This window comes from Cajanus cajan, chromosome 5, assembly GCF_000230855.2.
Source record: "Cajanus cajan strain Asha chromosome 5, NIPB_CcT2T_4, whole genome shotgun sequence".
Lineage (NCBI taxonomy): Eukaryota > Viridiplantae > Streptophyta > Magnoliopsida > Fabales > Fabaceae > Cajanus > Cajanus cajan.
The window spans coordinates 26964828-27036916 of record NC_138521.1 but is presented as its reverse complement, the minus strand read 5'-3'; the positions used below and the strand labels follow the sequence as shown (position 1 = coordinate 27036916).

Here is a 72089-nt window from a genome sequence, read left to right as displayed (position 1 = left end):
TTTTAAATTAAATATATTATAAAATAGATGGATCTACTTGGGATTCCAGAGCATTTTACAGTGATTATAGCTGTTGTCTTTCTTGGAAGAAATTGGAATGTGGAGGCTATTTGATGAATCTATTATAATTGTTATTGTAAATTTATTTCTATTATCAATGTAAAGTTTCAGTAAGAAGTGAAAGAAAGAAATATTGTGTATAATAATACATTATTATAAATACTTATGTTATGTATTAAATTCACAAAATATTCTGTTTCTTTATCTTTATTCATAAAAAAAATATTGTTAACAATATATTTGCAAAAATATTATATAAGAAATATATAATTATTATTATATAAATTAGGCGTTAGAATCGGACGTTACAAAGACTATAAGAAGCAAGTCACAATAAAGCAATAGTAGATACAAAAATTAAGAAAGACGGTAATGAATCAACGATAAAGTATAAAAACTCATTCTTCATAAGTGCTATGTCATTTTTGAAATATTAATAAATTTTATGTCTTGAAACCTGTTTGTTTATTATGATGAGATAATATATAAAAATAAATAAAACAAAATATAATAACAAGATATAGTTTTATCATATTTATTATTTGATACGTAACAAATAATAATATGATAAATTACAAAGTATATTTAAATAATAAAATATTATTCAATTAAGGTTACATATAATTTTGTAAAAAGTAATTTAAATTTGATTTTATAATTTTTTTATAACATACAAAACAATAAAAATATAATTTCAACTAAATTATAAATATGATTTTTCATGCACGTAGTTGATTTCTTAAAACTATAAAATAATTATAATTTTTAAAAAGTATAATTAATATTTTAAATACTTATTTTATAAATTTTTTGAATAATAATTATTTAATTATAAAACTTTAATTAATAAAATTCTTTAAATTTATAAGTTAAAAACAATATAAATACATATATTGTTTCCTACATAATTCCTCTTAATATACTATCGTAAAAAAATATTTAGTAACTTTGTGTATTTTTAAAAAATATAATATATGATTAAAATAAAATATGTGTAGGTGAAACAAATAAAGGATGTGATTTAATATAACTACCTTAATCCTTAAAAATAATTAAAATATTTTTTTAATAAAAAAGTTTAACTATTAAGAAAAGTCACCTACCACCAATCTCTTTGAAAATTTCTAGTGATATTACCACAAATTTACTTGTAAGGATATATAACATGAGAAATATTTTAAAAAAAATTATTAATACCAATAAAAAAGTGATTAAATAAAAACCTTTAATCATTAGTACTAGCTAATAATAGATATAATTTTTATTTTTTTAATTAGTAGTAACAAATATATATTCTACCATATATAAATAAAAAAATATAATATAATATAATATATTAATATAGTAATAATATTATTAGTCTAAATTTATTATTAATGTAACACCCCGATTTTCACATATTATACAAAGGTTCAAAGCCTAATAAGGGTGATTTAGTAGCCTAGACTGGGTCGTTCCCAAACTGGAATGGGTCATTCCAAACTACTAAAAAGACTTATAAACTCTAGTTGGGAACGGGTCATTCCCAACTAGAACGGGACGTTCCAAACCACCAAAAAAGGCTTGTAACCCTAGTTGGGAACAGGTCGTTCTAGTTTAAGAACGGACCGTTCCAAACATGGTCGTTATGGGTTAAAATGCAACCTCAAAACGGGTCATTCTGGTTTAAGAACGAGTCGTTCTGGATGTGAATTTTACACATGACGAATGAATCCAGAACAAGCCGTTCAGGATTCGAAACGGGTCATTCTGGCCACTCTTGATGCTTATAAATAGCACGCTCTAGCACTCTCAAAAGCACATTTTTCACTTCTGACTTCTTTTCTTCTACACTCTCTGAAGACCAAGGGGAACCTAGAGGAGGAGACCACCCAGATCCTACTTTAGTTTCAGCTACTACTTATTAAGGTACGGGGAAAAAAGGAGATTATTTGTATGCAAAGTTACATGAGGGAATTGGGTAGAGGAGGAATTCTGTAGGATTATGGGTAATTTTATAATTATTTCTATTTGAGGAATTGATGATCCCATTAGATTTTGCATGTATTGAGGGTTAGGAATATGCAATTAATTTGTAAAAATGATAATATGGGAGAGAGAACGAAATTGTAGAAAAGTGCCTTAACATGATGACTTAATTGTAGAAAAGTCCCATTAGTTTTAGTATTGAATTGATAACATGATGTGGCGAATGTTTTATTATGACTTAATTGTTCAATTAATTATGATGTGGGTATGTTGACATGAAATGAGATGTTGTGTTGAATGTGAATGTGATGTGATTGTGGTTCCTCACACTTATGTTAGGGATGACACGACCTTGGGTAAGTGTTGTTATAGGGATGGCGTGACCTTGGCATAGTGTGGGATGTGTGAGGCAATTAACACATATCACTTATGTCAGGGATGACACGACCTTGGGCAAGAGATGCTACAGGGATGACGTGACCTTGACATAGTGTTAATTGTAAGATTTGTGATGATTATGAATAAAATGTGATTATGTTTCCTCACACTCATGTCAGGGATGGCACGACCTTGGGTAAGTGATACTATAGGGATGGCATGACCTTGGCATAGTGTGGGATGTGTGAGGCAATTAACACGTATCACTTATGTCAGGGATGGCACGACCTTGGGCAAGAGATGCTACAGAGATGGCGAGACCTTGGCATAGTGTTAATTGTAAGATTTGTGATGATTATGAATAAAATGTGATTGTGGTTTCTCACACTTATGTCAAGGGTGGCACGACCTTAGGCAAAAGATGTTACAAGGGTGGCGTGACCTTGGCATAGTGTGGGATGTGTGAGGCAATTGGTAATGTAATTAGTAGACTGGAACGGGGTGTTCCCAAATTGGAACGGGCCGTTCTAAACTACTAAATAGGCCTATAAATCCTAGTTAAGAATAGGGCGTTCCAAACATGGTCGTTGTGAGTTAAACTCAACTCCAGAAAGGGTCGTTCTGGTTTAAGAATGGGCCGTTCTAGATGTGAGTTTTACACATGATGAAGGAGTGCAGAACGGGCCATTCCAGATCTGAAACGGGTCGTTATGGCCACTCCAGACTTCTATAAATAGGCCACATGCATGCAGTTGAGGAGAAAAAAAAGAGGAACTTATAGAGGTTTTAGAGAGAAGTTTTAGAGAGAAGGACTCTAGGTCTGTGAGCTCCTTTCTCTCCCAAATTTCTCTGTATGATTCTTCCTATCCTCTAGATCACTAATGTCTTCTATCTTCTCTTGAATTTTAGACTACAAAGCTTGTTTTTGGGAGGATTGAAGTCTAGGAGTCGAGCTTGGGAGGATATTTCTTCTTCTTCTTCTCTTCTTCTCAAATTCTTGGTTGTTCGGAGCCAATCTTCAGGTGAGGAAAGATAGAATGGATGTTGTTTGTTGCATGTGAGTTTAGAAACTTGATTGATGTATGAATGTTGAGAGTCCATGGTCGGATTGGAGAAATTTCTCATTTTCGGGGTTTTGGGAAAATGAGGGTTTTTGAGGATTTTGATGCTTGAATGGTTGCACGTTGAAATTGAGTTCATTTTTAAGTTGTATGGAGTTTATATGTTGCATTTCTTGTATTACATGTGGTGGAAATCTTCTGATTTTCAAGTTATATAGTTGTATATAAAGTTGTCAAGTTGGTATGTGATGTCTATTGTTGAAAGATGCCTTAAAGTTGTAAGTTGCTTTAAAGTTGTTGAAGTTAAGATTTTTTTGACTATAGTTGCTTAAATTGTTTACTCAAGTTGTTATTAGGTTGCTTATCATTGTAAAGATGAATATTGTTGTAAAGTTGTTAAGTTGGGGATATATGGCTGAGATATATATCCTATGTTGAGATACATAGTACTAAGGAGATAAGTTGAAAGTTGTTTTTAAAGTTGAATCCCTTAGTACTATGTGGGCGATATGGAAGTAGTTGATCCATGTCATGGTTGAATGACCAATGTGAGTAAGGTATCTAGTTAGAGATGAAATATTTGACTAGGTACTGGAGGGTGCGTGGTACTTGGAGGGTAGTTGATGGCAAAGGTAGGAGAAGTGAAATGATGTTCTTCTCCTATTCTTCACCTCGGCTAGGATCTTCTTCAAAGGAGACTTGGAACTGAAACTTCAAGCACTTGAGAAGGAAGGATTCTCGAAATTAAAGTTCCTAAGCCATGGAGGGAAGTATCCAAGCTCAAGCATCAATGGAGAGCTCACTTCAAAGAGAAGGAATAAGGTGAAATTCCTAGGATTTTGGAGGTGAACTCTTAGAGACTTTGAGAGAGAAACTCGGCACTATGGCTCACAAATTTCATATATGATTCAAAGTGAGTACAATAGGTGAAAGAGGGAGCATATATGCATCCGAAAACTAGGAGTACACTTGGCGCCACATGAGTGGCTACCATGTTGGCGCCAAGATTGGAATTCAAATTTGAATTTGAATTCAAATCTTGTCACACATGTGTATGACCGGTCCCATGAGTGCTTAATGTAATTAGATTGAATTTAGTATGCATTTAGGGTTGCATTTCGGTGTCACACTTGTGCAGCCAAGGTGGTGCCAAATGTGTGACCTAAATGCAACTTAAATACATCCTAAATTTAACCTAATTTACCCTAGTTCAATTAAACTACTAATCCTCCTTAAACCCTAATCTAATGACCTAAATACAATGGTCAAGAAAATACAATGAATAGGAAAAATTACAAGAAAAAGAATGAGCCTAATATTGGGTATCAAAAGCCCAAAGCTCAAGAAGCCCAAAAATAAGCCCAAATACAAAAACCCTAATCTATGGTCAAAATACAAGACCAAAAATCAAAGTAACTTCCTATACTAAGTAATGCAATAAAACATGGTGTTTATTCAAGTAAGGTCCATGTGAGAAGCACCCTAGGCCCACCAAGCCCATTGGGCCCACTAAGCTCTGAAGCAGTCAAGTCTTCAAGTAATCTCCTGGCCATAGCTCTAGTGGTTGGGCCTTTAGCCCATGCTTTTCCATCAGTAGTGGGTGGGATAACTCCATATGTGGATTGGTGATGCAATCCAAGGCAGTGGTAGGCCCATTCCCAAACCCTTCTACCTTGACAGTAGTACTGGACCTCCGAGTCTAAGTGACACTTGAGCAATCGCCTATTGTTGTCTATACCTGGTTCTCTTCGGAGTTCCTAACGATGCCCTATACCTGACCTAGTTAAGATAGGTCAAACATTGGATTCGGTAGGGTTTATGCCACCTAGACTGCTCAACCTCAGTTGTTGGAGATCTCCTAGTTGTATATGTGTGACGATGCATTAGTTGAAAGTTGTATGTGTTATTGTACTCATGTTGCATATAAGTTGTATGAATGAGTTGATAGTTGAGCTTTTATGCTGAATTGTGTGGTTGTGTTGTGATGATTATTGGACGAATGAGTAGTATAGCATTATCCTATACTTGTATAGTTGTTTATTGAACTTTATCTTACCCTTCTGTTTCCATGTGGATGGACTGCGATGATCATACCATGTATGGGAGCAGATCAGGGTTAGGTTGAAGCTAGCTGCGGTGACCGCTGTAGGGAGTGGAATTTTGTTCATGGTGTCAGAGTTACCCTTTTGGGTACCTGTTTTGTTGGTGTTTGACTGACACTAGGATAGTATTATTTTGGATGACTGTATATGCATAGTATGATATTTTGTATGTAAATATTTATTTTCTTATTCCTTCTTACATATATGTATATTCTGTCATCCAATCTAATATTTTATTTTAGTTCACTAGTAGATTAGTGTGATTCCACTAAGTGTAGGGACCATGACGAGTCTTTACACAATTAACACGTGTGTCAGGGGAGGCGCGACCTTGGCATAGTGTTAATTGTAAGATTTGGGATAGATTGATATGATTGTGAATTGTAATGTGAATATGATGCATGTTTGATAGAATTAGGATATATATATAGAAATGGTTGTGCATATTTCATTACGTAATGAGTTATAATGAAATTATGTTGTGGTTTTTCCCTGTGTGTTTTACATATAGATGTTTTCTTTTCTCACCGTATAATTTGTGTATGTTTTAGGTGAGGAAGATCCAGCTATGAGTGGCATCTAGAATGCCAACAGTCGAATTGTGGGTATGCTCTGATATTATGACATCAGCGTAGAAGATTTCTAGGACATGGATTTTTATATGGATTTGGAGTTGTACTTATTATTTTGAAATTAATTTGTAAACTCTTAGGTTTTATTTTCCAAGTTTTATTTTCAATTATTTTGGATATTGAAGAACAATTATGAAGATTTTATGTGAATCCTTTTTACCAACGTTAAAAAATTTATTCGTTAGTTTTATTTACATTATTACAAGATATGTGTTGGGGTAGTAAGGGTGTCACATTTAGTGGTATCAGAGCCTGGTTGATCCAATCGGTCGTGAGTTATGAGTCTAATATGCTTGTTTGGTAGATGAATGATGGAATGAATTGATTGTGGAACTTATTGATATGCTAGTGTGATGATTGATTATGTTTGTTGTTCACTTAATTATGTGTATTATTTTCTCAGAATTTGGCTGATAGACATGATATTGCTTAGATGATACTATTTATGATTGCTTGTTTGTATTATTATGATTACTTGTCTGTATTATTATGATTACTTGTTTGTTTTGATACTTCCTTCTTATGTAAAAATTAGTGGTTGGGTGGTATCGATTGTGTTGTAATCATATGTGCAAGTAGTAGTGGAGGAAGCATCGTCCTAATGAACTAGAAACTATTGAAACCTTGGATGTGAGTGAGACATTGATTCGTCGAGTGTATTGAGAGTTTATGGTTGCTGGAGTTTCTGAAATCTATAGTTGTAGCGATTAAATCCAAGGAGGTTGTATGTTGAGAATTGGAGTTTTGGTATTCTTGATGAGAGATTGAAATGTTGGTAATTTCCTTGAGTGTTGGTGCTTGCATATTAACCTTTTATGGTTTAGGTAGCATGTGAGTTTTATTTTTCTAAGTCTTTTGTGCTGAATATGTGAGTTGTTTTGGTTTAGGATTGTAGTGGGAAGCTTGGATATGAGTTTAAGGTGGAAATGAGTGAGTTTGGAAGGGTTGAGGTATTTTTGTGGGATGTTAGTACACTATTGTTGTTTGGTGTAGGAGATGTTTTCACTACAGTTTTGTTGTGCTAGTATGAGTACCATATTGACAGAATTAGATTTTTTTAGTCTTCAGGAAAGCTGAAGTCTTGGATGTTATCTTTCCAATGGAACTGAAATCAGGTAAAACGGAGGTCTAGAACTCTAATTATAGCTATTTTGGTGATCAGAGGTCTAGCTGTAAGTGCTGAATATATCTGTTGTGGGTTTTGAATTTTTAGCTAAGAAGGTGATCTTTTTAGAATCTCATGTCTTCATAAGAGTTGTAGCTTATTCTCTTAGCTTTCTTTTGAGATAGGTTTGAGATCATTTGGATGAGTATAACTCTCTATGTATCATTTTCTTTGACAGTTGTTGAAGGGATATGCATGGTGTCATGATATTTTTTAGTTGTTAGGCAATGCAAGGATAAAAATAGATTTGGTTATGATGTTTTGAGGCGTTGTCATATGGATTGAAAAGTTTTTTAAGGTTGTACGATGCTATGTGGTAAAGTTGGTTCATGTACATGCTATATGGAGTAAATGGTGATTGATTCGTACATGCTTGGGGATGATATATATGAATAGGTATTCTAATATGATTTAATATGTGTGTATGTTGATACGAGGATAAATGACCTTATGGATTAATTAGTGGATGTTTGTGTGTTTAGTAGGGTTGACCTCAAGGTGTGATAGCATCAGATTGGAGTTGAGAGTTAGGATATATCCAAGACAGCTTTAGGCTAAGTTATCTAAGTATGATTTTTGGTTATATGAAGTGAGTTTTCTTGGTCTTTTAAATTTTAGTGGAGGTATAATATAGATCTATCTGTGGTAGAAGTTGTGCTTAAGTGGGAGATACTTAAGTCAATTAGTGAGGTTAAGAGTTTTCTTAAATTAACTTATTATTATAGGAGGTTTATTGAGGAAATTTCTAAGATAGCATTACCTTTGATTGGATTGACCACGAAGATATTTGCCTTTATGTGGGATAGTAAGTGTGAGAGCAGTTTCCAAACTCTTAAGGAAAGATTGACTAGTGTTAATATTACTGGATATTAGTAAGTCTTATGTGGTATATAGTGATGCCTCTAAGATGGGTTTGGATGGAGTGTTGATGCAAGAAGGAAAGGTAGTAGCTTATGTTTCTAAGCAATTGAAAATCCATGAAAGGACTTACCTTACCCATGACCTTGAGTTAGCAGTTGTAATATTTACACTAAGATTTGGTGACACTACCTATATGATTCTAAGCTTGAGGTATTTAGTGATCATAAGAGCCTTAAATATCTTTTGACCAAAGGAGTTGATTATGAGACAAAAGAGATAGTTGGAATTTCTTAAGGAATAAGATTTTGATCTTATTTGTTATTTGGGCAAAGCCAATATGGTGATCGATGTTTTAAGTAGGAAACCTTTATATTTATCTTTCCTTATGATTAGAGAGTTGGATCTTTTGGCTCAGATTAGGGATTTAAGTTTGACTGGTGAGATTACTCCTAGTAGTGTGAAACTAGGTATGACTCGAGTAACAAGTGGATCGTTGAAAGAAATTGGAGAAACATAATTAGTTGATTCATTTTGGTGTCAAGATGTGAGACTATAGGACAAGGTAATGGATAAAAGTTTGCCTTAAGTATAGATGGAGTGGTAAGACTTTGAGACCGAGTATGTGTACCTAGTAAACTTATGCTTAGGTGTTTGATCTTTGGAGGGGGTCAGAGAAGTAAAGCTAATATTGTGACAGATGTCTTGAGTAGGATGATCATTCATCTATCATTTTGATGATGTAAGGGTTGGATTTGATTGAGGAGGTTAGGGACTTAAGCGTGATGTCTAAGCTCACCCTTAAGAGCATTGGATTGAGTATGTTGGAAAGAACTAATAGATTAATGGATGAGATTAGAGAAGCCTAAGAGTTAGATCCTTCTTAGTGAACCAAGTGGAGAGGATTGGTAGGGGTATAGATAGCCCTTTACAAGTGGAAGTTGATGGTGTTTTGGGGTTCAAGGATAGAATCTGTGTGCCTAGTAATCCCGAATTAAGGAAGATGATCTTAGAGGAAGGACATAAGAGTACTCTTAGCATTCATTTAGGAACTACTAAGATGTATCAGAGTGGCGCAGCAGAAGCGTAGTGTCCTAAGATAAAGAGAGAAGTAGAGTAATTTGTGTATTCATGTTTAGTATGCTAGAAGTCTTTAGGAATTTTGTAGCCTTTAGACGTCCCATTTTGGAAGTGAGATGGTGTGTAGATAGACCTTGGTTGTAGGTTTGCCTATAGATGCTTAAGAAATTTGATTCTTTTTGGGTTATAGTGGATAGACCCACCAAGTTTGTTTGTCTTACCCTTATTCATAATAGATATTCTTTAGAGAGATTGATAGAGTTGTACACCAGTGAGGTAGTGAGGTTATATGAATTTTTCTACTAGTATAATTTTCGAAAGGGGACTGGAGAGACTATGACTTACGAATTAGCAAGCAAGATGCGAGGAACCTACCTATTTCTATTTTCAGGTGAATTTCGGGGACGAAATTTCTAAAATGAGGGGAGAATTGTAACACCCTGATTTTCACAGATTATACGAAGGCTCAAAGCCCAATAAGGGTGATTTAGTAGCCCAGAACGGGTCGTTCCAAACTACTAAAAAGGCTTATAAACTCTAGTTGGAAACAGGTCGTTCCCAATTGGAATGGGGCATTCCAAATTACCAAAAAAGGCTTGTAACCCTAGTTGGGAACGGGCCGTTCTGGTTTAAGAACGAGTCGTTCCAAACATGGCCATTATGGGTTAAAATGCAACCTCAGAACGGGTTGTTCTGGTTTAAGAACGGGTCATTCTAGATGTGAATTTTACACATGACGAATGAGTCTAGAACGGGTCGTTCTGGATTTGAAACGGACCATTCTGGCCACTCTTGATGCCTATAAATAGCACGCTCTGGCACTCCTAAAAGCACATTTTTCACTTCTGACTTCTTTTCTTCTACAGTCTTTGAAGACCAAGGGGAAGCTAGAGAAGGAGACCAACCAGATCCTACTTTAGTTTCAGCTACTGCTTATCAAGGTACGGGAGAAAAGGGGACTATGTGTATGCAAAGTTACATGAGAGAATTGGGTAGAGGAGGAATTCCGTAGGATTATGGGTAATTTTATAATTATTTATGTTTGAGGAATTGATGATCTCATTAGATTTTGCATGTATTGAGGGTTAGGAATATGCAATTAATTTGTAAAAATGATGATCTAGGAGAGAGAACAAAATTGTAGAAAAGTTCTTGTGAGTTAGGTTTTGGAAAAATTGGGAGTTTTACTATTTGAGTTAAGATTCTATTAAATTGGTGATTCAATTGAGTGTTATATTAATTTATAAATGTTATTGTTATATTATATGGTAAAAATTGATGATCTAGATGTGGATTTATGGTGAATTGCTTGAGGGGTATGTGAACCACTATCTTGTGTGGACTTATATATTTTGTGTATGTGATGTGGAATGGAGTTATGGAATGTGGTGTGATGCCTTCGCACAAATGTATACATTATATCTACCGTTTTAGTATTGAATTGATAACATGATGTGGCGAATGTTATATTGTGACTTAATTGTTCAATTAATTATGACGTGGGTATGTTGACATGAAATGAGATGTTGTGTTGAATGTGATGTGATGTGATTGTGGTTCCTCACACTTATGTCAGGGATGGAACGACCTTGGGTAAGTGATGCTTCAGGGATGGCGTGACCTTGGCATAGTGCGGGATGTGTGAGGCAATTTAACACGTATCACTTATGTCAGGGATGGCACGACATTAGACAAGAGATGCTACAGGGATGACATGACCTTGACATAGTGTTAATTATAAGATTTGTGATGATTATGAATAAAATGTGATTGTGATTCCTCACACTTATGTCAGGGATGGCACGTCCTTGGGTAAGTGATGCTACATGGATGGTGTGACCTTGACATAGCGTGGGATGTGTGAGGCAATTAACATGTATCACTTATGTCAAGGATGGCACGACCTTGGGTAAGAGATGCTACAAGGATGGTGTGACCTTGGCATAGTATTAATTGTAAGATTTGTGATGATTGTGAATAAAATGTGATTATGGTTTCTCACACTTATGTCAGGGGTGGCACGACCTTGGGCAAGAGATGCTATAGGGGTGGCGTGACCTTGGCATAGTGCAGGATGTGTGAGGCAATTAACACGTATGTCAAGGGAGGCGCGACCTTGGCATAGTGTTAATTGCAAGATTTGGGATGGATTGGTATAATTGTGAATTGTAATGTGAATATGATGCATGTTTGATAGAATTAGGATATATATATAGAAATGGTTGTGAATATTTAATTAAGTAATGAGTTATAACGAAATTATGTGGTGGTTTTTCCTTGTGTGCTTTACATATAGATGTTTTCTTTTCTCACCGTATAATTTGTAGATGTTTTAGGTGAGGAAGATCCGGCTATGAGTGACATCTAGAATGCCAACTGTTGAATTATGACAGAGAATTTCTAGGACATCGGGGTATGCTCTGATATTGTGACATCGGGGTAGAGGATTTCTAGGACATGGATTTTTATGGATTTGGAGTTGTACTTATTATTTTGAAAATAATTTGTAAACTCTTAGGTTTTATTTTTCAAGTTTTATTTTCAATTATTTTGGATATCGAATAACAGTTATGAAGATTTTATGTGAACCCTTTTTACCAACGTTGAAAAATTTATTTCTTAGTTTTATTTACATTATTACAAGATATGTGTTGGGGTAGTAAGAGTGTCACAATTAACACTAGTAATAAAATGGGTATTTTGTGTCTGCTTTAAAAAAATTAAATATTTTTTTAAAATAAGTTAATAATTACAATTTGTAAAAAAATAGTTATTATTTTTTCATGCATTCCTTTCCTAATTATATCTTTAGATATATTAGTGGAAAAAAATTATAATACAAATATATGCAAAGCTATAATTACCTTTGGAAAATAGACACTAAATGAAGATATTTTCTTCATATATTGTTAGATCTATATAATGTTTTATTTATTAATTAGTAGTAAATATATGTAAAATTTTAGTACCTATTTAAGGTATATATATATATATATATATATATATATATATTAAAGTAAGCGGAAAAACACATAGAAGGGAGGATTGAATATGTATATGTGTGAACAAAGGAATTTTAAAAACATTTTCGTAAGGGACTCCTTCTTTGTCTAGTAAAAATGTTATTTTGAATGCTTAGCAGTAACTGTGCAAGATTGGTTTAACCAATAAATTTTTGCGTCTGAGAGTTCATCGTCTGCACAGAGAAAATGATTCTCAAACAAAAACCGTTCCTTAAGATAGTATATTAAACAAGTGTGGTTTTCGTCTGAAAATGGTTGTAATGGACGATAAGCATTAGACGAAGTTTTCAGTATATTAAATCAACTAAATAAAAGTGCGTCTAAAAAATTGAAAAATAATGCAAGTATTTTTTATACTGGTTCACTCAAACTAAGCTACGTCTAGTCTCCTTCAAATGAAGGGTTTCACTAGATATTCAATGAAGTACAGGTATTATTTGTTCAGCCTCTTTAGGCTCGCAATGAGTATTATAGACCACCTAGGTCACGACCACTCCTGGTCAGCCAACTTCACTCATTGGCTCTAGTATTCTTTAATCAGCCTTTTCAGGCTAGTAGTGAGTATTATAGACTACCCAGGTCACGACCAATCCTGGTCCCGAGTATTCTCAACCACTCCTGATTTGTCAACTTCACTCGTCGATGCTAGTATTCTTTGTTCATCCACTTCTGGCTCTCAGTGAGTATTCTAGACCACCCAGGTCACGCTAATTAAAGAATACTAGCCACTTCTGGCTCGTAGTGAGTATTCTTTGATAAGCCTCTCCAGGTTTTACAAGTATTCTTTTTCTAGTCTCTTCAGGCTTTACAAATGATAAATAGATGTTTTGGTTTGAGTGTTTGGATTACTCTCACAAAGAGGATACAAAAGTTTACAACACTCACTAAGGTATGCAACCTTAGTTTTACAACGATTGAGTGTTTGGTTTACTCTCGCAGAGAGGATACAAAGATGAATACACTCACTAAGGTTCATGTTCCTAAGTTTCACTTAGAACTCCTTAGTCTACAGAGATAAATACACTATGGTACATTTGACTCTATGCGCTCTGTCTTTGGTTTCGTTGCTTCATGGGCTTGATATCACTTTTTTTCAATGCCAAAGCCTATCTTTTCAAGGTTTCAAGTGATAATCTATATAAGGTCTTGTAGAATTTTCCCGTTGCAAGTGTCCGTTGAAGCAGATGTAGTCGTTCATGACTAGTTTGATCTTTCATTTAATGCTTAAGATCTTGCATTAAATGTTGCTTCCTTTTCATAGACATTGCGTGAAGTTTTCTTTGCTTTGTTAGCAGCTGTGTCTGAGTTTAGCTGAAACCTATGAACCTTTTTATCCTTTTTCCGGTCGCATAGCTGTAGAGCATTGTCTTTATCTGAAAAAGTAATGTACTTTTTTTTGACACATGCATGATTTTGCTTTTGGCGTGCTTTCCTTCTTTTTCTTCTCTTCCTTTAATCATGCGATCATGTTGAGAGCTTTTATATGATCATAGATGATGCCTGAGTAGTCCTTTGAGACTTGATTCTTTAAGTGCTTGCGTGGTAGTCTTCGTCTACGTTTGGTATTCCCTATGCATCTCAAGTCTTGTTCTTTGTCTGAGCATTAGTCCTTAGTGCTTTTAACTTTCTATGGTCTGGTCAACATTGTAGATGGACAGACATTGTTTTCGTCTGGAATACTTTTCGGTCTGTGTTGTCCTTCATCTAATGCGTAGTTGACTTTCTTCTGATCTTTGACCAATGCTTCTTCTGATTTCTCATGTTGCGCTCTAGGTTGTCCTTGACACACCTTCGTCTAATGTTAGACTTATAGTCGTCTGGCGCACATCTCATATTCTTTCTATCATTCAACTTTGTTTACTTCTTCGTGTGATCCTTATGCTGAGACTTACCTTTACTCATCTTCATCTGATTGACCATTTGGCTTCATCTGATGTTTGTATGGACTTCATCTGATGTTTAACCCATTTTTGTCTTGTTCTAGATTTAGCCTTGTTTTGGCCTTTCGTCTGATGCTTCAAGGTTTCGACTTATAGTAGGCCTCGTCTAGTGTTTGTTGAATGTTCTTCTGTCTCTTGATCAGACCTAGTCTTGTGCTTGACCAACCATCATCTGATTTTCTTGTTTAGTTCGTCCAGGCTTCGTAGATCTTGTATTTAATGCATTTGATCTTGAATTAAATGTTTGCTTGCCGAATGTTACGTGAAGTCTTTTGTACCTTTTGTTCACTTCTATGTCTAACTTCAATCATAACCTAGGTATATTTGTACTTTTCTTGACATTGTAGTTGCAAAGGCATTGTCTTTTATTGAATGGTAGTTGTATTTTCTCTGACACATACAACTTTGACTTGTGGATACGCACTAGTTCATTTTTCTTTTCTCTTCTTCTATTTTTGATGACTTTATGTGGTTTTTTGAGAGTATGGATGATAAGCAATACTTCTCGTTGTGACTTAGTGGACTTTAGACGGTTTTCAATATTCTTTGTCTGCGTCTAGAATTTAAGTCTTAGTCTAAGAGGTAGACTTTGACTTTTCTTTCCATCTAGTCAATTTGTGAAAATGGAATACTTTAGTTCCGTTTGGAACATTCTTTCGTCTTGTGTATATCCATCGTTTGTGGTCTTGTATTATCTGCGACTTCATTATTTTCCTTTTTGTGCTGGGCTTGGCTTCGTTTGATCTCTTCATCTAATGCCTTGTAGCTTTTACCCTTTATCTTGGTTTGGGTGTAGGAAGTTGCACATGCTCCATTCTTCATTTTCCCTATACTTATGTTTTTCTGAAACACTAACACACTTGTTAGAAATAACAACATGTATTATATTTGTCTCATTCAAATTGCTGGGAATTTCATCATCTGACTCAACATATATATCACATATACATTAAAAAAAAATTTGTTGGTTTAGTGGTTAAGTATTATACTTAGAGTTAAGTGTCAATTTTTTATAGCAATGTCAATGTTGTTGACATAAGATACTTTTTTCAGTGACAACAAATTGGTTTATATGACAAAACACCTTTTTATAGAGTGTCAATGTTGTTGGCATAAGAGAGTATTTTCTTCAACGATATTTAATGCGTTGATATTTAAAAACATCTTTTCGCAATGATTGTAGGCATTGTTGGCATGAAAAAGTGCATTGCCCAGCGACATCAAATGCATTACAATTAAAAACATCTTTTCGCAAAAAAAAAAAAGAACATTTCCCAACGACATCAAATGCGTTACATTTAAAAACATCTTTTTGCAATGATTATAGGTGTTGATGGCATAAAAGAACAAATTTCCCAGCAACACATAGTTTTTACAACGATATTGTTCTAGTTGACAAAAGTAAAGTCTTATTGTAACAATATTTAAATATTGTTAGCAAATGTTTATTTTTACCAATAACTAATTTATCGCTGTAAAAAAGTCGTTGTGAATAATATTATTTCTAGTAGTATGTTCTTCTTCTTTCATCATCACTCCACCCACTCTAATGTTTTTCTCCCCTCTCACTCTCATCTTTATCTTTTTCTTTGGTCATAGAAATATATGGATCATTCTCAACATCCTATATGGCTATATCAATAACTTCAATGAAAATTTCCATTCTTATTTTCTAATAGACATAGTTTTCACCATTAAAAATTAGAGGTCTATGAATAGAGACTCCTTCATCATATGGAAGATTATTACTAGCCATTTTGAAAATATTGATTAACTTTCAAGAACCTTGTTTTTTATACCAATTGTTAGAAAAAATGGTTTTATCCAATAAGGAGTAAATTAGATATTTTAAAAATTTGTTTTCACGATTTTTAATTTTTAAAACTTTTCTAAAACTTTCCTAAGGAAGTCTATTGATTCAATTGTTATAGGATAGAATGTTGAGATTGATTTCTAACTTTAAAAATAAATTATATATTGAATTCTATATTGTAACACCCCGTTTTTCAAAAAAAAAAATTATTATTATTATTATTACTACTATTATTATTATATGGTATTTGGTCAGAATTATTTTAATAATTATAGAAGAATATTATTTTGTACGTTTTTTTTTATATATTTTAAAGGATAATTTGGGAGTTGGTAAATTATATATTTTATTATAAAATCTAAAAGGTTATTTTTTACGATATTTTAATATTGAAATTATATTATTATATTTTTGGTTAGAAATATATTATTATTATTATTATTATAGATGAAAAATATTTTATATAATATTTGTATTTATTTTATTTAATTATTTTGAGGAAAAAAGAGAAGCAGGTCGGAAGAGAAGGAAGATGGGTTTGGTTGACCTAGCCTAATGAATTATTTTAAGAAAGGGGTTAGACAGAGTTAACCCTATCTACCTCATTTGCAATCTGAAAGGTTAGGAAAGAAAGAGAAAAGAAATAGAGAGCTTTAAGTAAGAGTGCTCAAGAACAATCTCAAATTGCATCAAGAGTATTCTGATTAACGCAATCAGGTACGAGAGAAAAGAGATTATTTGTATGCAGAGTTACATGAGAAAATTGGGTAGAGGAGGAATCTCGTAAGATGATGGGTAATTTTATAATTATTTCTGTTTGAGAAATTGATGATTCCATTAAATTTTGCATGTATTGAGGATTAGAAATATGCAAACAATTTATAAAAATGATGATATGGGACAAAGAACAGAATTGTAGAAAAGTGTCTATGAGTTAGGTTTTGAAAAAATTGGGGGTTTTAGTATTTAAGTTAAGATTCTATGAAATTGATGATTCAATCGGATTTCATATCGATTTATAAATTTGGTTGTGATATTATTTGGTAAAATTGATTATTTAGATGATGATTGGATTTATTGGGATGTGCTTTGTAAGTTAGGATTCTTGTAGATTGATGAACACCCTTAATTATAAGAATTGATGAGTAATTGGGAGATTTTAGTTGTGGATGTACCTTAGTATTTTTGTAATATCTTTCTGTGTGATTAACCAAATTAATTCTCATTTGTTGGGTTAGAAAGTAGACACTTGAGGCTATAATTTAGACTCTAGAATCGTGTAAAAAGATTAAGAATTGATTGAGTTATGCGAGTTATAAGTTCAATCTCCATTCTAGTGCGCGAAAGTAAGTTTCACGTTGTCATCCATACGAGGTGACCTTAAAGACATTTTTATGCTTCATGTTTTTCACAAAAGTTGTATCTTTAGGTGTTATATTTATAATGGCTTTGGAATCACTCAAAAAGAATGTCTAGAACTCTAGATATGGCTATTTTAGTGAACAAGGGTCAAGCTGTCAGCGTGGATTATATTTATTGCAGTTTTTGACATTTTTAGCTAAGTAGATGATTTTTTAGAATTTAATGTCTTCATAAGAGCTGTAGATGATTCTCTTATATTTCTTTTGAGATAGGTTTGAGCTTATTTGGATGAGTATAACTCTCTGTGTGTTGTTTTCTTTGACAGTTGTCAAAGGGAGACATATGTTGTTTTGATGTTCTAAGGTGTTATCATGTGAATTGAAAAGTTGTTTAAAGAAGCATGATACTAGGTTGTAGAGTTAGTTCATATATGTATAATGATGAGATGTGGATTCATGGTGATGGAATCATGCTTTGGAGTGCAAGAGGTGACTTACTCAAAGATCCAAGAGGAGTTGGCTAGACATGAAGGTTTGGGCCAGTCAGGGCCCATCGGGCCCATTGGGCCTAGGAAGGCCCAAGTTGAACTTTTCATGGGCCATATTTTGTTATAGCTATTTTCATATGTTTTGTATACATCATGTTAGTATAGGTATCATATATTTTGGTCTTGTATTTTGGACCACATAGAGTAGCATTTTAGGTTTTAGACTTGTTGGGCCTAGTTTTGGGCTTCATGAGCCTTTGGGCTTTTGGTACCCAATATTGGGCTCATTTTCATTCTTGTAATTTTTCCTTTCCATTGTATTTGTTTGACCATTGTATTTAGGTCATTAGATTAGGAAAATACAAGAAATACTAAAGTAGGTTAACTAGGTTAAATTAGGTTTAATTTGGAAGCCATTTAAGTTACATTTGAGTCACATGTTTTGCACCAATTGGTGGCTGAACATGTGACACTCAAATTAACCCTAAATGACTCTCAAATCAGACCTAGATGCACATTAGATACCTAAACTCACGGCCACACCCATGTGCACCAAAATTTGAATTCAAATTTCCAATTTGAATTCAAATTTTAGGCGCCAACTTGTGTAGTTTAGTCTAGGTGCCAAAACCGTCCCTACTTAAAGTGTTTCTCCTACACATTGTAATCACTTTTGAATATATGAAAGTCTGAGTTGCTTCAGCCATTTTCAAGAGTCACCGAATCATTCAAGAGAGAACCTTAGAGAGTGCCTTCAAAATTCACTTAGGAAAACCTAGTTTCCTTCCCTTTGAAGTGTGCAATCCTTTGATGTTCTTGAGCTTGGATGCTTCCTTCAAGGCTTAGGCCTTCATTCCGCAAGCTTCTCACCTTCCTAAGGTGTTCATTCATTCGGTAGTATCTCCTTTGAAGTGGATCCGTGCCTAGAAGGAGCTTGGAGGAGTTCAATCATCACTTCTCCCACTCACTTCCATCATTTTTGGTATCAAGAGCAAGGTTCTTCAAGGAGATAAGTTGTTTCACTTTTGAGTCCGTTTCTTTTTGTGTTCTTGTGTTGTTCATTGTGTTCTTCTTGTCTTGTTTGAGTTTATTTTCGGATCTATATGTTTTGAATCACATTTTGTTCCATAGATCCATTGGTTGATTGTTTTTTAATTTTCTTCCACAATCAACATGTTTAGGACCTATTAGCTTGTGCTTGTTTTGATTTAATTTGAGTCTCTCCATTCTTGTATGTGTTCGTGATTGGACTTCATGCATTTGCATTAGATTTTGGTTTTTAATCCATGTTTTGTCTTAGAGTTTGTGTGTAGTCTTTCTATGTCACAAAATTCCTTGAATAGCATGTTGACCTAATTTTTTTCTTTGAGTACATTGTTCATATTTTGCTTTCGGTTTGTGTTCATTTGTGCCTACCTATATGTGCTTTTTCTTTTACCTTATTGTGTTCATAATTTGCTATTAGTCCTAGCAAGTTTCTTTAGAGTTAGGTTTCCATTGTGTTCTTAAGTTTTCAAATCACTTTCCATTGAAAATCTTATAAAAATTTTTGACTCAAAATTTCAAGTGCTTAATTCTACTTCTAGTGCACTCTTTCTTGTGGATTCAATTTTAAAAAAATTAGAGGCTGAAAACAGAGATAAAACAGAGCCTAAAACAAAAGAAAAGTCTTAAAGTTCAAAAGAAAAGTGTGCAAAAAGAATTCAATACAAAAACCTAAGACTAGTGCACTAGTTTCTCATTTTCACTTGGATTTTGACCTAATTTTTGTAATCTCGGTTTCTATAGCTTGGAATCATAGAAAAATTTGAAAAAAAAGGCAAACACCTTCTCTGGAGTCTTAACTTTAAACTGGAAAAAGAAAGAATAAAAAAAAAATAGAGAAAGCAATTTAAAAGGAAAAAGCCGAGAGGTGTACATTGGTGAAAAACCTACTTGATTCCTTGTTATTGTTTTGACTACTACTTTTGCTATACTTATCCAATTGCTTTCAAATTTTTTTTGTTTTGTTCATCTACTCTAGTACCTATCTAGGAACATTCCTAACTGAGTGCTAGCTTTATTTGGAGTCTTATTTTCCAGTTTTACTTGTTGAACCTCTTTGAGTCTTGTCATATATACATATTACTCTTAACTTTTGGTATAAGCTTTTCAAATTGTGCTTTATTGCTTGTCTAGTTTTCTTTCAATAATTTTCCTGTGCTGGAAGTGGCCTCAAATCCTTGCTCAAGGATCAAGCTTTGCTCAACAAAGAGTAGGAAAAGTTTGGACACTAAGACCTAAAATTTTGACCTAAATTAGTGACCAAAACTTCTCCTAAACTTCCTTCACTTGAGTGACCATTCCTTTCACCTTGTGAGGCAGCCACCATTAACCTCTTTTGTTGTGATTCTTTGCAGGTCCAGGAGCATCAAATTTGAAGGATTAGTGGCGGATTAAGACACTTAAACAAGTGTTAGAAAAGTTGAACACAAAACCGTCACTAATTGGTCACCAAAACCGCCATTTATTGCTTTCTAGGCTAGTTTAAATTTTGCAATCTCTCTTGTATTTTAAAATCAATTTGTAAAGCTTGGAGGGAGTATTAAGAAGCTGGTCAGGTATATCTAAATCCTTGTTAGCATCCTCACGTGTAGTGCTAGTGGAAGTGGCTTGGAAATTTCATATGTTTCAAGCTTCCACTTAGGGAACTCGACTAGTTACTTATCTTGCTTCCTTTAAGTTCTTTGTCTTTTAATTGCTTTATTTTGTTGCCTTGAAACGTCTAGACTTGTGTAGTTTTACTTGCTCACGTTTAGTTTAGTCTAAAAAATAAACCAATTGTGAAAAAGCATACAAAATTTTTGTGAAAAGTTTTGGGGAATTGAAAATACCACAAAGGAGTTTAGTGATTTCCACTTGAAAAGGCTTGGTTATTAAGTGGCTCTTTGTAGCTCACCTCCCTTGATAGTGCAACTTGTACACTTAGACTTCCAAGTGCTATTTTCATTCCTAGAAAATACCAAAAACATTTTATACCTTTTTGCATAGCATATAAACTCTTATTGCTTAATCATGAGTCAACATTCTCAAAGTAGTAGTGACTTTCAATCTCCTAAAAGTTTTAAAAGAATTGTAAAGGAGGTTGAAGCACTAAAACTTTGGAAGCAAGATGAAGTACTTCAAAAACAAAAAGAAAAACTTGAAAAAGAAGTACAAATCATGGCTTTAGAACAAGAGATTCAAATGATTAAGCAACGAGAAGAAAAACTTTTGAAAAGATTAAATAAAAATAAAAGTCCAAAAGGTTCTTCTAGGAGCTCAACCAAGAGCTCCAATGATTCTCAAAGCCAAGAATATGATGGTAGTTTGAACATGGATGCATACTACCAACCTCATCCTAGGAGAGTCATTAAAGAACACAAAGTGAGGGAATCAAGGGTTGATCTCCCTTACTTTCATGGAAAAGAAGATGTGGATGCCTACTTGGATTGGGAAATGAAAGTGGAGCAAATCTTCACTTGTCACCAAGTAGGTGAAGAAAGAAAAGTTCCCTTGGCCACCTTAGCTTTCCAAGGACAAGCTATGTATTGGTGGACATCCTTAGAGAGAGAGAGAAGACTTCACAATGACCCTCCAATCACTTATTGGAATGAGTTGAGGAGTGCTATGAGAAGAAGGCACATACCTTCTTATTATAGTAGGGAGCTTATGGATAAGCTCCAAAGACTCCAACAAAAGAATATGAGTGTTGAGGAGTATAGACAAAAGATGGAGTTGTATCTCATGAGGGCTGGCATAAGGGAAGAGGAAAGATTGACCATTGCTAGGTTTTTAAGTGGTCTAAATTTTGATATAAGAGATAAAGTTGAGTTACTCCCTTGATGATTTGGTCCAACTTTGTATAAGGGTGGAACAACAAAATTTAAGGAAAAATTCTTTAAAAGGAAAAACTCAAGCTAACTCTTATATCAAGAATGACTACAAGAGGGAGGGTCAATATGACTCTTCTAAAAGCTTTAGTAAAGGTCAAGAAAAAGAAAAAGAAAATGATAAAAATGTTGTCACTTCTAGTAGTAAAACTAGTGACATCAAATGCTTTAAATGTCTTGGGAGAGGCCATATAGCTTCTCAATGTCCAACTAAAAAGGTCATGATTTTGAGAGGACAAGACATTTATAGTAGTCTTGATGAATCTAGTTCTACCACTTCAAGTGGTAGTGAGACTAGTGAGGAAGATCCTAAAATTGAAAAGTTATATCCTATGGATGGTGATCTTCTTATGATCAAAAGGCTTCTTGGAAGCCAACCTTGTCCCACTTCACTATCTCAAAGAGAGAACATCTTTCATACAAGATGTTTGGTTTCTAAAAGAACTTGTTCTCTCATTGTTGATAGTGGATCATGTTCTAATTGTTGTAGTACAAGGTTGGTTAACAAGTTAGCCCTTACCACCATTCCTCACCCTCACCCTTATAAACTTCATTGGCTCAATGAAGGTGAGGAATTAGAGGTGAATCAACAAGTGAAGGTCAAGTTTTCTATAGGGAATTATAAAGACAAAGTTTTATGTGATGTGATCCCTATGGAAGCTTGTCATATTTTGCTTGGTAGGCCATGGCAATTTGATAAACAAACTATACATGATGGCCTTACTAACAAAATAACCTTCACTCATAAAAATAAGGAAATTGTTTTTAATCCTTTAACACCACCCCAAGTGTTTGAGGATCAAAAGCAAATGAAAAGAAAAAGAAATAAAGAAAGAAAAGAAGGAAAGAGTGTGGAAGAAGGGGATTCCACTAAAACCTTTGTGACCAAGGAGAGTTATTTTATGACCAAGCAAGATTTGAAAAGAACTCTCTTTATTCATAAAAGTCTTGACTCTTATCCTAATGCTGCCACTTATCTTAAAGTTGAGAATGAGGAACAAAATGAATTTCAAGTAAAGAATTCTTCTCAACTTCGAGATATAGTGAAGAAGGAGTGGACTATACCTAGTGTTACTCCTTATACTACTTCCTTGAAGGTGCACAAGGAAGGAAGTATTTCTTTGGATTTCATAAAGCACCCAAGAGGTGACATACTCAAAGATCCAAGAGGAGTTGGCTAGACATGAAGGTTTGGGCCAGTCAGGGCCCATCGGGCCCATTGGGCCTAGGAAGGCCCAAGTTGAACTTTTCATGGGCCATATTTTGTTATAGCTATTTTCATATGTTTTGTATACATCATGTTAGTATAGGTATCATATATTTTGGTCTTGTATTTTGGACCACATAGAGTAGCATTTTAGGTTTTAGACTTGTTGGGCCTAGTTTTGGGCTTCATGGGCCTTTGGGCTTTTGGTACCCAATATTGGGCTCATTTTCATTCTTGTAATTTTTCCTTTCCATTGTATTTGTTTGACCATTGTATTTAGGTCATTAGATTAGGAAAATACAAGAAATACTAAAGTAGGTTAACTAGGTTAAATTAGGTTTAATTTGGAAGCCATTTAAGTTACATTTGAGTCACATGTTTTGCACCAATTGGTGGCTGAACATGTGACACTCAAATTAACCCTAAATGACTCTCAAATCAGACCTAGATGCACATTAGATACCTAAACTCACGGCCACACCCATGTGCACCAAAATTTGAATTCAAATTTCCAATTTGAATTCAAATTTTAGGCGCCAACTTGTGTAGTTTAGTCTAGGTGCCAAAACCGTCCCTACTTAAAGTGTTTCTCCTACACATTGTAATCACTTTTGAATATATGAAAGTCTGAGTTGCTTCAGCCATTTTCAAGAGTCACCGAATCATTCAAGAGAGAACCTTAGAGAGTGCCTTCAAAATTCACTTAGGAAAACCTAGTTTCCTTCCCTTTGAAGTGTGCAATCCTTTGATGTTCTTGAGCTTGGATGCTTCCTTCAAGGCTTAGGCCTTCATTCCGCAAGCTTCTCACCTTCCTAAGGTGTTCATTCATTCGGTAGTATCTCCTTTGAAGTGGATCCGTGCCTAGAAGGAGCTTGGAGGAGTTCAATCATCACTTCTCCCACTCACTTTTATCACATGGTGAACCATTGTTTTGTGTGGACTTATCTATATCGTGTATGTGATGCAAAATTGAGTTATGGACTGTGGTGTGATGTCATGGTACAAATGTATACATATTGTATCTATCATTTTAGTATTGAATTGATAGTATGATGTGGCGAATGGTATGTAATGGCTTAATTGTTCAATTAATTATGATGTGAGTATGTTGGCATAAAATGAGATGTTGTGTTGAATGTGAATGTGATATGATTGTGGTTCCTCACACTTATGTTGGCGTGGCACGACCTTGGGCAAGAGACGCTACATGGGTGGTGTGAGCATGGCATAGTGTGGGATGTGTGAAGCAATTACCACGTATGTTGGTGTGGCATGACCTTGGGCAAGAGATGCTACAAGAGTTGCGTGAGCATGACATAGTGTTAATTGCAAGATTTGTGATGATTGTGAATGAAATGTGATTGTGGTTCCTCTTCCTCACATTTATGTCAGCGTGGCACGACCTTGGGAAAGAGATGCTACAGGGGTGGCGCGATCATGATAGTGTGAAATGTGTGAGGCAATTATCACGTATGTCAGCGTGGCACGACCTTAGGCAATAGATGTTACAGAGGTGGCGTGAGCATGACATAGTGTTAATTGCAAGATTTATGTGTGGCAACTAGTACTTATGTTGGCGTGGCACGACCTTGGGCACGAGATGCTATAGGGGTGGTGTGAGCTTAACATAGTACAAATTATATGATGTGATGAAATGATGTGATTGAGAATTGTGATGTAAAGATGATGCATGATTGATAGAATTATGATATGTAGAAATGATTGTAAATATTTCATTATGTAATGAGTTATGATGAGATTACATTGTGGTGTGTTTGTATGTGCTTTACATATAGATGTTTTCTTTTCTCATCGTACAATTTGTGGATGTTTTAGGTGAGGAATATCCAACTTTGAGTGACATCTAGAATGCCAACAGTTGAATTGTGGGTGTGCTCTGATATTATGACATTAGGGCAGAAGATTTCTAGGACATGGATTATTATATGCATTTGGAGTTATACTTATTCTTTTGAAAATAATTTGTAAACTCTTATGTTTTATTTTCCAACTTTTATTTTCAATTATTTTGGATATTAAAGAACATTTATGAAGGTTTTTATGTGGACCCTTTTACCAATGTTGAAAAATTTATTTCTTTAGTTTATTTACATTATTACAATATGTGTTGGGATAGTAAGGGTGTCACATATATGATATGCAACATTCAAATATAATAGATTTAACACATGCAATCAATGTTAGCAAGAACTCAAATAAAGAGTGAGGGATAAAGAGAAATGACATAATGATTTATATTGGTTTAGTCACTATCAATGTGACCTACATCCAGTCCCCAATCAATCTTATTGAGATTTTTCACTATCTTTAGATTAAGAGTATTACAATCACACACATGCAATAAACTCCTAAAATGATAAACCCATTTTTTGAACCCTAAAAATGTCCCTTGTAAATCACCCACTACAAAACCTTTAATCTTGAGAAACCTACTCAAGAACAATAATAAATATAGTTTTAGAACGAATTCAATTGGATATAGAATCAATCAAAGTCAGAGTAGCTTAACCTTTCTCTCTAGTTGGATGATGATGATTCTTGAACCCCTTCTTGAAATTATCCATAAATGATCAAACGATTCTTTTGTAGAGGAAACAAAGAATTTTTAAACGTTTTTTTTTCAAGAGATTTCACAAAGTTACAAATATTTCAGTTGTTTTTACTCTAAGTTCGAAAACTAATATTTATAGAACTTTCTGACTAAAATAATTGATTATCTAATAATCAATTATTTTGTTCTTGGTAAATCTGGAAATCAGTTAAGAACATTTTAATCAATTATTTGTTGGAATAATTGATTATTATAGAGTGTTGACTCTAAAATAATTGATTATTTCACAATAATAATTAATTATTACGATGAGCTTCTTAGAATGAGAAAAAATGTAAATAATTAATTATTACAAATGGATAATCGATTATTTTGAGTAACATATTCAAATTCTCAAATTTAAAACAAGTTCAAAATTCTTTTCATCATCAATTACCATCTAACAAGAAATAAATAACTAAGTTACTCACATGCATAAAACAAACAGGCCTAACAAAGCATTAACATATATCAATATAATTTCAACTCTCTTAAATATGAGAGACACTCTTTATAATCATTAAAACAAAAACTAAGCTTCATCTTTTGAGCTTTGTCAACATATGCTCATTAGGATTTGATGTGCCATTATATTGTTCAATGTTTAATGGTTTCCACCTTTAAGGAAGGGAAACTTCCATTATTCCATCATTAAAACAATGTCTCCAAACTATAGGATGACCATGCATACGTTGAGATTGACTATGACTGACTTCATGTTCAAATTATTATGTATGAGTTGGGAAAGGGGGAACGATGTTCTTCCTCTCGAGTACGTGTATAACTTGACTCATTTTGTGGTTGTTGATGTTGCAATTGGGCTTTGATGGCGTCATTTTATGTGCGTAGTAATAGGAGGTCGGCTTCATGTTGACAACACATCACTTCCACAACTTCAACATTTTGTTGTTGCATTGTCTTCCATGGTATATGTTTCTTGCTCAACTACTCCTACAATGCTTTGAGTATGGTTTCTGGGTGAAACCATAGATGGTCAAAGAAAAGTTACCTTCAATTTCACAGTATACACTAAAATGTTCTTATTAGAAAATAATCATGTTCGAGTATAAATTCTTCATGTCCTCCCAAATAGATTATCTATTTTTTCTTTCAATTTCCTTTAAAAAATAAATAAATTATAACAATCAAACTAATTTTTTTACTATGTTCCTCTACTTTTTTTATACACATTTTGCCCTTTTCCTATGAAAATAACTGTTGTCAGATAGTTTAGAAACCATCTTGGTTATCGAGTGAACATACTAAGATTAATTTGGTTTGATTAGTATAGTTTACTTTTTCTTAACTACTAAGATTAATAAGACTCGAAGCAAAATATAAATCTTAGGGTCGAATATGTTGCTGACTTACCATATATATATAAAAGTTAAAATTACACGTAGACGGACCTATAATAACCAAAATTACAAGGCAAAATTAAAAGTGGCAGCACTATAAGAGCACCGTGGATCCTGTTGTGTTCCCCTCCCTCTATTCATAGAGAAAACCAACATTTTCGAAGCATTGGAAACTGGTAACTTCACTTCAGTTCAGATTACATATATAAATATAGGCGATAGGTTTAATCCTCGTTCGTTAGATCAACGATCATTGATTGATCAATCATGAGAACTCGGAACGCCGATTCCGCTTCCAAATCCGCAACCCCTAAGAAGACGCCGCCGCCGAGGAAATCCCCTGCGGCGAAGCGCACCGCCGCCACCAAAGCCAGGAGCACCAAGAAGAAGGAGGTCTCGCCCGCACCTGATTCCAACCCCGATCAATCTCCACGTAAGCGTTTTCTTTTTTTCCCCTTTTCGAATTTTAGTCCGAGAGGAAGACCTAACTGTCTCGATTGGAACATTAAATGAAGAAAAAACTAAGGCTTACACCGAAACCCTTACGTAGCGACTGGGGAATTCGTTTCTCCTTCATGATTCTGCTGCAATTTTTGTTTATTTATGTATTCTTTTTGGGTTTTTTGGTGTTTGAAACTGTTGATTCTTTTCGAGTGCTATTTTTTAATCTCAAAATATGTAACAGTGGAGCAAAAATCGTTAGGCAGTGGTAGCAGTACAAAATCTGCCAAAAGGAAGGCTCCAGGGAGGCCGAGAACTAAAGTAATTGAGACTCCGAATTTGGAAGAACAGTGTGAGGCAGTAGCTGATGAAACTCCGGTTGAAGGTAATGGTGGAGCAGCAGAGAGAGTGGAAGATGTTGAAGTAGTTGATGCCGGTAATGTTGAGGGTGAGAAAGAGGGAGAACAAGGTGTTGGGTCTGTTGAATTATCTGATGAGACCGAACAGAAGTCGATGGAAGTGGATGAACCTGTTGATGAAAAGGTTTGTGAATTGGTGAAGGGAAATGCCATGGTGGAAGTTGAGGTAACTGCTTCTCAGGATGCTTCTGCTTCTTTTAAGCAACCGGGACGGCCCATTATGGACCTCAATATATCTGCGGATAATGAAGATTGTACTGGTGAAAAGGAGGGAGAGAAAGGAAAGGAAGAGGTGAAAGAGCAGGAAGGCGACAGAGGGAAGGAAGAGTTGAAAGAACCAGAAGGAGACAAAGGGAAGGAAGAGTTGAAAGAACCGGAAGGAGACAAAGGAAAGGAGGAGTTAAAAGAACCGGAGGGAGAGAAAGGTAAGGAAGAGTTGAAAGAACAGGAAGGATTGAAATGTAAAGAAGAGTCCAAAGAACAGGAAGGAGAGAAAGGTAAGGTAGAGTTGATAGAACAGGAAGGACAGAAAGGAAAGGTTGAGTTGAAAGAACAGGAGGGAGACAAAGGCAAGGGAAAGTTGAAAGAGCAGGACCAAGAGAAAGCAAAGGGAGAGGAAACAAACTTTTCTGGACCGAAAGATAACACCGAGTCTTTTGGTGTAGAAGTGAAAGCCCAGATGCAAAATGAAGATGCTAATCCCAGTAAAGATGGTGGTGAAGGACCACAGAGTGGTGAAAAGTTAGATCTTGGAGAACAAGGGAGGGTGGAGCTTGCTGAAGAAGATCCGGAGGAAGATCCAGAAGAAGATCCGGAGGAAGATCCAGAGGAACCTCCAGAAGAAACTGAGGCATTGGAGGAGGAGCATAGACAATTGGAGGCCATTGCAAATCAGCGGAAGATTAAAAAAGAACATGAGATTTTTGTTGGTGGGTTGGATCGAGATGCTACAGAGGAAGATCTGAGAAAGGTTTTTCAGAGGATTGGGGAGATAGTTGAAGTTAGGTTGCATAAAAATTCTTCAACAAATAAAAACAAGGGCTATGCTTTTGTGAAGTTTGCTAATAAGGAGCATGCAAAGAAAGCTTTGTCTGAAATGAAGAACCCTGTGGTATGTTTCTTTACCCAATTGTTTATTTCTTTGACTTTACACTCTTATCTTTCTTTTGTGTGCCGTGGTTTTACCTCCCATTCTATACAGATACATGGTAAACGGTGTGGCACTGCACCTAGCGAGGATAATGACACATTATTCTTGGGAAATATTTGCAATACTTGGACAAAAGAAGCGGTAAACTTACAATAGTTTTCTCTGTGGCATGTATTTACTTCCCTGGCTGGTTCACTTATTTCTTAATACATGGATGGCAGATTAAGCAGAAGCTGAAGGATTATGGTATTGAAGCGGTTGAAGGCATTACACTTGTCCCAGATGTTCAACAAGAGGGCTTGAGTCGGGGATTTGCATTCCTAGAGTTCTCTTGTCATGCAGATGCCATGCTTGCATACAAGAGGCTTCAAAAGCCAGACGTAATCTTTGGCCATACTGAGCGAACTGCCAAGGTAGCCTTTGCTGAACCCATACGTGAACCAGACCCAGAGATAATGGCACAGGTGAAATCTGTGTTTATTAACGGTCTCCCTCCACATTGGGATGAAGACATTGTGAGGGAGCTGTTTAAAGCTTACGGTGAAATTGTAAGAATTGTGCTAGCACGAAATATGTCTACAGCTAAGAGGAAGGATTATGGATTTGTTGATTTTTCTACACATGAAGCTGCTGTAGCTTGTGTTGATGGTGTAAATAAATCAGAATTGGGTGATGGAGCATCGAAGGTATATAATCCTATTTGTTACTGGACCATGATTTTACATTCTTACAGAATTATTCTCTTTTGTTTCCTTTGCTATCCTTTCTTCCTGTTTTCAGCAATGTAGGGAAGAGTGAATTCTATGTTCTATCAACTTCAACAGCATTATCGTTAAATTTCAATGATTTGGAAAGAAATTGCCTTTTAAAGAAGATAGTCAAACTTGAGTCTGTGCGTTTTGGTTCATTTTATTTTGGAGAAATAATCATTTTATTCACAGTTTTTGAATAATCAAAGAAATAATCTCAACCAAACATGTGCTTATATACTCTTGCAACATATGTAGATTCAACTTGTAAACTAGTACAAGTTTACATGATACAATAATGACATTTAGCTCCTTGTTTGTTTGGGGAGAATTGGAGTGGAAGAAAATAGGAATGAGGGAGATAGGATATAAATGCTAAATTTCCATTTGTTTGAGAGGAAAAATATGAAGGAGGGAAGTTATTTTTGTGGAACCCACCAAAAATATTTTGCCCCAAACTACATTTTTAATTATTATATATATATGTGTTTATATTTATATAACTCATTTATTTTTTCCAGTTTTCCATTCAACCAATCAAGCGTAGAGAAATTCCTCTACTTTCATCCTATTTTTATCCATGCTAAAAACATTACTTTTCCATTCCATTTCTCCTCTATTTCTGTCATTTTTTTTCTTTAGTATTTCTTTCCTGTTTATTTTACTCCTAATTTAAACAAAGCATTAGAAAGCCTAATGGTGTGAAATAATAGTCAAAGCAATGGTATTTTGTACATAATGTGGTTATGTAGCTATAACAATATTATGTACAATGCATTTTCCAAGCTTAATCTGCTGACAAAACTCTAAGTTCCCAACATTGTTTATAAATACAAAATTGAATCAACATAAACAAAATCATCATGAAAATAATTGACCCCCATTACGAACAACAAAAGCCTTATCCCATTCAGTAAGGTCAACATCAACTACATGACACTATTTGGCTCAAATAAAAACCAAATATTAGAGACATTGTTTAACCATGAAATCTCTCTTAATAACTACATGGATCACGTTGTTTAGAGACATTGTTTACCATTTGGCAAAGGAGGACAGCCAAAACACATTTGTTTTTGGCAATTTGGGGTAGATATTAATGCAAAAAAATACTAGTTGACTCTCTGCTCCACTCACAATTATGAGTTTGAGTCTGACCAAGTCTATCCAATTCTACCAGGAAAAGAATGATGGGTTTGAGAACAAGTTAAACCCAATTTACTACCAATAATTGTGAAGTCCTATGATCCTGAGTTGATTTTAGGTTGCCGACCATGTTTATTGATCTCCTTCCCTATTTCTCCTTAATCTCTCTCAAAAAATTAATCTTGAATCTTCATGACTGTATCATTATGAGAATCTTGGGCTTAATTTTTATTCTACATACTTGATATTCTCATCTAACATTCTAGTTCTTGTCCATTTGGTGAATAAGACTCAAATTTTGCCATGCTTTTCAGATAAAAGTGAGGGCGAGACTTTCAAATCCTTTGCCTAAAACACAGGCTGTCAAAGGTGGTATGTGTGGTGGTTTCCGAATAGGTCATGCTAGGAGTGGAGCCTTTTCAAGATCAGGATCAGGTAAATTAGTTTTTCTCTGGCAATTCACTTGGAACTTAAATTATCTTGTCGACACCATTATTTGGATTATCTAATCTCATTTCCTACCACAGGAAGGGGGTTTGGACGGGGAAGACATCCCTTCAACAACAGGGGAAATTTCAACAGGGGCAGGAGTTTCTATCATGGTGGACACAGCCAAATTGGAAGAGTGGGTTTTCGGGATGACCGTGATTTTAATATGTATCCAGATTTCCATCAGAGGCAATTTGGTCCACAAGGTAATTTTTTGAGCTTCTTGCTGTATTTTTAGTTCAATTTTATTTTGGTATGTAATGCAGTGATGTGAAGGTTTTTGAATGATTTTTTTTAATAGTTTACTATATTGTAAAGCAGGAGCTGTGAGAGGTGGACATTATGCAGGTAGCCGAGGTGCTGCATTTGCTGGTCCATCTAGACCTTATCATGATAGAGCATGGGGTGGTATCCCTGATGGAGGCCCTAGTGAGCCTATTCCTCCAAGGAGGCCCTACTCCCCAGGTGGACAGTTTGACATGCCTTTTATGGGAAGGCATTTTGATGATCCATATCTATATGATGACAATATGCATGGAATGAAACGTCCATTTTATATGACTGTAAGATTTTATTTTATTTTAATTTCGCTTATATGTGTGGGTTGTAGTTCCACACAAATGTTATGTTAAATTCTATTTACAACTGGAAAATACTAATTTGTTTAAATTGATTGCATTCCTCTCTTGTAGGACCCTGAACCTGATTACATGGGGCCTAATAGACTTCGTCCCCGATTGGATTATGCAGATCCGCCTATATTTCATGGAACTCGTCAACATGGTACATCGTGTTCCTGTACTCATTTTTTCTCCTTTCTGATTCAATAGCATGGTTATATTCTTGATTACTTTCTATTTTATTTTTTATTTATAGATTCTTTTGGGCCTGGCAGCAGACAGTACCCGCCTGACTATTATGGTTCTGATGTGAGTTAACATTGTATAACCTATTTTATTTTTCATATAATTTAATTATAATATTAGTTACAAATTATGCTATTCATGTTACAGTATGGTAGAGGTTCCTATTCATCTTATTATGGGGGTGAAGGCTATCAAGGCTCACATGGGCGTGGATACTATTATTAGTGTGATGAATCTTTTGGTAAGGATTATTTTGTAAAATTTTATATCCTAATTTGGCAGCAGTGAAATTCTCTTCTAATGTTTTGTGGACCTTTATTCCTTTTTAGGTGGATCTGGAATTATTGGATAGACATCTTCCAAGTATAAGCTTGTGGCTTGAGCATACAATTCTGAAGTTGCATATTTATTTCTATACACTTCTCTCTTATCCTCTTCCATCTGGTTTGTTTATATATTTCCATATCTATTTGGTCATAGGTGGGATAGACTAAATTGTTTAATGATTGTTGGGTAGGTTCTCTCTGGTCTTGGAGTAGGGTATTAATAAGATTTCTATGGAATGGGCTAGATTTTCTTTAACAACTTAGGTATGATGAGATCAGGGACTTAGTGTTTTGAGGATGCTTTGTTGAATGTACAATATAATATTTGACTCAGCAAATATAACTCTGATGATTGGAAAGTTTAAAGGACTATTGGACGTAAAAATCTTTGTGGTGATGGATTTATCTTTTTATGAAGTGATAGGCAAGGTTTGATATTTGAATATGCATATTGAGGCTCTTGTGATTCTATGATGACTTTGGAGAGTTCGGTTACATTTTCACTTTCATTATTAGGAGCCAATTTTGATCTGAACTGAAAGCTTTACCATATTTTGGAGTTCTTTTGATTGGCTGGGACCCTTGAAATATTTATTGATCTCCACACAGAAGTAGCCTTTTTATGGCATACTTTATGTTTATTGAATTTACTGGAAGATGAGACTAGGGACTAAATACAGTGAAAGGTTGACTTTCATTTGGCATGATGTTCATGGATAATGTCATGGTTATGGAGAAAATGATCTATTTGACTGATTTGGTTTCTTATGATACTAAGTTATTACTAATTTGGGTATCCTTGAGGAGATCTCATTATTTTTTGCTTTCTAATGTAACATTAGTATGGACTGAGAGTAAAATCGCTGTTGATCTAGAGTATGAATATCTAATGACGGGGACATCTAAGGTTGTTCCTTACTGTTTTAATTGTTCATGATATTTATTGGACGGGTTTGTGAAACATTGTGAACCATCAATCAAATGGAACTTTACAAAAATGTTCATTTTACATTGAAGATTGCTAGGTTGCCTCTCTTTCTGTAGGATTTTTATTGTAGTGAATAGGTTGGGGGTACAAAGTGATTGGGATGCTACATCGGATGTAACTTGGGCCAGGGCCTGGAATATTACTTGATTAAGTTATGCAATACCTAGAAGTTCGAGGTGTAATGTATATTATTTGAAGCTCTACTAATATGTTCAAAAACCACAAAAATTCACCTAAAGCAGTCAAAGAAGTAATGTTTAATTCTTAACAGCTTAAAGGTTTGGTTAGAGGATACTGGAACTAGACTTGGATTGAAGATGTGTAGAATACTGAAGGTTTGCTACTTATAAATTCTGTTTCAGTATAAATTTACTAGGATTTTCTCATGGCGATTTCTGTTTATGTGGCCTTACCTTTCTGTTGTCTTGTTTTAGAATAGTTAGGACTGTTCTTTTTTAGCTTATTAGTTTTTAGGCTCCATTTTTTTCTCATACTTTCTTAGATTCTGTTGTATGATGAGCTGTGATACGGATATGGGAAAGTTGTGTATTTTGTTGTATAATGCCATGAATTGAATACAAGAGACCCGTATGTTAGTGTGTGCGTCTGTTTAAACACATTCTGTTATCCTCTTGTTTTGGCTTGAGATGACTATAGAGAAATATGCTAATCTTCTTTCCACCTGAGGGAAGGAAAGAAGGTCTGGGGTCATTAAGTCTTTTTAGTTGGAGAAGACTCCTTTTGTTGTCCTATTCAACTTAAATAATATTGGCATTTTAATACTGGAAAATGAAAGTCGGTTTACAATTTTAACGAGTACAAATAATTGGGATATAAAAAACCCGAGGTTCTGGAGATTTTTTCTATCTCTTGCTGAAACCTGTCTTCCCTGTCTCTCTGTCTCGTTAGTGGTTTTAATCATAGAAAACAAACTTTGCCGGAGGGCTACTTTCCATCTAAACTGCAATACGAAATTGGCCTCCTTTCTGTGCTCATTTGGGCTGAATGATGCCCTAAGGAAATTTGGTGAGACCCCTTCAACTGCATTTGAGGTTCTCCTGAATAACTCCCACCATTAAATGATGATCGGGTTAACTATTATGAGGGTTGTTAGGCTTCCTATTATAATTTTAACGAGCTTCCTTCAACACCCTATGACCCTGAGTTTTGTTATATTGAATTAGTATGGAAACTTGACTTTTCAATCACAATCAAATTAATAGAAAGATAGATGTGGTCAGTTGCATTGTTTACTGGATTACTAGCGTAGTCAGACAAAAACCAATTCATTGTCAGATTATTTAAGAACCAATAACAATGCAATGTTTAAACAAAGGACTTTTTTATTTTCTTTATTTAGCTGTTATATGTATTGATAAAAATTTTACTTTTGTCAATGGATAAAACTTGGGATTTGTAATTTTTATCTGTATTGTTAATACATATATATGGGGGATTCACTTGATGAAAGAGTAAGTTTTGGTAGATTTAGTTTTCTCAATAACTCATTCTACATTGAATTTTAATGATTTAATTTTTTAGTTAGAAGTTATTAATATAGATCAAGTTTATAAGATTTTGCAAAGTTTGAATACTTCATTATTTAGATTCAAATTAATGTATAAGGTAATTTTTTTAATATCTTTCAATTTAAATTAATGAAATGAAATATTAAATCATTTTTAAATTTTTAAAAAATTTGTAGACATTTTATAGATTAAAATTTTTAATTTAATGATTGGATTATTGAAATTGAGAGTGAGTTGTTGAGTGAGTAAATATATGAATACTTGTTTTTGTTTTTGAAATAAATGAATCTCTCTCAAAATAATGGAGTCTATTTACTCAACTAAAACAGTAGTGAAGCTAAACATATGTATGAATGTATAGTATTAATGAGCGTGCGCTTTTGGTTTTAATTTCATTTGATCACGCTTCTATTATTTTAACACACGTGAGGATTTTTTTTTTTTTTTTTTAATTTATGGATTAGTTATGTAAGGGGGACCAGTTTGCGGCATATATTTCTGAAATCTTTATGTTCTGCAAAAGGGATCGTAAGATTCTTCATTTTTGAAGCCGCGAAGGCTAGATCACTGTCTTTCAACAAAGCTTGTGTAATTACAGTGAATTCAAATTGTAAGTGTTGTGTGCTGTTTTATTTTTAATTTGTTTCTTTGTTCCAACACTGAAACTATGTAAGAGTATAACCAGCCTCTGGTATCTTTTTACCCACTCAGTTCTGGAGTTGGATTCTTATGAAGGGTTAGGGTAGGGCCTCATGTTCTATTTATGCAGAACTCATTCAACTGTAATTACTTTATTATTTTTTGCAGATCGCCATAGATGAGAGGGATTTAATCTGAGGTTAAATTAAGTTCCCTGCTGCTTTTGTAGTCTGTCTTGTACACAAGCAGATTTGACTTTCAACCGAACCATTTAGGAATTAAAGTATATATGCAAATGCATGATGGAAAAAAAATGGAGAAATTAATCTTGCAGTAATGCTAAGTGGACTTCCCTTCCCTCCATTTTGAGATTTTGTAAACGTAGGTGGTGGTTATTTGGATTAAAACTAAAATAAAAAGGAAAGAAATATGAAAGATAAAAGTACAAGAGAAATAGAGTAGATTAAGGGTTGAAATGAGTAATATGCATGTTAAAGAGCGAGATTTAATTAAACAAACTCAAATTTATCTATACTAATAATACTAATAATAAATGAGATATTTCTTTTTGAGGTTAAGATATTGATATCCTTTCTAACGCAACTAACTTAAAAAAAAAAAATGTTCCATTGCAAATTCAATGTATGGTGACTAATTCTAAATGTGATTACCTTAATGATATGTAATGAAATGAATGTTTTTGCGAGCAATTTATACAACAATTTAGCTAAATACTACGGCTACAATATCCATTCATTATATATGTTTTTATTTATAAAATTCAATTTAAAAAAATTATTTTTTTTCTTTATATAAGACTCAATTCATAATGTTTGGTATATAAATATTTATTATTTTTAGACTAAAACACTTTTAATTAAAACATGTTCTCTTAATTTAATAGAATGCATTAATTATAAATTCTTTAAAAGATATGTATTCTAATTGGTTTGAAGAGTATATGAAATTAATTATGAGGGAGAAGTACTAAATGACATGCATTTTAATTGGCTAAGAGAGAAGTGGGTATTAATGAAGACAAAAAAGTAGTATAATGGTAGTTTTGGGAAAAAAAATATAAAAATAAGGCAAATTTATCATTATCAATTAGATTAATTACTTTTCTTAATCCTAGTGAATTAGGTATTTGAGTCTTATATATAGGAACAAATATAGTATTAAGGTAATACAATTAATGTCCAAATTTATAATAATTTTTCATTCGAATCAATTTAAACATGTATTGGATTAATATTTTAAAAGATTTTTTTATTATAAAAAAATCTTGTAGCATTCAATAAAGATTTTTTTTTTCAACATAAAAATAGTAATGTATATTCAATTAAGAAAATCTAGATTATTTTAAGAATATGTCAAAATATAGTAATGTTCAATTATGACAATCAAGATTTTAGTATAAGAATGTAAAAAATTTGATGGTATTCAATTATGAGAGATCTATTGGATAATTAGAATTTCAAAGAATTTTAAAAGACTTTTTTTTTATCATAAAAAAGGTATTATAATATTTAATCAAAACTTTTTTTTTAATATAAAAAAGTCATGTAATATTGAATTAAGACAAACAAATTTTTTAAGAGCATATCAAAATTTGGTGATATTCAATTAAGATAATATGATTTTTTAGGAGTACTTCAAAATTTTATGGTATTCGATTAAAACTTTTTTCATTTAAAAAATTCTGTTAGTATTAAAAAAAATATAGAGATTTCAATAGATTAATTTAAATGATAGATTTTGTGAAACTTTTTAATAAAATTTATTTATAATTCAATTATCCAACAACTTCAACAAAACCTTTAAGATTTCGTATAACTTTTTTATTATTTTTTTATGACCAATTGTTGGATCGAGCGCTTACCACTAGGTCAAAAACTATAGCTGATAGTCAGGACGCAACTCCTTTTACTTAAGAGCGCAGCAGCCCAAGCGCCATGATTTGATTCGACAGTGACTTGGCCCACCTAGCCTCCGTCACAGAACAATTGATGCAACCCGCAACAATTTCTCTATCTCTTTTTTCCTCTCTTCAATCTTCTCTCTCATCTTTCTTGGTTCTCCCTCCCTCTCTCTCTTATCTTCTTTATCTCATATAATTTTATTTTTCTCCTCCTCCTCCTTTATGATGGCCACAGTGTCAATGTGGTGGTGGGGGGAGGGAGTGGGGGACAGTAGTGGCAATATGGTGATGGTGGTGCTAGCAATTGCAATTGTAATGGCCTGAAGGCGGAGCCAAAACTTTATTTTAAGGGAGGATAATTTTTTTAACACTTATATGTAAATATTCTAACATCATAAATAATTCATTATCATTAATACTTCTTTTATCTCTCTTTCTAGCACATTATATATTAATTTTACATATAATTCTTTCCTTTTCTTTTTCATAATTGTAAACTAACATGATAATTTTCTTCTATCAACCTATAATATATTTTTTTATATAAATTTTAAGGGGGTCAAGAAATTTATTTAAAGTAATTTTGATACATTTTTAAAAAAATAGGGGAACAATTTTGTAAGACACAGGTAAAAATCATTTCCAAGAAATAATGTTTGTTGAGAGTGTCATTTTTTTAATTAGTAAACCAAACGTGAGAAATTATCTTTCTTTTTCAACTTTAGATTTTTTAAAAAGTAAAAATAATCCTTGTACTAAACATCTCCTAAATTTTGAGATTGTATATTTTCATTTTTACATAATTCACACACGCGCACTTTCTTTCTCAACTTCAGATTTTTGGAAAAGTAAAAATAATCTTTATACGAAACATCTCCTAAGAGTTTAGATTGAACATTCTCATTTTTTTAAACGAAGGTGACACTACTCATTGACTAAATAGTTAAAGTTTATGTGAATTATACAATTTGAGAATATAACCACTCAATATAAAATGTGATATAGTACATAGTAGGATTTTATATAATATTTAATCTTTCTTATCTTTATATTTTTTTATAACTATATTTTTACTATAAAATATCCATTATTAAAAATAGTAACTAATTCAGAATTGTAAGTCTTTTAACATAATGTGTACCTTAATTAAACAAGTTGAGAAAAATAGGAATGTTAGGTTACCATTTTACACATGAGAAGCTCATGAAAGCTGCATAACTGCGTGCTATCATAGGCATCATTTTTCTTTTCGAAAAGTAGCATTATTGTTTTGGTCAACCATTGCCCTAATGGCTTAACCATCCATTTTCCTCTCACCCTCTTCACCCTATTCTATCCAAAAGGCTAACTTGGAGAGAACGTGGACACACACTGTTGGCTTCCATAAATGCACATATAATATCCCTTTGGTATTTTCATTTGGTACTTTTTTATTGGGATTTGGGAGTGTGCTACTGCCAATCATAGCAAAGCGTGTTTCATTTGGTATTTTCAGCAAGTTTTGTAAACAAAATTTCCCAGACGTCATAAAATGTTTGAGAAAGAGGCTTGTATATCGTTATTTCTTACAATTATTTACTGTCAGTTATTTTAACTATTTTAAATAATACTCAATTAAAATATAATACATGTTCACATAATATAAAACTTGTTGTACCGGGAAGACCCAATCGGTCACGTGGACCAACACGTGCCGTTCCGTCAGATACACACGCGAACTGAACCATACCTAAAACCCTGACGCTAGCATCAGCTCAGCCTACAGCCGAAGGCCGACAGGAATCCGCTAGCAATATTGGCTCGGCTGAATGACGAGCCGAACGGAACCATGATGCATCTCCATATACAGCGTACCGGCTCAGCCAAATGCCGATCACGTAGGATAGCCGATCAAATACCTATCGGCTCGGCCTACAGCCGAAGACGTTCAACACCCCAAGCCCTAACCTGTCGGCTCGGGAAGTGCCGAAGGATAAAGCAAGGATTATAATATTGATCATAGTTAACAAGGATAAGCGCATGATTAAGACGTAATTAGCCAATTAGTGTCGTATTACCTAATTTGGTAAGTGTCAGAAAAGGCCCACCATGTTCAAGCCCATGTCAGGTATTATAAATAGGTCACACGTAACGAGGTACGTCACTGTTCATTCTTTACCCTAGAAAATCGTGCTTGTCCTGACTTGAGCGTCGGAGTGCCTTTTGCAGGTACCTCCCCCCTCTAAAGTACCCACCAGAAGTATCCGTTCGGCCCTTCACTACCTAGAAGACTAAGAGTGTACCCTCAGGCAGGTACATTTTGGCGCCCACCGTGGGGCCGAACCGATAGCTGTGAAGAGACTTTTTGAAGACATTATGGCAAAGACAAGAAGAACTAACCTTGAAGACCACCAGTTCGAAGATGAGCACCCGTCCGGGGCAGACAATGCCGAGATGGTAGAGGAGACAAACTTGACCGACATGGTGCGCGAAATGAAGGAAGACATGGCCGCCATGAAACAGCAACGGGAGAGAGATGCTGCCAAGATGGCTGCGTTGCGAGAGGAGAATGCTGCCCTCAAAAATCAGTACCGGGATCCCACATGGAAACCCTCTGAGACAACCCACACTTAGGGGTCGTTCCACTCACACGGCCATCACACCTCTATCCCTCATACTTCTGTTGCTGCCCCAGCTGTCCATGCTTCGGTCAGCCGGCCGACACAACCGATGCCGGCCGGAGCACACCGACACCCCTTTACCCTAAACATCATGCAGTCTGCACTTCTTAACCATTGGAAGTCGTTGCCCCTAGACAAGTATGATGGTACCACCGACCCAGATGAGCACGTCGATGTGTTCTTAACTCAAGTTACTCTAAGCACTACTGATGACGCTGCCTTGTGCCGAATCTTCCCAACATCATTAAAAGGGCGAGCACTGAGTTGGTTTACTCGGATTCCTGCTAATTCGGTTGACTCGTTCAACACGTTAGCCTCCCAGTTCACCATTCAGTTCGCTACAAGCCGGCCCCACCAGTTGACCTCTTTGGCACTAGTTAGCATCCGTCAGGAGAAAAAGGAGTCCCTTCGGGCGTTCATGAGCCGATTCAACAAAGCGGCGCTTGAAATCCGAGACCTGAACCCTGCTGTAGCTCTGCACCACCTTACCACCGCCTTGAAACCGGGGCCTTTCGCCAACAGAATTTGTAAGAAACCCCCTACTGACATGGATGACTTGCGTCGGCGAGCCGACAAATACATGCAGATGGAAGAATTGGCTGAGTTCTGGAACCAAGCCCGAGCGGAGGTGTCGGCAAAACCTGATAAGCCGGTCGAGACTAATTTCTGGAGTCGTCTAAAAGAGCTGATTCCTCGCGAGAAGCCTCCTCGCGGGCCGAGATACTCACAATATACGCCACTCAATACAAGCAGATCGGCCGTCCTAGAGCAAGCACTTGCCTCAGAAGTGCTAGCAGTCCCAAAACGAGCTTTGACCCCTCCCAGGGCTGATACAACAAAGTCTTGCAGGTACCATCGTAATCGGGGGCATTCCACAGAGGAATGCGCGGCTTTGAAAGACAAAATTGAAGACTTAATCAAGCAGGGGCAACTGCAAGGCTTCATAGACCGTCTGACCCCATCCCGACATGTCGACAGGTCTCGGCGGCATGATCAGTCCGAGCAAAGGAGAACGGGAACACACTCATACAGGGAACGTAGTCGGTCGAGAGATAGGCGAGAGGAAGAGCCTTCGGCGCAACCTCGGCGAGTCATCAACACCATAGCCAGTGGATTCGCTGGCGGGGGCTCATCCTCATCGGCCCAACGGAGACACCTGCGAGCCGTTCGGCACGTGCATGCAGTGGAAACAGCTCGTCACCACCTTCCCACCATCACTTTCATCGAGGCCGACTTCAAAGGCATTGACCCGGACCAAGATGATCCGATGGTAATCAGTGTTGAAATTCACAACTGTATTGTACGTAAAACATTGGTTGATCAGGGTAGTTCAGCCGACATCTTGTATTGGAACACGTTCAAGTAGTTGGGTATTCTAGAATCCGAGCTAGTTCCTTATGATGAACCTCTAGTTGGGTTCTCAGGTGAACGAGTCAAGACAAAGGGATATATCAAGCTGTCAACCCGGTTTGGGTTTGAAGGAGCCGAATATCGTGACATCTCGGTCAAATATGTGGTGGTTCATGCCAGCACATCTTATAATATTCTGCTCGGCCGGCCATCCCTGAATCGACTTGGGGCGGTTGTGTCCACCCCTCATTTAGCCATGAAGTTCCCGGCCGAGTCAGGACGAGTCATTACGGTCAATGCTGATCAGAAGACTGTGTGAGAATGCTACTTTGCCAGCTTGCGATTACCAAGAGTGAAGGACGAGGTGCCTAAGGAGCCGAGAGGCGTTCACTCGGTGTCATAGCAATCGGACATGGACCTCGACCCCCGAATCGATCAAGAAGAGAGGGTAGAACCTATTGAAGATAAGAAATCGATTCAAGTTGGAGCTTCGGACTCCCAGCTTACTTACCTAGGGACCATCCTCTCTGAACAAGAAAAGAGTGCTATCGGACAAGTAATTCTTGACAACAAAGACTTGTTTGCATGGCATCCCTCTGACATGCCTGGCATTGACCCGGATTTCCTTTGCCACAAGCTTTCAATCAGCAAAGAGGAAAAACCGATTGCACAGCGGCGTCGGAAGGCCGGAGAAGAGAGGAAAGCCGCGATCGAAGTTGAAGTATCAAAACTGCTAGATGCTCGGTTCATCCGAGAAGTGCACTATACGACATGGCTGCCAATGTAGTCATGGTAAAGAAGCCGAATGGGAAGTGGCGTATGTGTACCGACTACACCAACTTAAACAAAGCTTGCCCAAAGGACGCCTACCCCCTACCAAATATTGATCGGCTTGTGAATGGGGAATCTGGTCACAAATTTTTGTCGTTTCTGGATGCGTACTCCGGATATAATCAAATCCGTATGCACCCCCAAGACGAAGAGAAAACTGCGTTCATCACCGAAACGGCCAATTACTGCTACCGGGTGATGCCCTTCGGATTGAAAAACGCCGGAGCCACCTATCAACGGCTGATGAAAAAAATTTTCAGTGACCATATTGGCCGAAGTATGGAGGTGTACATCGATGACATGGTGGTAAAGTCAAGTAACGTATCTGCACATGCACAAGACTTGACCAAGGTGTTCCAGGCGCTTCGGCACCACCAAATGAGGCTCAATCCCGAGAAGTGTGTGTTCAGGGTTTCAGGCGGCAAAGTTTTAGGGTTCATGCTGTCCAGCCGAGGCATTGAGGCAAATCCTGACAAATGCCAAGCCATTCTGGATATGAAAAGTCCAGGTACTCTAAAAGAGGTTCAGAAGTTGGCAGGCCGGCTCACCTCACTCTCTCGGTTCCTTCCTTGCCTAGCCGAGATAGCTAAACCTATCCTTCTCTTGCTGAAAAAGACGAAGCGGTTCAAATGGACCTCGGAGTGTGAAGCATCATTCCAACAATTCAAGGAACGTCTTAGTACACCTCCGATCCTTTCTAAACCAGTTGCCAACCTCGACATGATTGTGTATTTAGCTGTCTCCGGCACTTCAATCAGTGCCGTCCTGATTCAAGAGAAGCAAGATGAACAACAACTGGTGTATTTCATCAGTCGGACACTACAGGATGCCGAATGACGCTACCAGTTGATTGAAAAAGTAGCCTTAGGGCTCATCTACACCGCCCGCCGGCTCAGGCAGTACTTATAGAGTCACAAGATAGTTGTCCGAACTGATTGTCCAATTGCAAAAGTCCTAAGAAAACCAGAGATTGCCGGCCGAATGATGGCATGGTCGGTCGAGCTTTCAGAGTTCGACGTATCTTTCGAGCCGAGGGGTCCCATCAAGTCACAACATTTGGCTGATTTCGTTAACGAGCTCACTCCTCCGGGTCGTTTTGAAGATGAGCTGTGGACCATGCATGTTTATGGATCCTCTAATGCCCAAGGCAGTGGCGCTGGCGTAATTCTGGCTAGTCCCTCGGGCATTACCGTAGAACAATCCCTCCGCTTCGGCTTCCGAGCATCCAACAATCAGGCAGAGTACGAAGCCTTGATAGCTGGGATGCGGTTAGCAACCAAGATGGGCGTGAAAAAATTCATATGATGGACCGACTCTAAAATCATGGCCGAACAGGTCAACGATAACTTTCAGGTCAAAGACTCCAATCTGTTGCAATACTACCACCTCTTTCAAAAGCTCAAGGATGACTTCATCGAGGTTCAGATACGACACGTCCTACGAAGCAACAATGAACGAGCTGATCAGTTAGCTCGGCTCGCTAGCAGCCGGAAACCAGGACAATTGCGCACAACCATTCACCTGAAGATTCCTTCCCCGAGTGTGATAACTGAATGTATGACAGCCGGCGCTGAAACGCCGACCTGGATGACCGCCATGCGGAACTTCATTGTCCAAGGGGAACTGCCAACCGACCCGATGGAAGCCAAAAAGACACGAACGCAAGCAGCTCGGTACTCCATAGTAGCCGACGATCTTTACAGGCGAGGATTCTCCACCCCCCTGCTCAAATGCATCGACAACCTACAAGCCGACTATGTGATGCGGGAAATCCATGAAGGTATTTGTGGTTCTCATTCCGGGGGGCGAACTTTGGCGGCTAAAGTCTTGCGAGCCGGTTATTATTGGCCGACTCTGAAGGGGGACTGCACCGAGTTCGTCAAAAAATGCGTTCAATGTCAAAAGCATGGGAATCTCATCCATGCCTCGGCCGTCGAATTGCACAGCATCAGCTCCCCATGGTCGTTTGCTTTATGGGGTATCGACGTACTTGGGCCATTCCCTGTGGCAAAGGGACAAGTTAAGTTTCTTCTCGTTGCGGTGGATTACTTCACAAAATGGATAGAAGCCGAACCGCTCGCCTGCATCTCCGCTGCCAACGTACAGAAGTTCGTTTGAAAAAATCTGGTTACCCGCTTCGGCATCCCGTACGCCATTGTTTCGGACAATGGCCTTCAATTCACCGACAAGAAATTCAACATTTTCCTCGAAAACCTTGGCATTCGGCATCGGTTCACATCAGTCGAGCATCCACAGTCAAATGGGCAAGCCGAAGCAGCCAACAAGGTTATACTCACTAAGCTCATGAAGAGACTCGGCTCGGCCAAAGGAGCATGGGCCGAAGAGTTACCAGAAGTCCTTTGGGCATACCGATGCACGCCGCAATCAACTACCAAAGAGACGCCTTTTCGCCTAACGTACGGCGCGGACGCGATGATCCCGGTTGAAGTGGGAGAACCGTCCTTTAGGCGAAAACATTTCCATGAGGAGTCTAATGGCAGCTCACTCCGAGCTGAACTCGATATTCTCGATGAAGTATGAGAGAAGGCATAGGTAGTGGCCGAAGCATGCAAACAACGCATGACCCGACGCTTTAATTCCAACCTAAAGCCGAGGACATTTCATGAAGGCGATCTCGTATGGAGAGCAACCGGGTCGGCAAGACGCAACCCTTCTGAGGGAAAACTCGCAGCCAATTGGGACGGCCCGTTCCGGATACGGCATGCCCTCCACAATGGGGCTTACAAGTTAGAAGAACTGTCCAGCAAGGTCATCCCTCGGACATGGAACTCTACTCATTTGAAGACCTATTACAGTTAGAATTTAATTCATGAACATCTGAAAATGTATAATGATGCACTCTTTTCCTTGCACCGGTCTTTTTTCCTCTTAAAAAATTGTGAAAAGAGGTTTTGGCCGGCAAGGTTTTTAACGAGGCATCCACTCAATCAATAACAAGACAGTTCAACTATCTATGACTTGTTGTACATTATTGCGATTTTATTTCATAGTCTTCCCTCCCGAGATATCTCTCGGCCAAGGACGTGGCTTTAATTATTTTACAAGTCTTCCCTCCCGAGATGTCTCTCGGCCAAGGACGTGGCTTTAATTATTTTACAAGTCTTCCCTCCCGAGATGTCTCTCGGCCAAGGACGTGGCTTTAATTATTTTACAAGTCTTCCCTCCCGAGATGTCTCTCGACCAAGTACGTGACTTTAATTATTTTACAAGTCTTCCCTCCCGAGATGTCTCTCGGCCAAGGACGTGGCTTTAATTATTTTACAAGTCTTCCCTCCCGAGATGTCTCTCGGCCAAGGACGTGGCTTTAATTATTTTACAAGTCTTCCCTCCCGAGATGTCTCTCGACCAAGTACGTGACTTTAATTATTTTACAAGTCTTCCCTCCCGAGATGTCTCTCGGCCAAGGACGTGGCTTTAATTATTTTACAAGTCTTCCCTCCCGAGATGTCTCTCGGCCAAGGACGTGGCTTTAATTATTTTACAAGTCTTCCCACCCGAGATCTCTCTCGGCCAAGGATACGGCTTCTATCAATTCTTACGAGTTTTCATCACGAAAAAAGTAAATATTACACCAATAGATAACAGCAAGGAAAAACAATTCATTCAACAAGGCACTATCGGCCTGGAACAGTACATTCAAAAAGGGCACTATTGGCCCATCCATACAAAGAACAATAAAACGCTCAAGACCCCACCTCCGATTCCCCCTGAACCAGACCATCTTCAGGCACAGTTTCTTCGTACGCTGTTTCCTCTTCAATCGGCCCAGTCGGTCGCGCCGGAGCTTCCTCATCGGCTTGCTGGTCCGAAGGAATGGAGGACAGATCCACTAACTTACCCTGGAAAAAGTCTTTTGTCATATCCAGGTGAAAGTTAGGGGGGAAGTCGCCAAAGTAGCAGGCCTGCCGAGCCGCCTGAGCAAACCCAGCTTGATGCTGAGACAAGACCTTGTTGCGAGCCTTCTCCCTGTAAGACCCGAAAGCTATTTTCTCGGCCTCCAACTCCTTGCCCAGGACGACAACCTTCTCTGTTTCATTCTTCAAGGCTAGTTCCAGACGTTGGACCTTCAGAGCAAGGTCGTCGATAGTATGCCCCCGGCGGTCAAGCTCGGCCTGGAATTTACCGTTGGCCGTTTGGGCGTCGGTCAGCGCAGCAAGCAATTCTTGCAGGGACTTCTCCTGCTCGGCCAGTTGACGACGAAGCCCATCTGCCTCGCCATTCGGCTCCATCACAATACTTTGAGCCAAGGCCACGGCCCGAACTTGGAACTCACAGAAGAAATTCCATTTCTGAGCCAAACTCATGCGGCTCAAAATTCCTTGACCAGCCTCAGAAGTTAAGTCCTGGCTCAAGAAATCCTGAGCATTAACGTTACCGGCTAAAAAATTTGGCCCAACTAAGCCTTCTAGAGCAGTCGGGTTGGCCAACCATTGGTGCTTGGCTCGACGACTCTCTTCCTTGACCCTTGCGCCATCGGGCCTTCTTTTTTCGGGCTAGGGACGAGACGAACCCCCCTTGCCGCCCTTCCTGGGCTGGGCAATCGGCCCCGCCCCACCACCTTGTGGGGCTGGCTGGTTTCCACTCGCGCGCGCTTTGGCCGTGGTCCTCGTCGTCGGGGCAGTTGCCACATCAGTTTCTGATCAATTGGCAAATGTCCAAGTCGTCATCAAAGTTCGCCATAATACCTGCACATCATTAGTAAAAATCAATGGTAACGCAAGAGTTTAAACAGATAAGAAAGCTACTATACCAATCAGTTCTTCGGCTACGTCGGCCGATTCGAACAATCAGACCAAGGGTCAGCATGGTAAAGGCCGAGGCAGCTTCTCCAGAAAATTTAAACTCGTTCTCTCCTCCGGGGACAGTCGTGATTTAGACATCGTATCGTACTTTCTCGGCTTCCGAGTCCAGTACAGCAAAAAAAGTGAATCCTCTCCATCAAAAAAATATTTGCTCCCTGTTTGCGGCCAAATCATCACCTTCATAAATCCTACCTTAAAATTCTTGTAGGACGTAGTAAAAGGTTGCAACAAGCAATCGTTGTGACGAATCAACGACAACCATTTATCCTTCTTCGTCGGCCGAGAGGAGTAAAAATATAAAAACAAGTGCGGAGTTGGTTCAATGTTAACGGCCAAGCAAAGCTGTCGGAAACCTTGCATAGCCGCCCAAGTGTTTGGGTGAAGTTGACTCGGTGCCACGTTTAGAAGTCGCAGGATACCCATGAAATAATCATCGAACGGCAGCGTCACATTCAAATCCCGAAACATGTAATCGTACACGTAGAAAAATTGATACTTGCTCGACCCTCGGTCCAAGTACACGAAGTCAGGGTTCGGCACTCCGTCACCTCGGCACGGCTGAAAGAAAATAGGAGAAGGATCCTCCTCCTCGGGAAAGGTCAGGAACTTCACAGCCGAGACAAACTGCACAAGCGATTTCTTATTGGTATAACGAGAGTACACGCTGCCCACCTCCCCATGTACCCAAGAGTATCCAGGAGTCGATATAGGAGCAAACTGCCTGGAGGCTCCGGTACCCCGCTCGGACGGTCATCAGAGACTATGGCCGAAGCAGAATTACTCTCACCCTGCGATCGATCGAACCCAGAAACAGACTCACCCGCTCCGTTGGAAGCCGAGGCCGACACGTCATCTCGGACTGTCAGCGCCCGCGACCCATTGTCGGCAGAATCGCCTGTGTCCCCAGAGGAGTCAATATGAACAAGATTTACATTTGCCATGTCAACGTACCTGCAATTAGAGCGTGAGCTTGATCGGTCTGGACAAAAGAACACTTGCACTAACTTCGGCTCAGAGCAAATAATAACTATGTCTTTGGCCCCCCCCCCCCACACGCCTATTTATAGGCATTCCTTGCAAGTATATCAAGAGTCATGGCCCTCTACACACCGTGGGATCACTTAGATCCAACGGTTCACGATGTGAAACCCTTCGCATGCATCTTTAATACCCAACGGTTATAACCCTTGGTATTCCGACAACGGTTACAACTCTTCGTCATCTATTAGCAGTCATAACTCCTCCCACGCGTCATTAATGCCCAACGGTTGCAACCCTTCGTTTCCCATCAACAGTTGTAACCCTTGGCCTTCCCTCAAAAAAGGTAACCACAGAAATACCATATCTACCCTTTACGTCGTTTCACTCATAAAGGCTGGGGGGCTTGTGTACCGGGAAGACCCAATCGGTCACGTGGACCAACACGTGCCGTTCCGTCAGACACCCACGCGAACTGAACCATACCTAAAATCTTGACACTAGCATCGGCTCGGCCTACAGCCGAAGGCCGACAGGAATCCGCTAGCAATATCGGCTTGGCTGAATGACGAGCCGAACGGAACCATGATGCATCTCCATATACAACACCGGCTCAGCCAAATGCCGATCACGTAGGATAGCCGATCAAATACCTATCGGCTCGGCCTACAGCCGAAGACGTTCAGCACCCCGAGCCCTAACCTGTCGGCTCAGGAAGTGCCGAAGGATAAAGCAAGGATTATAATATTGATCATAGTTAACAAGGATAAGCGCATGATTAAGACGTAATTAGCCAATTAGTGTCGTATTACCTAATTTGGTAAGTGTCAGAAAAGCCCACCATGTTCAGGCTCATGTCAGGTATTATAAATAGGTCACACGTAACGAGGTACGTCACTGTTCATTCTTTACCCTAGAAAATCGTGCTTGTCTTGACTTGAGCGTCGGAGTGTCTTTTGCAGGTACCTCCACCCCTCTGAAGTACCCACCAGAAGTATCCGTTCGGCCCTTCACTACCTAGAAGACTAAGAGTGTACCGTCAGGCAGGTACACTTGTTATATTATTATATGATTTCAAAATGATAAATATATCAATTTCTATAATAACTATCTTAAAAGTGATATTAAAAATAATTTTAAATTGATTATCTGTGTATAAATTTTTACATTGGTAATATATTCATGCAAACTAATTAAAAAAGTTTTGATGAAAATTACTAGTAAATGATCGATAAAATTCACATGTATGATATATATATATATATATATATATATTAAATTAAAAAATTATAAATAAAATAAATGAAAGTATATATAATTGATATTTTTGTATATTATTATTAATAAAAATTTATTATATATTTTAAGTATAAATAAATTGTAGAGATAATAATACTTTTAAAATTGAGAGAAAGACAAATATTCTTGATATGATATGTCAATATTTAACTTTTAAATTTGAATTAAATTATTATTGATTAAAACTAGATAATTTTAAAATTACTATATTTATCAATTTGGTCGTATGTCATGTGCCATTAACTTGTACTTCCTTACAATATTGGTATATTTCAAATTTTAAAGAGTTAATTAAGTTATTTACCAAATTGCTTTATTATCGTCACTTTCAAATCTCTATAATGTGTTTTATGTTTCAACTTAAAAAATATATCCATGACCTTCACATGTCATTGAGTCGAACAATATTCAAGTAAAGAAAAACCATACTTATGAGACATTGCCTTAGAAGATTGAAGAGTGAAATGGTCAAGAGAGAAGGAAATTCATCTAGTTAAAATTGTTTAGGGAGGAGAAACCAAAGATAGTGCAACTTGGAAATTGGAGAGTCACATGAAGGACTCCTATCCAAAGTTGTTCACTTTAAAAAAATTTTGAAGATGAAATTTCTTTTTCACTATTTTTTTTTCTTTTCATTTATTGATATATATCTATGAGTTGTGAAGTTACATATGTAATTTAATAAATGATATTCCGTGGAAAAAAATGTGAGGAAATTAAAATGAATTTCTAAAGTTTTGCTTTATGTGCTTTAGAAAAGAAATTAAAGAGGATTTTAATCACTCGATCATTTTTTGTGAAGTAATATGGGCTTTTGTCCCACAAGCTCAAAACGCTCTTAAGAAACATCTTAAGTTAATAAACCTAATCTACTTATCTTTTGCTTGCTTCTTTGGAACTTGTCATAACAGTGACCAAAGAAATGAAGAACGCAGAAGGAATCGCTACCACTTTACTTGCACCTTGTTGTGGAATTGTTTCCTTTTAGGTAAAGGGGTTGATCGAGTAATACGTCTTATTAGATTATTTATGCAGTATTAGAACATTCTGAAATTTCATTCCACATATCATAGAAGATGATTATTTTCATTTGAGTATTTTCTTTCACATGTTGCTTCTTCATGATCAGTCAAAATTATTATATTGAAAACAACATTCTTCTTGTTTTGAACAGTGATTCCTTCACATGGTTGAAACTTTCTTCTTAATTCATTGAGCTTTATGAGTTCATTAACATTTCAGTATACAACCTATGCCATTCTAATTTTTTTTCAGAGCTTTCTTGGTTCAAGCCTGAACACTTTTTGAATAACTGACGATAGTATTGTGATTCACTTCAATTGTTGTATACCGAACCTATGTTTCTGAATACACTTAAATAAACGTTGATGGGCTTTAACTTAGAACTAAAAATGTCAACCACTTGGTTGAGCTGACCAATTTAATCTACAAGAATCAAATCTTATGTTTGGTTGAATTGACTTGGTCTATATATTTTTTTTTGTATTGTCATTTTATGGCCCAACTTAACCTGTTTTGGGTCATCGGGCGAAATTGGCCAAATTAAAAAATATATTTTAAAAAATTAAATATATATTTTTACACTAAAAAAGAAAAAGAAAATTATAACATGATTAGAAGGGTTAGTAATAGGAATAGACTTTCTCTTTATGTTAGATAGAGTTTTCATTGTATTTAAATTATACTCCATACTATAAAAAATATCATCAATATTTATAACTGCAATATTTAAAAATTAAACAAGTTTACTCATTATGTTTATAATTCCCACAATAAATTATAAAGCAACAACAACCTAACATAATTTTTAGTTTAATTCACAAATAATAACAAGGCAAAATTCAATTCATAATTCTTGGTCCATGCAACATAAGCCTTAAAAAATAAAATAACTTACTTAGTATTTGATAAGAGTTAGAACTAGGGGCAACAACAACAACAAGCAATAAAACAACAAATGATAACTTAAATGAGATAGAAAAATATAATAACAAAATAAAAGACTTATTAGATAATAAATATACTTGAATAGTTGAGCAGTAAAAATCACATCATAAAGAGAAAGAAGATTTCTTACAAAGTAATGTCGTACATTATAATTTCCTGCTTTGAGCGATGTTAGTGAGTTGTTATTGCCACCCTATGAACACAAATATGAAGGTGACTGTTGTCTTTTATGACAAACAGAACAAATAACGAGTTACAAGGTCAAACCATCAAGGAAACAATTGAATTATGAGAGTGACGAAACTTTCACAATAACCTTAACTCTAAACGTGTAAGTACAAGTAAATAAAAAAAAAATGAAATATTGTTACTTTTGTAGAATTATTATATTTTATTCTATTATTTTATAATACATTATAAATTTATCTTAATTTAAATTATTTTAATTATTAGTTTAACAGATCAATCTGACTTGAGCCAATCTAACTTGAACCCATCTGACATGTCGAACATAACAAATTAGGTTAAAATAATTTGATTATATTTAAGTCATCCTTTTTAAGGTTTAATCTAACTTTATTTTTGACAACTTCGCTTAAAAGACTTATGAATTCTCTTCCAAATGTTTTGTCATAATTAGAACAGAAAGATTTTAGGCTTAATTGTAAATACTAGCAAGGTTTTAAAAAACATGTTCGATAATCATAATTTTAGTCGCAATGTTGATATTTCTGGAGTAACCACAATCATCAACTATAGTTTTTTTTTTTTTTTTTTTAACAATTTTATGCAACATCAGGTATGTGACGAAACCGCAACCGTAAGAGTACGATCCTAACTTAAAACCTTGAATCCTATATACAATGGCTTTTTGACCAAAGTGAGGTCGTTGACCAACTTATTTACGTAAATGGGGCTCTTTTGAAAGTATTTACGCCTTTGGGGCTTTTTACAACAGTGTCGCTATGGCCCATAGCGACACCCATGCCACGTGGAATTTTTAAACTCCAGAAAAGCCATGAAAGCCATATTGATAATGTCGCTATAACCCATAGCGACACAAAACGGCTTCAATGAAGTCGCTATAGCCTACAGCGCCTCATTTTTAATATTAAAAAAAATATCAAAAAATAAGTAAATAGTTTTTTTAAAAAAAATACGAATTTGTGAAAGTGGCGTTATGGCCTATAGCGACACAGTGTCGCTATAGGCCATAGCGCCACTTTTAATTATTTACTTAATTTATTTTTTCCATTTTTTAATTTATTTTATGAATTTTATATAAATTTATATTTATATATTTATCTTTTCTATATTTTTTTATTAAAAGGAAAAAATATTTAAAAATAAAATGGAATAAAACAGAAATTTAAAAATAAAACTTAAAAAAAGTTAATAATATAAATAAAAATAAAAATAAAGTAAAATAAATAATTTATTGAAATTAAATAAATTTTTATAATAATAAAAATATAAAATTAATATTTTAAATAAATTAATAATATAAAATTTGAAAAGAAAAGAAAAAAAAAAAAAAACATGTCGCTGTGGCCTATAGCAAATTTTCGGCGCTGTAGGCCATAGCGACTCTTGAGGTGCCACCATTTTACGCTTGATTGTTGGAGTCATATACACCATGCTTTTCATTTATTCAGACATAGATTACCAAATGCATTCCACAACCAGCTTTCTCCTTTTCATTTGAAATTCATACACAATCATTTTAAATAATTAAAAAACATTTCTGATTTGTAGTATTTCTAAAACATGTAGTATTTCTGATTCGTATACGTAAAAAAACATTCATTAAATAATTAAAATACATTAGTTAATAATTTAAAAAAAAACAAATAAATTAGAGGCGCTATGGCCTATAGCGACACTGTGTCGCTATAGCCCACAACGCCACTTAAAAAAATAAATATATTATTTAATTCGTCATAAAATAATAAAGGAAAAAAATATATATACACAAAACTAATTACAGAAAAATTAACTTTACAATTACAAATTATTATTTAACTGCTAATATAAAATAAACAAATTGTAAAATAAATTAAGTTAATAATTTAAAAAAAAAAATTAAATAGTGTCGCTGTGGCCTATAGCGACACTGTGTCGCTATAGGCCATGTCGCTATAGGCCATAGCGCCACTTAAAAAAAATACATTATTTAATTTCGTCATAAAATAATAAAGGAAAAAAATATATATACACAAAACTAATTACAGAAAAATTAACTTTACAATTACAAATTATTATTTAACTGCTAATATAAAATAAATAAATTGTAAAATAAATTAAGTTCATAATTAAAAAAAAATAAATAAATAAATAGTGTCGCTGTGGCCTATAGCGACACAGTGTCGCTATAGGCCATAACGCCACTTGCAAAAATAATTATATATATTTAAAAATTATGTTTTTAAATAAATATTTTTTATTTTTATAAATATATAATAAGTAAACTCAGTTGATTATTTTAAACTTAGATTTAAATTTTTTTACTTTTTTTTGTTTTTTTTCTTAAATGGTGTCGCTATGGGCTACACCATTTTTATTTGTGTTGCCTCAGCCCATAACGACACTGGTATGGCTCATTCGAGCCCACCCCACACCAAAAAAAAAAAAGCCACGTGGCAATGGTGTCGCTATGGACCATAGCGACACCGTTGTAAACAGCCCCAAAAGCGTAAATAGTTTCTAAAGAGCCCCATTTACGTAAATAAATTTCCATACAGCCTTACTTTGGTCAAAAAGCCATATACAATGCATGGAAGTTTATTATGGTTGATAAGTGACCTCAACTTTAGACGGATGAAAGGGTAGTGGAAGTCATCTCCAAGTTTCACGAGCTTATGGATAGGACCGATACAACTATATAACATTAATCAACACTGTACCTGTCTGGAGGATACACCAAATCTTCTCGTACTCTGAAGGCCGAACGAGTGGTCCGATCCAATGCGAGTGAGGGGTTGGTACCTGCAAAAGGCACTCCAACGCTCAAGTCAGGACAAGCACCAATATCGAGGGTAATTAATGAACAGTCACGTTACCTTTTGACTTGAGCTATTTATACTGACATTTATGGGCTTTGGACCCCATGGGCCCTGCAACGTATTTACCGTATTAGGTAATACACCTTAATCAACTAATTAACTCCTAATCATGGATTAAGGGCCATGAGTGATGATGGGCCGATCCAGGTGGCCGAACGCCACTCGGTCACCTGGTTTTGCCTTTTGGCAGCCGACCGGGTGGTGGCCGAACGCCCTTACCCGTACACTGCCCCCCAGCCTTGAAGAGAGACGTGACTTTCTTTAAGGGTAAACTGAAGATGGCGGTTAGGGTAAGGTGAAGGGTCATGTATTTAATAACCGTTAGATATGGAAGATCTAACGGTTACAACTTTTCGATACTTTAAATTTTCGCGCCTTTTTTCATTCCTATAAATAGGTTAAACGGTAGGGCCATTCATACACTTTATCATAATCCGAGTTGAGTTATTCCGAGACCTCAGAAGCCGATCCGATTATCCTTCGTTTAGAAAAATTGGTAAGTTCTTGTAACCATGGTTGATACTTCTTCTAGTTCTTCGGCTAGCAGCTCTTGGTCCTCTTCTTCCGAGGGGTTCTCGTCCAGTATATCAAGTCCTAGGTTATCTCAATCTCCCATGCATGCCGAAAGGTCAGGTGAAGGCAGTGCCGCGACCGACGAAGCTTCTACTAGTGGCAGTGAAGAGGTTCAAGAGAAAAGAACACGAGTGTCTAACCGTCAACGATATGGTCCATCTGATGTGCCTGGATATGAATGGGTAAACGGGGAAGTGACTTCATATTATTCGCGCTATCAAGACACCAAAATGATCACAAATCTCCTTGATTACACCAACTGTTTAAATTTTGATACTAAAGAGAATCCCTACCCGATTGGGATTCGGTCATGCCGAAACAATGCTTTTGCTAATCCTGATTTAGTTTGTCTTGATCAAAGTGATGGCAAAATGCCATCATTCTATATGTATGATTGTCTCCTCCGAGATCTCAAGGTTAAGTTGCCGTTTGACGAGTTCACGATGGGAGTGCTACAAGTGTTGAATGTAGCTCCTACTCAATTGCACCCGAACAGCTGGGCACAACTACAGGGCTTCAAGCACTTATGTAAATGTCTTCATATTAAGCCTTCCCCTCTTCTCTTTCTGTATTTCTACTCGTCTCGGCCAACGATTTTAGCAAAGTGGCATTCCCTAAGCCGAATAGGGGATCGGCTTTTATTAGATAGTTTCACTTCATCGTATAAGAATTTCAAAACTGGATTTTTCCGAGTGACCATACGGCCGAATGGGCAACGTTTCTTCTTTGATGGTAATGGGCAAAGTTTATTTCCGTTATACTGGACTCGTACCCCTCGGCCCTATGACGTGGTACCGAAGAAGATGCTGACAGCTGAAGAACGAACAGATTTGAAATTATTAATGCGCCTCCCTCGGCGATTGCCGACTAGGTCATTAATCAATTTAATTGTATCGCCCCGTTGGTGGACCGACCTGATAGGTATGCTATTCGTCCTATTTTTTTCTAACAATTTAAATCCTATTGATGTTTACTTAACTCATCGTGCAGGAATCATGGTCAAAAGTGGTGCTGCTGACCTAGACATTCGTAGCTTGCTTGCCGCAAGGGTGAAGCAAGCTCGGCGATCCGGGGAAATAGGTACTTCAACTGTTGCTTCCTCTCCCCGACCCAATACGGACGACCGGTTGCCTCCTCATCCCGAACGCAAGAAGAAGAAAAAGGAAAAAGAGCCCAACCGAGAGCGCGTAAAGAGAAAAGGTTCTGACGATCAACCAGAAGCGTCCAAGAAGGCGAAGTCATTGCCTGAGTCCTCTCCAAACCGAACCATCATTGTGGTGCCTCCTCCACTGATGTCTCGTGCGTTTCTAAGCGAGGATACTCCCTCCGAGTCAGTGATTCGGTCTGATCTTGTCTCTCCATTCGGGCAAGAATTTTTATCATCCTTGGATGGGAGAACAAAGTGGAGACTTTTTTGTGAGGTGCAAGCACGCTCTTTGGCTCTGGCCCATCACCTTGCTATGGAACCTCTTGGCGAGGTTCAGTCTTTGAGACAAAATTTAGAGGAGGCTGAAAAGACTGCAGCCGATGCAATTTCAGTCAATGAAGAGGTGACTGCCAAGAATAGGGATCTCGTTGCCGAGTTGGATGCTGTTCGGCGTGATAATGATACCCTTCGTCTGGAACTTCAAAAAATAACCAATGAAGGGCGTCACCGACTGGAGGAGGCTGAGACTGCATATGACACCCTCAAAAAGCAAGCTCAAGAAAAGATCGTTGCTCAACATGAGGCTGGGTTCAAGCAGGCCGTTCGTCAGGCTAAGCATTTCGGTCAATTTGAAGAGGGCTTTGAATTTGATATGACTAAGGATTTCTATCAAGGGTCCTTGATATCTTATGCCGATCTGCCTGAAGGAGCTGAACTGGATGATGATCCTGCCCCCCAAGCTGAAGATGATGTGGAGACCTCCGAGGAAAACACACTGGATGAGGGACACCATGATCCTACCAACGATACCGAGGGAAACCCCGATACCGTTACGGGAGATGAATCCGTCCGGACGCCGGAAGAGTAGTTAATTATACTTGTAATCAAAATGCCTTTTTGTTGTAGTTTGGAGGCCGATAGAGCTTTCTTATCTGAATGAAATCGTTTTTCTTAAGCAATCTGTTTTGACTTGCTGTCCATTAATGATTAGTTAAATAAAAATCATCATTCTTGAATCCTGATAAAGAGCCGAATGGATTAACCACTTGTATGCATATATCTAGGACCGAATGGGTAACCATTTGAACGCCTGAATAAAAGCTGAACAAGCTGGTTTCACCTTTCAGTTAAATAAAACCAAAGATAGGAAATAAACCCGAATTGGTAGCTGTCTTTTGGGTAAAACTAAATCAACTTTGACAAGTCCGAAAGGACCTGCTTCGGTTGGTAGCTTTCTTTTGGGTAAAACCGAATCAACTTCCTTCGGCTAGTGCTTGTACGTTTTATGTAAGACCGAAAGAACACGTACTGGTTTGTAGATCTTGAATAACACCGAATGGGTTGCCTCGGCTTGTTCATCGTTTTTATATAAAACCGAACGGACATGCATCGGTTTGTAACTCTTTTGTGGATAAAACCGAATGGGTTGTCTCGGCTTGTACGTCTGTTTTATGTAAAACCGAAGGAACACGCCTCGGTTTCTAGAACATTTGTGAATAAAACCGAATGAATTGCCTCGGCTTGTACTTCTGTTTTATGTAAAATCGAACGAACAAGCCTCGGTTTCTAGAACTTTTATTAATAAAACCGAATGAATTGCTTCGGCTTGTATATCTGTGATGGAAGCATATTTATTAAGGCACATCCTTGGCCGAGTTGAACAACTCGGGAGGGAAGCCTGTTGCGAGATTTTTTGAGGCACATCCTTGGCCGAGTTGAACAACTCGGGAGGGAAGCCTGTTGCGAGATTTTTTGAGGCACATCCTTGGCCGAGTTGAATAACTCGGGAGGGAAGCCTGTTGCGAGATTTTTTGAGGCACATCCTTGGCCGAGTTGAACAACTCGGGAGGGAAGCCTGTTGCGAGATTTTTTGAGGCACATCATTGGCCGAGTTGAACAACTCGGGAGGGAAGCCTGTTGCGAGATTTTTTGAGGCACATCCTTGGCCGAGTTGAATAACTCGGGAGGGAAGCCTGTTGCGAGATTTTTTGAGGCACATCCTTGGCCGAGTTGAACAACTCGGGAGGGAAGCCTGTTGCGAGATTTTTTGAGGCACATCCTTGGCCGAGTTGAACAACTCGGGAGGGAAGCCTGTTGCGAGATTTTTTGAGGCACATCCTTGGCCGAGTTGAACAACTCGGGAGGGAAGCCTGTTGCGAGATTTTTTGAGGCACATCCTTGGCCTAGTTGAACAACTCGGGAGGGAAGCCTGTTGCGAGATTTTTTGAGGCACATCCTTGGCCGAGTTGAACAACTCGGGAGGGAAGCCTGTTGCGAGATTTTTTGAGGCACATCATTGGCCGAGTTGAACAACTCGGGAGGGAAGCCTGTTGCGAGATTTTTTGAGGCACATCCTTGGCCGAGTTGAATAACTCGGGAGGGAAGCCTGTTGCGAGATTTTTTGAGGCACATCCTTGGCCGAGTTGAACAACTCGGGAGGGAAGCCTGTTGCGAGATTTTTTGAGGCACATCCTTGGCCTAGTTGAACAACTCGGGAGGGAAGCCTGTTGCGAGATTTTTTGAGGCACATCCTTGGCCGAGTTGAACAACTCGGGAGGGAAGCCTGTTGCGTTGATTAAGTAACAGAATCGAAAATTGGGCTGTAAGAATGGAAGAACTGCATAGATTTTTATTAACAGGTGCCTCGTTAAAAACCTTATCGGCCAAAACCCCTTTTCACTTTTTTACAAGGGGAGAAAAGACCGAATAAGGAAAAGAGTACACCATCTATGTATACAAGGTCTGATTTACAACAAATATTAACTATAATATGTCTTCAGATGGGATGCATTCCAAGTTCGCGGAATGACCTTGCCTGAAAGCTCTTCCAATTTATATGCACCGTTCTCCAAGCTATGCCGAATCCGAAATGGGCCATCCCAATTAGCAGCCAACTTTCCTTCTCTCGGATTACGCCTCGCCGATCCTTGTGCTCTCCATACTAGATCACCTTCTTTAAAACTTCTTCTGATAAGATTGGAATTAAATCTGCGAGTCATCCTTTGCTTGCAAGCCTCAGCCGTGATTTCTGCTTTGAGACGAACCTCGTCCGCCATATCCACTTCAGCTTGGAGAGACATATCATTGGTATTTTCATCAAAATGCATTCTCCGAAAAGAAGGTTCTCCAACCTCCACAGGTATCATAGCTTCGGTTCCATATGTCAGCCGAAAGGGTGTTTCTTTAGTCGTGGATTGGGGCGTGCACCGGTAAGCCCATAGAACTTCCAACAATTCCTCCGCCCAAGCTCCTTTAGCGTCTCCCAACCGTCTCTTCAGTTCGCCAAGTATGACTTTGTTTGCTGCTTCGGCTTGCCCATTGGCTTGTGGATGTTCAACAGAGGTAAATCTGTGCTTGATACCGAGATCTTGTATGAACCGATTGAGTTTCTGATCGGTGAACTGCAGACCATTATCGGTAACAAGTGCATATGGAATGCCGAAGCGAGTAATGATGTTTTTCCATAAAAATTTTTGGACATTGGAAGCTGTGATACTTGCAAGCGGCTCGGCTTCAACCCATTTTGTGAAGTAATCCACAGCTACCAGTAGAAACTTGCACTGTCCTTTGGCTATCGGGAAGGGGCCTAGAATGTCCATACCCCACATCGCGAATGGCCACGGCGAACTTATGCCGTGCAGTTCTTCGGCCGAAGCGTGGATAAGGTTACCATGTCGCTGACATGACACACAATGCTTCACAAAGTTTACACAGTCGTCCTTGAGAGTAGGCCAGTAGTATCCGGCTCGTAGCACTTTCGTTGCTAAAGTCCGTCCCCCCGAATGAAAACCACATATCCCTTCATGCATTTCTCTCAAAATGTAGCTAGCTTGTGCCTCATCAACACATTTCAACAATGGAGTCGAGAATCCTCTCCTATACAAATCTCCTCCAACAATAACATATCTAGCGGCCTGCGTTCGGAGCTTTTTAGCCGCTGTTGGGTCCGATGGTAGTGTGCCCTGCTCAAGATAATCCAATATCTCGGTGATCCACGTACGAACGGACCGCTCCACTGCCAAACATTCGGCGGCTACCACACTTGGCGATTCGAGGTCCAAGTGAAGTGTGGTTCGTAGTTGTCCAGGCTTTCTGGTGCTGCTTGCCAACCGAGCCAATTGGTCCGCTCTCGTATTGTGTTCCCTTGGTGTGTGTTTTACTTGAACTTCTTCAAACGTATCGCGCATTTTTTGGAATAAATGATAATATTTCAACAAGTTTGCATCTTTTACCTGAAAATTATCATTCACTTGTTCGGCTACGACCTTTGAATCGGTCCAGCACTCCAGCCGGTTGACACCAATTTCTTGCGCGAGTCTTAAGCCAGCCAATAACGCTTCATACTCGGCCTGATTATTTGAAGCTTTGAACGCAAACCGTAAGGACTGTTCTATGATTAATCCTGTTGGTCCCTCCAAAATTATACCTGCCCCACTCCCTTGATTGTTTGAGGAACCATCCACGTGTATCGTCCATACAGTATTAACAAAATATCCTTTCGGTTGCAATTCATCAACGAAGTCCACCAAGCATTGGGACCGGATGGGTCCCCTAGGTTGAAAACAAATATCAAACTCCGATAACTCAATTGACCAAGCCATCATCCTTCCTGCTAACTCGGGTTTGCGTAACACTTTGGCTATCGGGCAATCAGTTCGAACAATAATCTGATGACTCTGAAAATATTGCCGAAGGCGCCGAGCAGTGTGAACAAGCCCGAGTGCCACTTTTTCCAAGAGCTGGTACCTTGTTTCGGCTTCCTGTAACATACGACTGATGAAATAAATGGGCTGTTGTCCCTCTTTTTCTTGAATTAAAACCGTACTTATTGTGTCATTCGAAACACACAAGTAGACCACAATTGGTACTGCCGGATCGGGCTTAGAAAGGATAGGTGGAGAACCAAGACGTTCTTTTAAAGTCTGAAAAGACTTCTCACATTCGGCAGACCATTCAAACTTGTTCGCTTTTCTCAGTAATTTTACCATAGGTTTGGTTACTTCAGCCAAACACGGGAGGAATCTTGACAACGCTGTAAGCCGACCTGCTAACTGCTGAACTTGCTTAAGATTCTTAGGGCTGATCATTTTGACGATTGCCATACACTTATCGGGATTAGCTTCAATCCCCCTAACCGAAAGCATGAAGCCAAGGAATTTTCCTCCTGATACTCCAAACACACACTTCTCCGGATTAAGCCTCATATCATACTTGCGCAACTGTTTGAATATTTCAGAAAGATCCATTGCATGCTGATCAACATTTCTGGATTTTACCACCATATCATCCACATATACCTCCATGTTCTTGCCTATCTGATGTTGAAAAACTTTATTCATTAACCTTTGGTACGTTGCTCCAGCGTTTTTCAACCCAAACGGCATTACCCGATAGCAGTAATTAGCCGAATCGGTAATGAAGGCCGTCTTTTCCTCATCCCGAGCATGCATGGGAATTTGATTGTATCCCGAATAAGCATCCAGGAATGTCAACATTTCGTGTCCCGAGGCTCCATCGACTAATCGATCTATGTTTGGAAGTGGATAGGCATCCTTAGGGCATGCCTTGTTGAGGCTTGTATAATCTGTGCACATTCTCCACTTTCCATTTGACTTTTTTACCATGACCACATTAGCCAACCAAGTGGTGTAATGAACCTCTCGAATGAATCCGGCATCAAGCAATTTGGCAACCTCTGTTTCAACTGCCAGCTTTCTTTCGGTCCCCATTTTTCTCTTGCGCTGTGCGATTGGTTTTGCTTCGGCACAGACTGAAAGCTTATGACACATGACTTTTGAATCCACTCCTGGCATATCGGAGGGTGTCCATGCGAAGAGATCTCTGTTCTTCTTTATAACCTGACATAAGGCCGAGTGGTCATCTTCAGAGATTTCGGCACCGATGTACGTGACCTGCTCGGGACGTGAGCCTATCTGGAACGGCACTTTAGACTCAATTGGTTCCACCCTTTCTTCATTATTCATTCTTGGATCAAGATCCAACACAGCCTCCTCAACTAGTGCCGAAACGTTCACAGCATGAATTTTGTTGGATTTGGATTTTCTTTCCTCCCTCGGCTCAACACGCAAACTAGCGTAATAACATTCCCTAGCAGCCTTTTGATCGGCGTGAATTGTAATGATATTTCCTCTGTCTGACGGGAACTTCATTGCCAAATGTGGCGTTGAAACAATAGCTCCTAATGCATTTAGGGATGGTCTACCGAGTAGGATATTATACGAGGTATTAGCTTCAACGACAATGTACTTTACTTGGATCTCTCTGCTCTCCTTTTCGTCGAAACAAAACCTTGTAAAAAGTTTTATGTATCCCTTGGTGCTGACTCTCTCTCCTGCAAAGCCAACCAACGGATCGTCATAAGGAAGCAACTCTTTTTCCGAGATACCCAACTGTTGGAATGTGCTCCAATATAGTATGTCCGCCGAACTGCCCTGATCAATCAGTGTTTTCTTGACAATGCAGTTGTGAATCTCAACACTAATGACCATCGGATCGTCTTGTTCTGGGTCAATACCCTTGAAGTCTGCATCTGTGAAGGTTATTGTTGGTAATCGCCGAGACGACTGTTGGTGAACAGCGTTGACCGACCGGATAGCTTGGAGATGTCTCTTTTGGGCCGAAGAAGTTGTGCCCCCACCTGCAAAGCCACCAGCAATGGTATTGATAATCCTTCGATGCGAGGGTGCCGAATCATCTTTTCTTTCACGTGACCTGCTTCTCTCGCGCCGACCTCTATCAGAGGTTTTATCAGAACGGTCTTGCCTGTGCCGATCCTGATACCTGGGTTGGTATGAACGATTTTGAGACGAACCAGACCGGTCCACAAAATTGTGCAGTTTCCCTTGCTTAATCAGGTCTTCGATCTTGTCTTTGAGGGCCGCGCATTCATCAGTTGAATGTCCCCGATTCCTATGATACCGACAAGATTTGCTAGTATCTGCTCTTGGCGGAGTAGATGCTCTCTTCGGGATCGTTAACACTTCAGATGCCAAAGCCTGTTCGAGGACCGCCGCGCGATTGGCATTAAGGGGAGTATACTGAGTATACTTCGGTCCACGAATAGGCCTCTCCCGAAGGGATATTTCTTTGCCTCGCCCCCTGTATGATGGTTCAACTGGTTTCTCGGATTTAGTGGACTGCTCGACTCGGGCCTGATTTCTAAATTCTGCCAACTCCTCCATCTGCATGTACTTATCTGCCCTCCTACGTAAGTCATTCATGTCCGAAGGAGGCTTTTTACAAATGCTGTTGACGAATGGGCCTGGTTTTAAAGCCGTTGTGAGATGATGCAGCGCCACGGCTGGGTTGAGATCTCTGATCTCCAAAGTAGCCTTGTTAAACCGATCCATAAACGCCCGAAGAGACTCTTTTTTATCCTGCCTAAGACTAACCAAAGATAAAGATGTTAGACTGTGAGGGCGACTTGTCGCAAATTGGATAGTGAACTGGGATGATAATGTATTAAAGGAATCGATTGAGTTAGGTGGGAGACGAGTGAACCAGCTGAGAGCTCTGCCTTTGAGGGACGTAGGAAAAATCCGACACAATGCAGCGTCATCGGTCGTACTCAGAGTTACCTGTGTCAGAAAAACATCTAAATGTTCATCAGGATCAGTGGTACCATCATACTTGTCAATAGGTAAAGCCTTCCAGTTGTCCATCAGGGGGAGTTGCATAATGGAGGGAGTAAACGGATGTCGGTGTGATCCGATAGTGGTTACATCTGCAGGACGAACTACAGTAGGTAAGGCCGAAGGGAATCTCTCAGGGGCTACTGCTGAAGCGTGGGGGACCGATGTATGGACCGCATGAGATTGGTATGACCCCTGAGTTTGTGTGTTGGTGGCATGGGTAGGCTTCCAAGAAGTATCCTGACTTCTCAGCGCTTCATTCTCAGCCCTCAAGGCTGAAAGCTCCCTTGCATCTTTTTCTCTTTGTTGTTTCATCAATTCCATTTCTTGCTTGAGTAGTCGTACTGTTTCGGTGAGATCTGTTTCATCCACCATCTCCACATGTTCTTCAGTAGGGCGGTCTTGCGTGTTCGTTCTCCTAGTTATCGGCATCGTTCTTCTTAGCAAACTTTCAACCACTTTCGTTCGGCCCCACGGTGGGCGCCAAAATGTACCTGTCTGGAGGATACACCAAATCTTCTCGTACTCTGAAGGCCGAACGAGTGGTCCGATCCAATGCGAGTGAGGGGTTGGTACCTGCAAAAGGCACTCCAACGCTCAAGTCAGGACAAGCACCAATATCGAGGGTAATTAATGAACAGTCACGTTACCTTTTGACTTGAGCTATTTATACTGACATTTATGGGCTTTGGACCCCATGGGCCCTGCAACGTATTTACCGTATTAGGTAATACACCTTAATCAACTAATTAACTCCTAATCATGGATTAAGGGCCATGAGTGATGATGGGCCGATCCAGGTGGCCGAACGCCACTCGGTCACCTGGTTTTGCTTTTTGGCAGCCGACCGGGTGGTGGTCGAACGCCCTTACCCGTACAAACACTAAATACGAAAGGCTACTAAGAATGTATGGGTTACCAAATAGTTGATACAAAGCAAGGTTACCAAATACAAGAGATAATTGGAGTCAATACAAAGCAAGTTGGATCACTATGTTTTTGGAGATATTTTTTGAAGAAAACGGGGGATTTTTCTAGGTTTTGGTCACCAATGGCGCACAAGAAGTGAAAGACGACAAAATATATAATGATGAGATTGAATGAGAAATTTAAGAAATTTAAAATTATTAGAATTTGAATTATTTTGATTTTAATTTTTTTTATCATTTTTTTAAAATTTCTTATTTTAATAAGTCAATTCAATTTTTTTAAATAATTTTAAATTCTTAATTTTGATAAGATAATTTAATTTTTATCATGGATAAAATTAAATTTAAATTTAATTATACAAAATTATATATTAACTAATTTTTAAATATTTAATATCTTTAAAAAATAATATTAGATAATATTTAATAATTTGAAAAATAATTTTGAATATTTTATAATTAGTATTTTTTATGTTGACATTGAAAAAGAGAAGATGGAAGTAGAAAAAGAGAAAGAGAATTGTTTTTTTTTCAAATTTTTACTTTTTTAAAAAAATTTGAAATTATACTATTTTAAAGAATTTTACAAATATTTAAATTTTAAATTATTTTTAAATTTTTATCTAAATAAAACATTTTATACCAAGACATTTAAAATTCTTTAAAAAAATTAATTTTTTTTAATTTAAATTTTCTATCTAAACATATTCTAAAAGAATAACTTTGTTCAAAACATTTTTGCCTATTCACCAACAAAGGGAACAAATTTACCATTGCAAAATAATTCTTCATATAAGCTCTTGATAACATGGATGCACGTGAAAAGGTACGTAGGATATATAAGATCTTAGGTGGCATTTAATGTGTGAAATCTATGTTAATAATAATGTTAACTAATTAAAGTCCAAGTTTTGACTAACATGACCAACACAAAAGGTGTGTTTGTTTTGTTGTCATGTTCTGTTGAACAAAAAAAGCTATGTGAAATAGTTTTTTTTAAGGAAACTTTAAAATGTGTTTTCTAAAAACAAATACATGCTAAAATTAGTATAATGATTTTTCTTTTAGTTCTATAAATTCAAGAAGTAACTAGATAATGCTACTCAGTAACTAGAGAGAGACAGAGATAGATTTTTTCTTAGAACTTGAGGGGGCCTTGGCCCCTTTGCCATTTTGCTTCTTATAAATTTGATATGAATCAAGACAGTTTTTTAATCCTAAGATACTTTTTTTTTTCTATCTTTTATCATACGGTTTTAATTTGACGTAGATAATTTGACAAAGAAAGAAAGAAACCCGATTTTTTTTTTTTTTTGTAATATTTTAAAAAATCTCTCTCTCTCTCTCTAATTAATTATAGAAATAATGATATTTAAGTGTCCTAATTTTATCTGTAATAAAATATTTTATTCTCTTTTATAATTTTTATTGTTAAGATAATATTTTATTTTTTTTATAGAAAAATATTATAATTTTTTTATAGTCATTGTTGTAGAAATAATTACATTTTCCTCTTTTTAAATAAAAAATTTAAATATAAACAATTTCTCTTTTACTAGTTTTCTTTTTATAATCTTTTATTACTATTTTAAAAATTATAAATGATTGGATTTACAATCAAATGATATTAATTTAGAGAGACCATAATAAAACAATTTTTTCTTGAGAGAACTTAAATAGAATAAAAATTTTAAAAGAACTAAAAATATATTTTACTCTTTACTTTTTATACATGGCCCCTTATTGCCATCCAAATTCAAGTACTAAAATAACGATTTATTTAATTATTATTCTTATTTATAATAGAATTATTTATAATTTTTTTTATTAATATAAATAATATAATTTCTTTCTTATTTATCTTAAGTTATAAAATATTTAAGAATTAGGTGAAGATAAGGATATTATTGAAAGAACATGTTATTTTCCATTTTTACAAGACAAATAAATAAGAAAATAATTTTCTTCAAGTGAAAAAAAGGAAAGGAATAGGGAGTTAAAGAATTAGATACTAATTGGACTAGAGAACTATATATTCTCTCTCTGGTTATTGATACACGCAAGTCATTGCTTGTAAAACTTTATTCTCTTTTTTTTTTATGATTTTAGAAAATGTTAACAAATGTTCTTAAAACATGTATTAAAGAAAAACAATTATTAAAATTGCTATTGATATACCTCTATTGTATTTTTTAATGAATAAATCTATTATATATTTAAATAATTTTTTTATTAATTCTTTGGCTAACATAATATTTAATTACAAGATTCTTGATGATCGTTTGAGAAATGATTTTACGTTTTTTTATTTTTAGTTGGTATTTTAGTTGTACAATATATACAAAATAAACAATTTTTATTCGGTATAATTAAAATTTATAATAAATAAATATTTTATCATATAAATTGTATTTAAAATTAATGATTATTGATTTATATAATAATATAAAATTATTTTTAGCTATTAATAATTTTTTTAAAAGAAGCTAAATGTTAGTATGTCTGGAACCTTATAACTGTCAATTCTCTTATTACAATGACAAATGTTAATAAATAATATTTAATTATAAAATTATTCGTAATTAAATAAAACAAAATGACAAATAATCTTTTAAAATATAAATCTTTATAGTTTCTAAATAGCAATATCGCTGATAAAAGAAAAATAATATTAACATACAGATGATATTCAAATACTAGTATTTTAATTTGAACAACTTAAATATTTATTATATATAATTAAAATTTATAGTAAATTATATATTTAAATAAATACTATATTTAAATATGTAAATTATATTTAAAATTTATATAAATAAATATTTATAAATATATAAATTATATTTCAAAATTTATAATAAATAATTTATACTATAACTTAAGATTATTTTTATTTATTAATAAATTATTTTAAAAATATTTAAATTTAATTCATAAATAATTATGATAAATAAATACCAAATTAGATAAGAAATTAAAAGACTTCTTACAAATTCTCCCATCGAAGAAAAATCTTTAAAAATATTCTTGTGTAAGATAGTTATTCATATTTAATATATTTTCAATGAAGAAAAATCTCTAAAACTACTTTCATGCAAGATAATTGTTCATGTTTAATATATAGGAGTTAATTTTATCTAAAATAATAAAAATATAATTATTTCTACAATAAACTTATAAAATAAATATAATTTTATTTTCAAAATAATAAAAGTGTCAATATATTTACAAGAAAAATTATAAAAAAAAATATTTTATTAAAATATAAAAACTTAAAAAGACACTCAAATATCATTACTAACTCTAAAGTATTGCAAATAATTACCTTATTACGAGTATATCATATGTAAAAATTTCAAAATTCGAAAAGAAAAGGAGACTAACCTTGTATTAATTTGTTTTACCATCAGCACACTTTTTAATGCCCGTTCAACTGAATCCATGAATCTTGTAACTTTGGATTGAACGTACGTTTGAGGTTTCTCAACTATAAAACAAACATGCTGTAAGGCCTCTTAGTTGTATAATGTACATCTGTCTTTCCTCTAATCCGTCTCATCTTATTTATACCAAATGAATGATTTAGACAAAATTTAACGCACAAGAAGTTAATCAACTGGTAAGAAATAGTTTAACCATAATTAACACTCTCAAATTCAAGTTTTGAATATACAATTCTATGATAAATATTCAAAATCATGCATTTATTTGTTTATAGTAGTTTTACTCAATTCAATCATGATTATTTTCGATAAAAGATATATGCATTGACAAAATAATTTTTTTAATTAATTTTTCCCCTGTTTTGATTCAAATTGTTTAGGTCGTTTCCATATCTATCCTTGGTTCTGCAAATTAAAAAAAAAATGACTTATTTATCTTTTCTTTACATATTCCTTTACTAGTGCGGTCGTGGCATATAATGACAAATATGATGGGGCAAATTGGACCATTTGGTCCACCTACTTGGTAGCAACAATAGCTTCCCCTAAAGCCACATGACAAAAGCCCTTTTGAAATAAAAGAAAAAATGTTGCAAGAAAAATGCATCTAAATCTTTTCAATCAAACTATTACAGAACTAAACTTATACTTAACAGTTGCAAATTAAATTATATAGTTTTGATTGATGTTTACAGAGTCCACTTACAATGATATAATCTTTATCTAATAGAAAAAAAAATGTCAATATAAACATTTCGACTTCACTTATGATATATAGCATAGTAATAGAGACAATTTCATTAATGTAAAAATTAGCATACATTATCAATATATAAAATGTTTTGAAGTTAACGAAATTGGCCACACAGGCATATATTAAGAAAGCAACCAAATTTCTGTAGTATAATGTTATTGGGTAGGTTGTAGCTGTGTTGAAGAAGAAACTTAAAATTTAACTTGCTAGTGCTTAATTTGTTTAAGATTTCAAATGTTTCGTTATCGTCTTTGTAAAAAGAAAAGAAAAAACATAAATTTGAAATCCATGTATGTGTTTGATAGATAGCACGACTTCAAAGTTTTGTAAGAATAGGGTGCAAGAGAGAACAAAAAGGGAAACAAAAAAAGAAAAAGAAAAACCTATGAATGTAAGTAGGAGGGGGCAATTTCAATTTGTGACCAATAAGACAAAGCATGCGGAACAATGTACAACGCATGCTAGACAACACATGGACCCACCAAAATCCTCACCTATGCCTATGCTGACCAAGACCATGACACCATCAATCTAGTTCATGCACCATTTTGTTTATACACTCCATGCTTAGCTACCATCAATCTAATTCATCCATCATTCTATTTATACATTCTAAATGTGATTAATTAGTGGTTGAGCTTATTTTTCAACTTTTCTCTCACATCCATTTTGGTTGTTTAAATGTGTTTTAAATGTTTTCGTCCCTTATTATGGTTGTGGTCATGATCACCTATATGATGGAAATGGTAAGGAGGAGTGATGAATGTTCTTCTCCTTAGCTCTCCTTATGCACGGATCTTCTTCAAGGAAATAGAAACCAACGTGATGAACACTAGATGGAGGATGATTCACGGATTGGAAGAAGGCTTAAGCCTTGGATGGAAGCATCCAAGCTTAAGGTTCAAGGGAAAGCTCACTTCAAAGAGGAGGAAACCTAAAAGGGTTCCTAAAAGTGTAGCTCTCTAAATTCGGTGACTCTTGAAGAAATTTGGCTGAATAAGCTCTTAAATTTCATTATTCTCAAAAGTGAATACAAAAATGTGAAGGGAGGACTTAAGTATGCACGGAAATGAAGCACATAGGCACCTAAACCAAAGCTACACAAATTGGCGCCTAAAGTTTGAATTCAAATTTGAAATTTGAATTCAAACTTTGGTGCACATGTGTAAGTCCGAAAATTTAGGTACCAAGGTGCATTTAGGTCTGATTTGAGAGTCATTTAGGGTTAATTTGAGAGTCATTTAGGGTTAATTTGAGTGTCACATGTTCAGCCACCAATGGTGCAAAACATGTGACTCAAATGTAACTTAAATGGCTTCCAAATTAAACCTAGTTTAACCTAATTAGCATACTTTAGTATTCCTTGTATTTTCCTATTCTAATGACCTAATTACATTGGTCAAACAATTACAATGGAAAGGAAAAATTACAAGAATGAAAATGAGCCCAATATTGGGTACCAAAAGCCCAAAGGCCCATGAAGCCCAAAACTAGGCCCAACAAGCCTAAAACCTAAAATGCTACTCTATGTGGTCCAAAATACAAGACCAAAATATATGATACCTATACTAACATGATTTATACAAAACATATGAAAATAACTATAACAAAATATGGCCCATGAAAAGTTTAACTTGGGCCTTCCCAGGCCCATCAGGCCCATTGGGCCCTGACTGGCCCAAACCTTCATGTCTAGCCAACTCCTCTTGGCTCCTTCAATATGTCACCTCTTGCCTTCCTAAGCATGATTCCATCATCCCCTCCCTCTTGAAAAGGATTTGTCCTCAAATCATGAGGATGCATGGAATAAGAAACATCACCTACATACACAACAAACCATGTATAAGAGGTGACATGTTTATGATGAGAAAATGGATTATGGATCCTAAGAGGAGTCCTTATATCTAGCCTAAGAAAAAATAAACTATCAAAATTAGACTCCCTAAAAGTAGAAATAGGCTCCTCTCCTAAGCATAACCTAGAAGTAAAACCTAAGAATGTAATAACACTATGACTAAGATAATGAAAAGAATGATTTTTAAACACTACAATATCTTGCCTAAAATACCCTAAATGGTAGCCTAGGCTTTTCCTAAAATATAAAGAAAAGAATACTAGAAAACGTCCTAAACAATTTTGAATCATATTGTTTGGTAGATAAAATGTCTTGGAAAATCTTGAAAACTCATATAAACTATTTTTGTCTGGTAGGGAAGGGTGCAAATTAAGTTCAAATAAAGATGAACTTCCCATAAGATCAAAAATAGAATATGAAATATGACAAGATGTATCTATCAAACAATATATTCCAAAATTTGGGTGCTTTATTAGAACAACTATGGTAGAAGGATTCCTAAAGAGAGGAAGGCTATCTTCCTTGGGCACCTCCAAGGAAGTAGCACAAGAAGTGGAACTAAATGTAGTCCACTCCTTCTTCACTACATCTTGAAGTTGAGATTCATTTTTCTTTAGAATGATTTGTTCTTGAATCTCTACTTCATGACTAGTGGTAAGATTAGGGTAAGAGTTAAGGTCTTTATTTATGAAGAGAGTATTTTGTAAATGATTTTTAGTGGTAGAACAACTCTCTTCACTCACAAGTCCTTTAGAGGAATTATTTTCCTCCTTACTCTTCCCTAAGAGCAATGCCTTTTTACTTTCTTTTTCTCTTGTTTTTCTCAATTTTTCTTTTGCTAAAAGTTTTTCTCTCTTTTGTTTAATAATGTGAATTTCTTCCTCTAAAATTGCAATTTGTGCTTTTTTTTCAAGTTTTTCTTTTTCTTTTTTTAAAGCTTCTTGCTTTGTCCAAGGTGTTAGTGATTTAAGCCTTTGAGTAGAATGTGAAAAACCTTTTGGAGAGCTTAATTCACTACCACTTGAGAAATATTTTCTCATGATTAAACAAAAGAATTTTTTTGTATATGCTATGCAAAAAGTTATA

General features: G+C 36.5%; 3 protein-coding genes and 1 long non-coding RNA gene across 5 annotated transcripts in view; 2 read left to right on the top strand and 2 right to left on the bottom strand.

Moving 5' to 3' along the window:
- Positions 1-27099: 27099 nt before the first annotated feature.
- On the top strand, positions 27100-34186 carry LOC109788411 (uncharacterized). Its single transcript, XM_020347130.3, has 11 exons — positions 27100-27449; positions 27702-28987; positions 29078-29167; positions 29248-29712; positions 31236-31356; positions 31449-31616; positions 31732-31973; positions 32103-32193; positions 32287-32339; positions 32424-32517; positions 32606-34186. The coding sequence occupies exons 1-10, from the start codon at positions 27284-27286 to the stop codon at positions 32499-32501; spliced, it is 2760 nt and encodes a 919-aa protein (XP_020202719.1). The 5' UTR covers positions 27100-27283; the 3' UTR covers positions 32502-32517; positions 32606-34186.
- Positions 34187-40388: 6202 nt separating this feature from the next.
- Positions 40389-42008, top strand: LOC109788408 (uncharacterized). The gene is made up of 2 exons (XM_083074369.1): positions 40389-41664; positions 41719-42008. Exons 1-2 carry the CDS (start codon positions 40389-40391, stop codon positions 42006-42008), a joined length of 1566 nt encoding a protein of 521 aa, XP_082930495.1.
- Positions 42009-59129: 17121 nt separating this feature from the next.
- LOC145957937 (uncharacterized) lies at positions 59130-64454 on the bottom strand. Its single transcript, XM_083074368.1, has one exon. It carries the CDS (start codon positions 64452-64454, stop codon positions 59130-59132), a length of 5325 nt encoding a protein of 1774 aa, XP_082930494.1.
- Positions 64455-70135: 5681 nt separating this feature from the next.
- LOC109788405 (uncharacterized) overlaps positions 70136-72089 on the bottom strand; it is a 17617-nt gene continuing 15663 nt past the window's right edge. The window contains exon 3 of one of the 2 annotated variants that reach the window (XR_014434018.1): positions 70136-72089. This exon is cut by the window's right edge and continues 617 nt beyond it. This is a non-coding gene — a long non-coding RNA (uncharacterized LOC109788405). The other variant, XR_014434019.1, reaches the window with a different exon arrangement.

Coding starts and splice junctions, on each gene's coding strand:
- LOC109788411 (XM_020347130.3), top strand. CDS start 27,284: ATGAGAACTCGGAACGCCGATTCCGCTTCCAAATCCGCAACCCCTAAG. Junction 29,168..29,247: donor ATACTTGGACAAAAGAAGCG/GTAAACTTACAA, acceptor CATGGATGGCAG/ATTAAGCAGAAGCTGAAGGA. Junction 31,617..31,731: donor GAGGCAATTTGGTCCACAAG/GTAATTTTTTGA, acceptor ATTGTAAAGCAG/GAGCTGTGAGAGGTGGACAT.
- LOC109788408 (XM_083074369.1), top strand. CDS start 40,389: ATGCCGGCCGGAGCACACCGACACCCCTTTACCCTAAACATCATGCAG. Junction 41,665..41,718: donor TAAAACATTGGTTGATCAGG/GTAGTTCAGCCG, acceptor TGGGTATTCTAG/AATCCGAGCTAGTTCCTTAT.
- LOC145957937 (XM_083074368.1), bottom strand. CDS start 64,454: ATGCCGATAACTAGGAGAACGAACACGCAAGACCGCCCTACTGAAGAA.